At 34.4% G+C, this 51,131-nt stretch overlaps 1 protein-coding gene across 2 annotated transcripts; it reads right to left on the bottom strand.

Annotated features, from left to right (window-relative positions):
• Positions 1-35,149: 35,149 nt before the first annotated feature.
• LOC115994284 (ABC transporter B family member 11-like) lies at positions 35,150-43,106 on the bottom strand. 2 transcript variants are annotated; one of them, XM_031118359.1, is made up of 13 exons: positions 43,067-43,106; positions 41,785-42,107; positions 41,415-41,469; positions 41,132-41,307; positions 40,798-41,019; positions 40,471-40,709; positions 39,716-40,241; positions 39,220-39,493; positions 38,099-38,919; positions 37,589-37,855; positions 37,190-37,453; positions 36,766-37,059; positions 35,150-35,678 (listed from the first exon to the last, which is right to left on the bottom strand). In XM_031118359.1, exons 2-13 carry the CDS (start codon positions 42,037-42,039, stop codon positions 35,325-35,327), a joined length of 3,747 nt encoding a protein of 1,248 aa, XP_030974219.1. In that variant the 5' UTR covers positions 42,040-42,107; positions 43,067-43,106; the 3' UTR covers positions 35,150-35,324. The 2 variants fall into 2 exon arrangements, with proteins under 2 accessions (XP_030974219.1, XP_030974218.1); XM_031118358.1 differs by lacking the exon at positions 43,067-43,106 and adding an exon at positions 42,385-42,608.
• Positions 43,107-51,131: the final 8,025 nt, after the last annotated feature.

Genomic DNA, 51,131 nt, shown 5'->3' with positions numbered 1-51,131 from the left:
GTTCATCCTAAGAATAATGTATATAATATAATATTAGACTCTTTGGAGACTTTAAGTTACGGGGTCCAATCAATTATTCCCCACCGTTTGCTTGAGATAGCAATTTGCAGCCGTCATAACTTTAAGATGTTTCAAGAACCTTGCCCCACCACCTTCACGTGTATGTTTTTTTTCCCTTTTTTTTACAGGTAGACAGGAAGGAGGGGAGGTGGTTCAATTCAAAGGATGTTGTTTTCGTTAAGCTATTCACTTTAAACCAAAATATGCATCTGATCAGCTTATTTGCTTAAATAAAGGTAAGATAAAAAGGTTTTTAAAAACAAATAAATTAGATTTATTTTACAAATAAACCAATTTGTTTCCTTAAAAATCATTCTTATCTCACTTATTATTATTATTATTATTATTATTATTATTATTTTATAAATATTTCGAAAGGTCTAGTGCCTAGTTACACTGGACTTGTCATGATAGTGACATATTCACTTTTGACGAAACCAAATCCTATCTATAGTTAGGGGATGAAAGATTTGAACTATCTTCCTTAAACATGCTTAGAGGTATCAGTTGAGCTAGAAACAAATAAGCTAACGAGACCTTTGCTGATGTTATTCACCTCTATCAAAATTCAGTATTTTGTCAACTCTTTTATGGTTCCCTCCTTATCCAGACTCGCATTGCATCACACGTGCCGTTGTGCACCTATGAATCAATGACCTATACCTAGTGCCTACAACGTAAAAGCAAATGCAGTTTTGTGGTATCATCAATTCAGCATCCTCTCTGCTTTTAATATCAACCTACTCCACCTTAAAAATAGTAATCTTAAATTGGTATCAACGCCATGACCAAAATCAAATGCGGTCCTGAGAATTGAGATAGAGATCAAAATTTGGTCTCAAGATTCGAGAAAACAAAATCGAGACCATTATCTACTCGATGTAAGCTAGTCATGAGAGTTGAGACCACACCCAATCCATCATAAAAGAATTCTTGATTGTAGGACACACATTTTGTCTGAATTGTTTTTCACTTTACAAAGAGCTTTAAATCGATCTGAATATATAGATCATGTTACAGTGAACCTAGACGAAGGAACCCCTACACATAGGGACCCCTAGGCACAGGGACAAGGACAAAGGGACCTCTGAGTTGCAGAATTTTTATTTTTATTTTTATTTTTTTATTTTAAGATATATTAGACCTAATTCAAATTGGGTCCAAGAAAAATAAATCTTGGCCCCCCTACACAAATCAGCCCAAACAACTCTATAGATCAGTCCAAACGACCACAAATCAACCCAAACAATCATAGTCCACACAGATCATCAGTCTCTTAACTCAAAATCCTGGCTTTGACTCTACCTTGATAGAATATTAATTGCTACCCAATTTCAAAATTTAAGCTAATTGGCTATCTTATAATTACAGCTGATTGGCTAGAGTTTAGGCTACAAGTGAGAGGTTAGACTTCTAGATTTGAAATTCCAATAGCTTTATATATTGGAATCTCGTTATTGTCTCTCCATCCTTCAAATTCTGAAAGTATTGTAAGGCAAGCGAAGTGAAAATACTCCCCTCAAGGTGGAGCATGTACATGAGTAATGTCCAGATTGCTAATAAGACAATTAAATAGATCCTTACCCAATGATTTGGTAAAAATGTCAACAATTTAGTCATAGAATTGAATATAACAAGGGCAAACCAATTTGGATTGGATTTTTCCCCCAGATAAAATGGCAATCAAGCTCGACATGTTCTATAAATTCATGGAACATAGGATTCTTAGCAATATGGATGGCCACTTGGTTGTCACAGTAGATTGGGATGGCTGCAGAGGTTTGTACAATACCAAGATCATCCATAAAAGATATTCCAATCATTGGAGTTCGATGTGAGTGCCTACTCTCTCAATGTCAACTAAGCAATTTGAGGGGAAAGGAAGAATGCCAAGGGCACTCTAGGTTCATATGATATTGAATTATTATATGTAACTTATTAATGATATAAATAGTCCATCTGTAGTAATAATACATAGAATTGTGAAGAAGTAAAACATTTAAGTCATATTTTCACAATATATATTGAATTATTATTTATAACTTATTAATGATATAAATAGTCCATCTATAGTAATAATACATAGAATTGTGACGAAGTAAAACATTTTAGTCATAGTTTCACAATATATAGGAAAATAATAAGTTAATCAAGCAACTTATGAACAAGCTCGAGCTTACTCGACATGGAAATGAACCAAGCTTAAACATAAAATCTTGATTGGTGATGAGCTTGAGCTTGACTCGTGTTCAAAAAAAAATTAATAAACTTAAACTTTTAATACCTGGCTTGGCTTAGCTCATTTACAACCCTAGTAACCAGTGACGGGCTAGGATTTTGGTTAGGGGGGCAAGATTGAGATAAAATATCGAAAACCATTAATTTAAAAAAATTATTAATATAAGAAAAAAATAATTTATTTAAACAAAATATTTGATTAACATAGAAAATATAATGTAAATGTAAGTTGTAAGTTGTAAGTTGGATACAGCTGAAAGTTGAAAATTGAAAAACACTGTAGCAAAATAATTTTTAAATGTGTGAATAGTATCATGAGACTCATTTTTAATGAAAAAGTTGCTGAAAAATGAGGTTTGTAGGTCCTGTGACTGAAAAATTGCTGAAAAGTTACTGTGTGCACTGTTCACACACCAAAGTCAACAATCACGGCTTCAAAAAAAAAAAAAAAATGAAGAAAATGCAAAACGTGGACATTACGCACACCTAGTGTAAGTATAATCATTGTTATGCTTAAGCTCTTTCATGATTTAAATTGACTTTAAATATATATTTTTCAAACAAGTAAAAAAAATCAATAAATAGTCATTAATATATGAAGTTAAAAGATTAAGCTAAATACGAAATATTCAAACAAATCATATAAGTACTAAAAAGTACAATGGAAAATTAAAATAACTTAGAAGTATTAACAAGATGATCGTAGACTTAAAAATTTTGAAATATTCTTAGATGCCTTGATATTTAAAGATGTTGTAAGACATTTATATTCTGAATCAAATTAAAAATATCGATGTTTGGCTGTTTTTTTTCGGTCTTAGATTTCATTTATAACTATCAAATGGTGAGTTGATTGTAAAAGGCGTATATAGTTGTATTTGGAAATAAAAAACAACAACAACAACAACAACAAAAACATATAAAATTAATTTGGCACATATTGGTTTAGGAGACATTGCAATAATATACCATGTTTTTTTGTGACCATGTTAATAGAGTTAAAATTTATTTTCAAAAAGAAGTTAAGTTTGAAATTCATTAAAATTTTGAGTTTTAAATATTAATTAAAAAAAGTGGAACCTAACTTAAAAAATAATAATAATAAATAACAAATAAACATTGGGGGGTAGGGGGACTTTGTTTGTAACGCTTATGGCCTCTACAAAGCGAAAATGGAAATACGTATGGCTTCTCAAATGGGCTATTCAAGCGGACAAGTGTGGAAAGATTTTTGTTATATTTGTAAGAAATGTTACATGCACAATCCTTTTTATAATAAATTTTATAATTATTAAGCAGTCAAATTATTATTAATTCTTATTGAAATGATCGACTTATACTATTTTAATTATTATCTATCATTTACAATATATCACTTTAATGAAATTTGTTTTGAAAAGAATTATGGCTATAGAGTTATTGTATATTTGGATTCTTGAAGTTGGAGTAAAGTTTTCTACCATTTACATTAATATGAAAATTGTAATATATATCCTGATATCACTCAAACATATATTACACTAAAGCTTTCAAAAGTATAGAGGTCCTCATCATGTTCTCTCCACACAAAAGAAAAAGAAAGGCTTTCAAAAGTATGGAGGTCCTCATCATGTTCTCTCCACACAAAAGAAAAAGAAAGTCGACACCACAAAAATTATAAGAAAGCATGCAGCAAGACAAGTGTATTGCTATGCAGTCATGCACCAATCACCCATTAGGAGAAAAAATGTCGCTACGTACACATAAACCATTAAAAAGGTAAATGTGCATACACCGCTACACGTGGTTGTCTTGCCATGCATGAGTCACGAGGCATCCACCGTTTATTAAGCAGGGCTAGCTCAACAACTTCGGGAGCTTAGCCAAAAATTGTAAGTGGGTTTTTTTTTTTTAATATTAATTAAATAATATTTATTAAAATTATTTTATTTAAAATATATTTTTCTTGCTTTTTGAGATGTAAAATTACTAATTAGTTATTACAAATTTTCTAAAGCCATGACCACTTTATACTTTAAAGTCTAAACTTTCACAAATAAAAATTAATTTGTTACATAATTCAATAAATTAGTATCACTATAATACAATTGAGTTGATATGATATACATTAAATTATTAGTTAGTTGGATAATTTATAATAATCCAAAAAGTAAAAGCTTGCATAAAAGAAAAATTATTAATTTGAGTGGGTATACATTGGGTGTGGGTGTGGCCCGTGTGGCTGGGTTACTGGGTTAGTGAGTGTGTAGGCAGTGTAGCCGTGTGGGTGGGGGCTAGCTAATAGCTATGTGCGGAGATCTCTTGCACTTGCACAGTAACTATGAAACTGTTTTCAACTTTTTTTAGATTATAAAATATTATATACTCAACAGTTGAGTCCTATCATTCTATCTTTTTTTAAATTGTTTTCAACTTTTTTTAGATTATAAAATATTATATACTCAACAGTTGAGTCCTATCATTCTATCTTTTTTTTTTTTTTTTTTTTGATAAGTAAAGGCTATCATTCTATCAAGTTGTGTGCAGTGTACACTGTCATTGTGGAGTGTGACGGTGAGTAAATTGTGAAACACCCTTTTCAAATAATAATAAATATTAAAAAATTTAGTTAGTTGTCATGTTTTAAAATAATGCTAAAAACTAACATCTTGAGTGTCTAAAACTCGAATTTCAAGATAAAACTCGAGTTTTTAAGTCTCGATTTGTAAGCGGATGGGTATGAGCTATATGAGGAGATCTCTTGCACTTGCACAGTAGCTATGAAATTGTTTTCAACTTTTTTTAGATTATAAAATATTATATACTCAACAGTGGAGTCCTATCATTCTATCTTTTTTTTTTTAAATTGTTTTCGACTTTTTTTTAGATTATAAAATATTATATACTCAACAGTTGAGTCCTATCATTCTATCTTTTTTTTTTTTTTTTTTTTTTTTTTTGATAAGTAAAGGCTATCATTCTATCAAGTTTTGTGCAGTGTGTACTGTCATTGTGGAGTATGACGGTGAGCAGATTGTGGAATACCCTTTTCAAATAACAATAAATATAAAAAAATTTAGTTAATTGTCATATTTCAAAACAATGCTGAAAACTAGCATCTCAAGTGTCTAAAACTCGAGTTCCAAGATAAAACTCGACTTTTTAAGTCTCGATTTGTAAGCGGATGGGTCTGATGTGGAAAAAATCCATGTGGAAATCGAGTTTTAAAGACTCGATTTCTATTAATTGCAGAAAAATGTCACTATAGGTCTTTAAAACGTCACTATAAGGCTTAAAAATGCCACTATAGGGCTCCCTGAACCTAGTATGGGGTGATCACACTAATAAAAAAAAAATTGCAGGAAAACGCCGCTATAGGATTTTAAAACGTCACTATAAGACTTAAAAACGCCACTATAGGGGAAATTTTTTTTGCATGGAACTCAAGTCTTAAAGACTCGAGATCTATGTGGCATTTTCAATCCAAATTGTCCAGCCAAACACTCGCAAAGCGAGTTTATAAAACTCAGGTTTTAATATGGATCTCGAGTTTCTAAAACTCGAGATGCTATTTTTCTTAAAACTTTGAAACGTTGCCTAACTTACTACTTTGAATCCCTATGAATAGCAATTCTGCACATTCTCTAGCAGATTGTGCATTATTTTTTTCCTTTTTAATCTTCTACAATTTAGGATAGAATGGGGTCTTTTTAATTCATTTTATTGAGTCATTGACCAATAAAAGGACGAAAAAAAATTTATTTTTGTAATTAAAATATATAAATAAATATTATATATATAATTTTTTTTTTACAAGTGGGGCCTTCTTTTATTTGAGGGATTTAAACGATTGCATCAATTGCTTCTATTGTTCAGCCCACCTTGTTAGAGCATCTTCAACAGATTCTCCAAATTTTTGTACTGTTTGGAGAATGAACAGTGATTTTTACCTTTTAACTACCCACTTTTATAAATACACTTTCCAACAGATTCTCTATCTCATTTAAATATTATTTCTTCATTAATTCTTTATTCATTATTTATTCTTTTTTTAACCACTACATATCTTCCAACATTTTTTTTTATTTAATACCTGATTATTATAATAGACAAAAACATTTGAAGGATGTACAGTAGCCCATTAGATTTGATGAGCTACTATTCATGAGCCGAAAAAAAACTCAAGGTTTAGAGAATCTATTAGAGACCATTTTTTTGGTCTCATTCTATAGAGAATATTTTGCTTTTAGCTACACAATTGGAGATGCTCTTATTAAGCTAACCTTGTTATTTAAGCTAACGATAAAGATGGCAATACATGTGTGTTTTGCCATGCATCCGTTATGTGTATGGAGATGGCAACACGTTTATTATGTGTAATTCCTTTTAGTGTAACTAGTCGCTAACCCGTGCGATGCACGGGAAAACTATTAGAAAATAATAAAGCATGCATATATTAAAAGACAATTTAAGTTCACGTGTGCTTGCAAGGGATACATACCTAAATAGTTCTTGCGGTAGAAATAAAAGCCTTATCTTTGAGATAAAGAACTGATGTAAACAAACTAACCTTACATAAAACAAATTAAAAAAAAAAAAAAAAACATAAAACTGATGTCACAGGAAATTCAGCCACATAGTAGTAATATATAAATCTCTTAAAACCTAAACTTAAACCTAAACCTAAACATAAGGACTAAATATTTAAACAAACTAACCTTACAAAACATAAGGACTAAATATTTAAACAAACTAACCTTACAAAAGCTGAACTTTATAAGCTAAAATCTATACTGTGTATTATAGATCTTGAATGTTTTAGGGCTTCCTACGTCTAGAGAGAGAGAGTTTGCAGAAACCGTGGTTTTATATTTCTTAACTTGAGAGAGGGGTAAGGTTGCTAGGGTTTTGTAGATCTTGAATGCTTTAGGGCTTCCTACGTCTGGAGAGAGAGAGAGTTTGCAGAAACCGTGGCTTTATATTTCTTAACTTAAAAGAGGGGTAAGGTTGCTAGGGTTTTGAGGAGTTATAATTTTTATTTATTTTTAAATATTGTGCTGACGTGGAAAATTTTAAATATTGTGCTGACGTGGAAAATTTATTTTTAAATATTGTGCTGACGTGGAAAATTGTGGTGCCAGCAAAGACTTTTATTTTTAAATATTGTGCTGACGTGGAAAATTGTGGTGCCAGCAAAGGCTTCGGTTTTATATATATATATAGATTAATATCGCATTCTTCAATATTTCAATTAATGCAAGTTATCTTTTTTTTTTTTTTTTTTTGGGAGAAACAAAACGATGATTTTTATTAATCAACAGAAATTTCTGTCAGTAGCTACAAGATTTTGGACATCACAGGGGATGCCATCAGACCAGTAGCGTGGACAAGGGGAGTATTTGGCTAATTTTGCCAATTTATCTACAACTGCATTCCCTTGTCCTTTTACATGTGAGAAACAACATGAGGCAAAAATTCAAAGCTAGAGCTCTAATGTCCTCTACAACGTGGCAGAAAGAGCTTAAACAACTTGAGTCTGAGTTGAGAGCCTTAATGATTGTTTCAGAGTCGCCTTCAAATACCACTTCCTCTACCCCGATCTCCATAGCAAATGAAATTGCTCTTCTGAAGGCAATAGCCTCGACGTCATCAATTGCTGAAGGGAGGTGAATTCTGTCCGAGAGCGCACCAATGACTTGACCACTTGAGTTTCTTATCACCATGCCAATGCCCGCCATTTGGAGGTCTTGGAATATAGCACCGTTGAAATTTATTTTGCAATAAGGACTCCGAGGTGGCTTCTAGTGGATAGGGTCTGAGTTTAGCATTTGAACCATTGAATCTGAATTCGCTATCTTTGTTGGGTCTTGAACAGATTGGTACTCCTCTCTCACTCCGTGCGATGGTGGAGTCTTTCATGACTACTCAAGTAGCACATGGACAGCTTCTCGTTGAGTTGTTGACAGAGGTTGCTTCCTTGAGAGCAGATTTTATGAAGTATAGGAGTGCTTTTCCACCTCCTCAACCCTTTGATGACTAATTTTGCCTTTGGCAATTCGTAACAAAAGGGGGAGTAGGTTTAGGACTTTTTGTACTTAGGGGGATGTATTGTTTTTTCTTTGGTTTTGATGTTTATATTTCATTGTTTATATCTATTTTGTGTTTATGTACTTGATTCACAAGCATTGATGTGCAGATTGGTTATAATAGTTATTGATGATGAAGTTATTTGTTATTGATGTGTTGACTATCTTTTTATATGTTTTGTGAATTAAAGTTCAGGTATTTACTTAGATTATGGTACTATATTTTCCACACATGCATTTATGGTTTGTTTTCAGTGTTTCAGGAATATATAGGTTAATTCTTTCAACAGTTGTTATCTATACTAGCAACTAATAGTTAATAGTTGTGTAAAAATTGTACTAGGGCAATAACTTGTATTTGGGCTGGTATTTAATTTAAGCATTACAAGTTGTATGTGTGTTTTGTCACGTATTGCCAAAGGGGGAGATTGTTAGGTTCTAAAGATTTAGGTTTAAATGTTTAGAATAATGTTTTTATTGTGTTGGCAAACCAAGAACAAAATATGTCTAGTCTAGGTCTTTAGGCAATGCTTAAAAGTGTTTGTTTCAAGGTTCAAGTCCAGCTAATTGTAAAAAAAGGAAGTGTGGTTCTGACTTGCTTGACTGATCAAAAATTAGGCTCAATTGATTGAAAATCATAGGCACAATTTTTCTGCAGAATTTTTGAACAGGCCCAAGCCCGCGAAAACGTGTAGGGTTTCATCTAAACTTCTCCACATATAAAAGGAAAACCCTAGTCACGTTTTAAAGATGCTTAGAAGACTTGTGTGTTACTCTTTGTGAGATTTGAGAGGTTTTGTATCTTCTAACTACACAAGAATCTATCGAAGCAATAACTACAATCAAGCGTTGGTAGAACTTAGTTGCTGCATCAAAATCATTATTGATGATGATTTGAAACTTTTGAGTAGGATCTCAAAGTCATAAGCAAGGTGGCTTGTGTTAGTGTAAATCCAAGAAGAGAAGGAGTCCGTGGATTCGGAGTTTGCACGTGGTTGTCTTAATAAGTTACTACATGAGGTAGTAATAAATTTAGGGTTAAATCTGATTGTAAAAACTGATAGGTTTTTAGACCCCTTAAAACACAATTGAATTAACCTAGGTAATTAGCCAAGTTGTTACTTAGTCCAATATAACAAATCTAGGTTATCACAATCACAGAGATCATATCATGCAAAGCAGCGGAGAGATAAATAACACAAAGATATGATCACCCAGAAAACCAAACCGGTAAAAATATAGGGAGGATTTGACCTAACTATCCTCAAGGTAAACTTGAATCCACTATCTTGAAAGAATTGAAGTTCATACAATAAGACTTACAAGTCCCCACGCTCGACTTCTTATTACTACCCACCAGTAGAACTTACTGACATGACCACGTACAAACTCCGAATCCACGGACTCCTTCTTTCTTGGATTCACCACCAGATACAAGCACACCCGCTTGTGTTTCTTTAAACTTCAATGGCAGCAATTGAGTTAATCATCAAGGTGTAGATACAATTTCCTCCTTGAAAACCCTAAGTTTGTGTAAAGGAAAGTTTCTCTAGATCTCACAAGAGATTTACACAAACAGCAATATGAGCAACATTAAAACGTGGCTAGGGTTTGCCTTTTATACTTAGGACAATTTAAAAAACCCTAAACGTTTTAAACGACTAGGGCTAAGTTGGAAATTTGCAGAAAAATGCATTCTGCCCGAGATTCGATCGATCAAGCCTAAGCTTTGATTGATCAAGCCAGGCCGAAATGCACAGTAACTTCTGCATTAGCTCGATTCCAACTTTACATAAAAGATACAACTTTGAGCAAGACTAAACACTTCTAAACATATTGTTTTGATCATGGTTTGATATTGTTTTGATCATGGTTTGCCAACAATACACATTAGAGTTCTAAATACATAAATACCTAAGTTTTTAGAACCTAACAAACTCTCCCTTTGGCAATCCATGACAAAACACAACTAGAAACTCAAAGTTTACAAATAAAAGCCCTTTACAAAACAAATGCTCATAAAATAAACTCAATCCTAACTACTATCCATCAGTTGCAAGTATAGACAGCAGCTCAATTGAATCAACCTGTATATTTCCTGAAACACTAAACAAAATGCATAACCGCATGTGTGGAAAAATACAAGTAAACAAAATAACTTCTTGATTTCAAACAACACACAATGAAGACATATATCAATGAAAAACTCATAAATATAAATCAATAAACAGTTGAAAACAAGAAACATATAAAGTAAAAAAAATAACTCCCCCTAACATGAATATCCCAACAAAAATATGGTAAGAACTAAAAAGATACAAATCCAATGTGAAGCACCTAGATACAATCTAAACTCCACAAGCTCCAACCAATGAAAATACTCTCCCCCTGAAGACAAAAACTCTACAAGCTCAAATATGTACTCCCCCTTTTTGTGACAGAATGCCAAAGGGCAAACAAAATCCATCATCAAAAGGGAGGTGGCGGTGAAGAACTTCTAAACTGTGCCAACTCTGCGCGCAAAGCACGGATCTCATCGAGCACGTCCACCAAAATCTGTCCATGAGTTGCCTGAACGGTCAAGACATGATCCAACGTACGTCGAATGTCTAAATCACCCGAAGTAGTTGATGGAGGAACATCAGCATTAGCAACAGTAGCACCAGACATCTCAGCAACATCAGCACCTGTAAAAGAGGGAGGAGGGGGAACAGCACTGGATGACACACCTCTAGGACGCAAAGGAGCAGCTCTCAAGTGAGCAGCCCTCTACCTAAGAAATGTGGCACCTATGGGAGCAATAACATGAACAGGCTCACCAGAAGGAAAATCATCTAGACCTAGAAACAGCAAAATGCTATGAATGAAAATAGGATGGATAAGTGCATGCCCTATGACAGAACTCCTATGAACCTCGTTCAAAGAACGAAGGAACAGATGAGGGAAACTGATAGACGCACCAGAAACAAACACATACAAAAACACACATCGCTCTAGAGGGATGATGTGGAGATGAGAAATAGGCCACAATGAATGATACGCTATCCTAAATAAAAGATAGGCAGTCTCGGTAAGCTCAGCAAACATGATCCGAGGATCAGAATCCCACTAGATAGAAGACCCAGTGATGTATGACATGACAACATCTAAGGGAGGAGACTCATCATAGGGATAGTCAAGCTCCTGAACAACTGGAATCCCAATAGCTTCAGCCACTACCCGAGGGGTAATGGTGAACTCAACACCTTGTATCCAACTCCTAACAAGGGTGTTGGAATCATAGACGTGGCAAGAGAGATTCGAGAAGAACTCTCTAATCAGGGTGGTTGAGGGTGGATGATCTATCTCTAAGAGAGACAACCAACCTCTAGACTCAAAGTTAGCCCTAATGGTTAGATCAATCTCATCTAAAATCACAGCACCCTCAGCCCAAATCTTACGCTTACAGTTCAAAGTCTCAAAGGCCTCTCTGCTTTTATCATTCCTAAACACCTCACTCCTAGATTGAGACTCAGAGGAAGTGGAATGGGTCCTATAGGCTCTAGTTTTCCTAGGCATGGTGCTAGGATAAGGACCAAGACACAAAGTAAAGGAACAAAACAAAAAAACACCAAGGGCAGACTGCAAGTTAGCACAAAAAAATATAGAACAAAAATCTATATGATGCATGAACAAATTAAATGGCACGATGCATGTCCTAATGCAGTGCAATTAAGTTTAAATTAAGTTCAAATTCACAAAGCTGGCTTGAGCATAGAGTTTCTAACACAAAAACCCCAAAATTTTGAAAAACCACTTGATCTATTTGAAAGAAATGGACAAATTGATCATCATACAAGATATATTTCAGAAAATAATGACCAATTACATCAAATCAACAAGCCAATTTCATCAATTTAACCAAATTTGAACAAAATCCCTAATTCGGGTTAATTACAAGCTCTAGAATTTTCAATTCCTCAAAAACCACAAAATTGATCAAATTAAACCATAAGGATCATGATTATAACATCCTAAAACAAAAACCCAATGATCAATTTCACAAAATACGGTTTGTATCATCAAAAACCCCAAAATATGCTAAGTCCGAAAATAACCCTTCAATGCATGGAAAAATGCATGTAAAACAGAAAATAAATGAAAAAGAGAGGGTAATATGGACATACCGGCTTAGGGAGAGAGATTCCTTGCAAGAAAAATGAAAGAAAATGACAAAAAAATTGCAGTGGAGCCTTGCCAAGTCGGAGAGAGAGAGAGTTTTGAAAAAGTGAGAGGAACAAGTCAAAACTGATATTTTTAAAAACCTGATTCACGAGTTTCGATTGATCGAAAATCAGTTTCGATCGATTGAAATAGATAGAGGCTCTTTAAAAAAATTTAAAACAATTTCAAAACAATTTCGATTGATCGAAAATTAAGGTTGGATCAATCGAAATGGACAGAGGCTCACAAAGTTTGAGAAAAAAACACAGTTTTTGAAAAGACATTTAGGAACAACTCACAACATTGACATGAGGAACAAAATGCATGAGTATGTGATGATATGATTTTCAAAAACAAGAATTTAAGCCCAAAATTAAAATTTCTTGCATTCTCCATAAATTTTCAAGCATCAATTCAATTTTGCACAAAATTCAAAGTATTTGCAAAACTTGGTTGGTCAAACCATAAACACGCACAATAACATGTACAATGTTTAGCAAAGAGTAACTTGTGTAGTGTGTGCAACTAGCAAAAGCTTGAGATACATGTAAGGTGATATGTGAATGGCAATCAACCACAAAGTCTACAAAATTCATCACATAGAATTTAAAAGAGACTATCACTTAAAGAGTTACATCATATAACTCTCACATCTCGTAGATCATAAGCTTGCAATCATGTAAGTTTCTTGAATTATGCCTCATAATATACACATCAATTTTAATTCATTCAGAAACTTATTAAAAGGCCAGGATAATGTACACACCAATTTTAATTATGTGATTTTGGCATCAAGCCTAATAGTACACACCAATTTTAAGTATTAAGCAATTAAACCAAAACTACACCTTATGTTCTTTTTGTGCATGTGCTACACTTTCTCGAGCACAAAATCTTACAATATGTACTAAGGTGTTCATGATTAGTTAGTGAACAGTGGTGAGATGGTTATTTATGCCTTTTTCTAAAAATTCAAGTCTGACAGTCAAAAACATGTGACTTCAAGATCAAGACAAAGTGATCAAAAACCATAAACATCTTTCCCACACAACATGCACTAAACTAGTAATGTGCAATAAGTAAGCTCATCAAAGCTAAACAAGGTATAAAAGACATGTTATGTGAAAATAAATTGACCAACCTTGTTCTCAAAAACCAAGAAAATAGTACAAAACACAATTTGCTTCCTTTTTCTTCCATTTTTTCCTTTTTTTTTTTTTAAATTAAAAAAAAAAAACCTAGAATGAAATGTATGAATGTTATGCAATGCATATCCTAGAAAAAAAAAAAAAAAAAAAAAAAAAAAAAAAAAAAAAAAAAACTAAAGAATAATGGTCACAAAGGGTAGAGCAATGAAGTACAAGAACCATGTCAAAAAGACTCAATTAGTTCGAGTCTTTTGCATCCAAAACCTTTTAGATGCACCATGAGCATTAGAGTTCTTATTCACATGGAAATGATTACCAACTCCAGGATTGGAATAAAGGTTTAAAACCTTTACCAATTCACCAATGAGTACCATAGGATCTTGTGCTTGAGGCACAGGTACTTTTGGTTTGTTTGCTCTCTTTGCAGTTTGCAGCTTGTAACAGTTTGAACGTATGTGTCCAGACTTTCCACAAAAATGACAAACCCATGCAGGTTTATCATATGTCTTGTCCTTAGATAGGGTAGGCTTCTTAGGCTTAGACTCTTTCAGATCAACCCTAATCTTCCTAGATGATGAAACTTCTTTGGGTTTGACAACCTCACTCATAGGGGGTTTGACAGTTTCACTCACAATCTTATTCACAAAAGGTTCAGAAGAAGATGAAGGGAAAAAGTTTGTGGAATGGGGAGCAGACACAGAGATGCTTTCAATATAACCTAATCTAGATTTGTCAAAAGGAGACTTTTGAACACTCAGCATTTGATCAAGTTTAGAACTAGCAGATCTAGCAACAGATAAATCAAGTTCCAAAGATTTAACTTTATCAAGAAAAAACATATTCTCAGTTTTCACATTGTTCAAAAGTTCATTTATATCAAATAGTTTTACTAGCAAATTCTTCTTATCAAGCTCAAGAGATTCAATTTTCTTCAGGCCAAGTTCAACATTCATAGCATCCTTTGTAGCAACTTTGCAAAGTTTATTATAGGCCTCTTGAAGATCTGCATCCTCAGAGAGTTCCCCATTAGAAGGGTTCTCTTCAACAGATATGTTCTCATTGACTACAGCAGTAGCAGTGAAAGCAATGAAGTTTCCATTCTCGTTACAATCAGACTCATTATCAGAAACTTTACCATCACTAAGGGTTACAGCCATAGCCTTACCCTTAGACTTCAAATAGGTAGGACATTCAGATTTCATGTGACTATACCCTTGACATCCAAAACACTGAGGACCTATAGAATTATTAGAAGATTGACCTACTTTTTCTCTAGGTTTATCATTATTGTTAACCTTAGTAGGATCATTCTTCCTAAAATTTCTAGGTTCAGCAGTGTTCATGCCTCTTACCTTTCTGTTATTATTCCTGAGAGAGTTTCTAAAATTCTTGGCAAGGTAAGCAATCTCTGTAGCAGAGAGCCAATCATCAAATCCACCAACCTCAACATCATCAACTGACTTAAGAGCCATTGATTTGGATTTGTTAGTTTTGGGTAGGTCCAACTCATAAGATTGAAGATATCCTACAAGTTCATCAACAGAGATGGAGTCCACATCCTTGCTCTTAGTAATGGCAGTCACCTTGGATCTAAAGTCTTTAGTTAAAGATCTAAGAATCTTCCTAATAATTTTAGGTTGATCATAGATTTCACCCAAATTAAAAGCAGAATTAACAATATCATTCAATTTAGCATAGAATTCATCAAAAGATTCATCATTAGACATCCTAATGCTTTCAAATTTAGAAGTCAATTGCTGCAATTTATTGATTTTGACAACCTTTGTGCCTTCATGTACAGTTTGGAGGATATTCCAAGCATTAGAACTAAATTCACTTTTGACGAAACCAAATCCTATTAATAGTTGGAGGATGGAAGATTTGAACTATCTTCCTCGAACACGCTTAGAGTTATCAGCAGGGGCGGCTTAATGCATTTGGGGGTCTAAGGCAAAAATTGGTTATCTTGTTTCATATATAAAATTACTATTAGTCAACATGAACCACATAGATTTTTTTTTTTTTTTTAAAGTTTATAAACACAAAAAAAATTTGACAAAACTTTTTACATTTGTTGATGTGGCAAATTGATAGTAGTGAGTAAAAAAGTGATGTCAGTGGTGAATTTAGTTGAAAACTAGTAAAAGTTTGCTAACTTGACTATTGTGAAAAATGTTGTGAATTTTTTTGTGAATTGCTTTTTTCCTTTTCTTTTCTTTTTTAGAAATGCTACATTTAGAATATTTTTCATGACAAATCTTAGGTGTTAAGTTACTTTTTGTTTTCTAGTTGAACATACCACTAAAATTATTTTTTTACTGTTAATAACAACCTTTAATAATCTGCTATTAAGATTTTTTGTAAAAATGTTGTGAAAAATATTGTGGACATAACATTTCTTTCTCTTTTTTATTTGTTTTTCATTTGATAAGAAAATATTATTTTATTTATTGATTAATATATTTTGACTTAATTAATATTATTGGTTAAAATTTAAGGACCTTTTTTTCACTTGGAGGCCTTCGACGGCCGCATCAATGGCTTATACCATTGAGCCGGCCCTGGTTATCAGTTGAGCCAGAAAGAAACAAATAAGCTAACGAGACCTTTTGCTGATGTTATTCACCTCTATCAAAATTCAGTATTTTGTCAACTCTTTTATGATTCCCTCCTTATCCAGACTCGCATTGCATCACACGTGCCGTTGTGCACCTATGAATCAATGACCTATACCTAGTGCCTACAACGTAAAAGCAAATGCAGTTTTGTTGTATCATCAATTCATCATCCTCTTTGCTTTTAATATCAACCTACTCCACCTTAAAAATAGTAATCTTAAATTGGTATTAACGTCATGACCAAAATCAAATGCGGTGCTGAGAATTGAGATAGAGATCAAAATTTGGTCTCAAGAATCGAGAAAACAAAATCGAGACCATTATCTACTCGATGTAAGCTAGTCATGAGAGTACAGAGTTTTTTTTTTTTTTTGATACCATGAGAGTTCAGAGTTGAGACCACACTCAATCCATCATAAAAGAATTCTTGATTGTAGGACACACATTTTGTCTGAACTGTTTTTCACTTTACAAAAGAGCTTTAAACCGATCGGAATATAATGATCATGTTACAGTGAACCTAGACGAAGGGACCCCTACACATAGGGACCCCTAGGCACAGGGACAGGGACAAAGGGACCTCTGAGTTGCAGAATTTTTATTTTTAGATATGTTAGACCTAATTCAAATTGGGTCCAAGAAAAATAAATCTTGCCCCCTACATAAATCATCCCAAACAACTCTATAGATCAGTCCGAACACCCACAAATCAACCCAAACAATCATAGTTCACACAGATCATCAGTCCTCTAACTCAAAATCCTGGTTTCGTCTCTACCTTGATAGAATATTAATTGCTACCCAATCTCAAAATTTAAGCTAATTGGCTATCTTATATTACAGCTGATTGGCTAGAGTTTAGGCTACAAGTGAGAGGGTAGACTTCTAGATTTGAAATTCCAATAGCTTTATATATTGGAATCTCGTTATTGTCTCTCCATCCTTCAAATTCTGAAAGTATTGAAAGGCAAGCGAAGTGAAAATACTCCCCTCAAGGTGGAGCATGTACATGAGTAATGCCCAGATTGCTAATAAGACAATTAAATAGATCCTTACCCAATGATTTGGTAAAAATGTCAACAATTTAGTCATAGAATTGAATATGACAAGGGCAAACCAATTTGGATTGGATTTTTTCCCCAGATAAAATGGCAATCAAGCTCAACATGTTCCATAAATTCATGGAACATAGGATTCTTAGCAATATGGATGGCCACTTGGTTGTCACAGTAGATTGGGATGGCTGCAAAGATTTGTACAATACCAAGATCATCCATAAAAGATATTCCAATCATTGGAGTTCGATGTGAGTGCCTAGTCTCTCAATGTCAACTAAGCAATTTGAGGGGAAAGGAAGAATGCCAAGGGCACTCTAGGATCATATGATATTGAATTATTAATGATATAAATAGTCTATCTGTAGTAATAATACATAGAATTGTGAAGAAGTAAAGCATTTTAATCATAGTTTCACAATATATAGGAAAATAATTAGTTAATCAAGTAACTTGTGAACAATCTCGAGCTTACTTGACATGGAAATGAACCAAGCTTAAACATAAAATCTTGATTGGTGATGAGCTTGAGCTCGACTCGTGTTCAAAAAAAAATTTAATAAACTTAAACTTTTAATATTTGGCTTGGCTTAGCTCATTTACAACCCTAGTAACTAGTGACGGGGCCAGGATTTTGGTTAGGGGGCAAGATTGAGATAAAATATTGAAGAACATTAATTTAAAAAAATTATTAATATAAGAAAAAAGATAATTTATTTAAACAAAATATTTGATTAACATAGAAAATATAATGTAAATGTAAGTTGTAAGTTGTTCCTTTTGTGCTTGGTTTCAATTTATTTATTTTAACCTAAGGTTCGTTTGGATACAGCTGAAAGCTGAAAACTGAAAACTAAAAAACACTGTAGAAAAATAATTTTTAAATGTGTGAATAGTACTGTGAGACTCATTTTTAATGAAGAAGTTGCTGAAAAGTGAGGTTTGTAGGTCCCGTGATTGAAAAGTTGCTGAAAAAGTTACTGTGTGTGCACTGTTCACATCCCAAAGTCAACAATCAAGGCTTGAAAAAAAAAAATTACAAAACATGGACGTGGAAAGCACAAAATGCGCTTCCCAAATGTACACTTAGTGTAAGTATAATTATTGTTATGCTTAAGCTATTTCATGATTTAAATTGACTTTAAATATATATTTTTCAAACAAGTAAAAAAATTCAATAAATAGTCATTAATATATGAAGTTAAAAGATAAGCTAAATACAAAATATTCAAACAAATCATATAAGTACTAAAAAGTACAATGGAAAAATAAAATAACTTAAAAGTTGTAAGGACTCAATTCGTGACGACCCCAGGATGATACTGGGCTCGTACGTAGAGAGGGCCCAAACAATATCATTTGTAGAGCGTGGATTTGAAAGGCTACGCCTTGGTCACTGGTCGGTGGATAACCATGGTGTTCATACAAAAGTAAGCCATGTTCGCTTCGTGGAGTCTTTCTCCTCGAAACGGTCTGGGAGGCTCTGGTTCTTAGCCTTTTTTCCCAGCCCCTTTTCCAGATTGCTTGCTTCCCCTTTTATATTAGCTTGTATCCCTTATCCTACGTCCACGTGTAGGTGCAACTTTCCAGGACTGATACTTGTCCCATCAGCCCATACCCAAAGTGGTTGGGGGTGATTGTAAAAGCTGAAGAGCATGACTCTGTCAGGTGCAGAGTATTCAATGGCAGTAATGGCAGCTTTCCCTTTGTCCTTGGTCGTTATACTATCCAGCGTCCCCTTCTCTATCAACATAGATATTTTAGGTTTTTCCCAAAACTACTCCTATACCGCTCTTGCCCTTTCTTTCAGGGGGACCTCGGATATGCCGAGGACAGAATTATCCTCAGCTATGTCTCAAGATTACTTGGACTTTTATTACACGTTCTCAGCTATACCCCTCCTCGGCTCGGGTCTTGAGCCCCAATGTAAAAATGGGTCAGGACCACAAATTCTTGGGCCCCACAATAGCCCCTCAAAATCCTGCAGTCCGACCTCTTAGTCGGAGAGGAGGGTTTTGGTGATGCCAAGCCTTTATTACAGCTCGTTTAGCTCTGACCTTCATTAATGTTGGTGTCCCTTCATCTATTTAGGAAATGCGCCGGGTTACGAGACATTTGTCTAGATTTTCACACGAGGCGCTCCTGCCGTTTCAGTGTACGAGGCGCATCTTTAATAGATTTACATTACGAGGCCAATCAAATTTGTCGGTTATAGATGACATTGGGGAGTTGAACAGACGCTACCTCATTTGCAGATCTTCTTGGAAATATGTACGGATTAAATGCCACTGAACTTACCTTCCATATAAGAAGCCAGACGAGAGGGTATTCCCTTCGCGTAAAGACCCTTTATCCTTTCTAAAGCCTTAAACCTCAAGCTATGCTCAAAGTTTTCCTTATCAGCACAGTCAAAGCTTATAGTGTGACACATTTGAGGTAGAAGCGGGGATGAAAAGATCACATCCTTCTCCGAAGCGTTATGTCCCTCTGAAGCTTAAAATGGCTCGGTTAGGGCAGGGTTGGCAAAGACTCAAGATACTTCCCACCCTCCTTCAGTTAAAATCCGAAGCAGGTGCTAGTCGCATCAAGCTTTTGGTGCGATTGAGCTAGGGTTATCCATTATCAGTACCAGCCGCTCTCCTATGAGCATAGCTAATATGGCACCAGCGTGTTAGGAGTTAGGGTTGACGCAAGGACTAAGTATCCTTACTTCTTCCTCTGTTCCTTCACTAGTGCCTCCTTTTGCTTCCCCTTCTTCTTCTTTCCCATCACTAGATCCATCATGGTGCTTTTACTTCTTCCTCTTCTTCTCCTCTTCCATCAAAAGGGGTCCTCCTCTCAATATGGTGGCTACTAGAGCAGAATTTAGAAAGACTTCTTATTGTTGTTTGTTTTGTTGTTTTTTTTTTTTTATTCTTGTTTTTGTAATTTGTTTCCTATATAGGCTTGTTTAAGCCCTTCATTGTACGCTGTACTACTTCTTTACATTAATAAAAGTTGCCATTTGTTTTATTCTATTTATTCTTTCTTTCCTGCAATGGTTATGCCGTGAATGGACGTACTAACGTATGACTTTTTTTTTCATTTTTATACTCTGAACGATGTTTAGAGCCGAAATCCCTGTTAATAAAAAGACCTTACTCTGCGCTTATTGAAACTACCCAGCACAATAATGCCGACCTGAACAAATGATACTTAAGGCAGAAACCCTTACAAAGAAAAAAGATGTTATTATGAACTTATTAGAGCTATCTGGCACAATAATGCCAACTTGAGAAAACGATACTTAAGGCCGAAACCCTTATAAAAGATGTTATTATGAACTTATTAGAACTGTCCGGCATAATAATGCCGACTTGAGAAAAAGATACTTAGGGCCGAAACCCTTATAAAAGATGTTATTATGAACTTATTAGAGCTGTCTTGCACAATAAGGCCGACCTGAAAAAGGGTTGTATACCCCAAACTGAACGAGATGATGGCTGAATGCTCGGTACTGTGCAGGAGGTAATCATCCGAGGATATGTAACCCAAAATGAACAGCCCATGCGGGTCACCGAGTACTAAGGTGTTTCGCCATCTTCCTAATGACCTTTATAGCCTTAGTCTTTTCTGGTATTTGGTCCGAGGACTGAGCGACTTAGAATTCTCCTTAAGTGGCTGATTTTTCCTTCTTTTTGATCTTGTATCTGTATTTTTTTTTTTTTTTGGGTGGATAAGAGAGACATAAAAATGGAGCAAAATTACATATTTAGTCTTATTTTTAACAGAATTGGGTTAAGGAAATCTAACTGAGCTAACCTCAAATGGGTAAAGTGTCAAATTTCAAACCACATATAAGCTACTTAAATTTTGGCCAAACCACAGGTAAATAAGTTGTAATTTACCCTTGTTTAATTTGTTCATTTTATTTGCATTACTTTTTGAGAAGTCACAAAAAATATTATTTGGTAAGTCGTTGTTGGTTTTAATTTGAACCCACCATTGAAATTACTTTTTTATCACCTATAAGTATTATCAAAATATTATGGACTTAATTTATTTCTTACTTTTATTATTTTTATTGTGTTTTCCAATCACTTATTGAAAATTTATGTTGACTAGTGTTTAATAATCTTGTTCTAGACCTTTATGTGTTTAATAATGTAGAATTTATGAATTTCACTATGAAACACACTAATTAAAAATTAATTCAGCAAATTAATTAAAATTAGTTTATAACCCGTGCATATGCATGATACAATTAAAAAAGATTACAATTACACACATATATGGATTCAAATAATACTCTCTCTCTCTTTCTCTCTCTCTCTCTCTCTCTCTCTCTCTCTCTCTCTCTCTCTCTCTCTTTTTAATTTCTTTTGGATATACGCATGAGTTTACTCTTTCTTTCTTTTTCTTTTTAAGTTTTTGATGATTTATTTATATTAGACCCTTCGTCTTTTGCACCTCATTAACTCAACTAGAAAAAAAAATTAAAAAAACTTAAATAGGACACGTAGCACAAAATTAGACAACAATTGGAATCCAATTTAAAACCTAATGGATTTTCTCTTAACTTTACCTATATATATATATATATATATATATATAATATAATATAATATACCACAAATATCCAAGGAAAAAACCACTGATGAGAATCAAAGAATCATATAAATCCACTAAATAATATTCAACAAACCCTTACAACTAAGGCTGTCCAAGGCAACCTATGACCCGTCAAAGTCAATCGACCCAATCAAAGCAACCCAAAGTCAACGGCAAGTCTCCAATGTTAAAACCTGAGAGGTGTGGGTCAAGTGGCGGTTTTGGGCTTGGAAACCCAACAAAAACCAAACCAATCGACGGTATCTCTCTCACATCCTTAAATCCATCGAGATAGATCTCATCAGATCCAACCAAATTTCAGCCCCAGCAACAAAACCCAAAACCGAACAATACAACTTGAAACCCGACAAGACCCAAACTGGCCAATCCAATGAGAATTCCAGGTCGGTTCGGGTCAAGTGCAAACTCGACCTAGCCTGACCCGTGGACAGCCCTACTTACAACAAAGACTTTATGCAACCTCTATAAATGCACTGCCTTCTTACCGTAATAGTATTGGGAAGATAAACACATTGGGAAGACTCCTTGAGTAGTTTGTTTTATATGGAAAAGATATAAATTTTATTAATAACGAAAACTGAAAGAAAAGTATACAAAGAAAACCCCCAAAATCATAGGTAGAGTTAACTTGCCAACGGACAATAAATAATCCAGCAGGAAGCAACAGAAAACAAAGACAAGTCTTAAACTAAAGTATTAAAGCATCCACAGCAGTGGAGCTAAACATATAACTATTTAGCTCCACCAAAAGTTATTTTATCTATTTTGCCTAAACACATGCTGCAGCAGTGGATCTATTTTAGCTTTCAACACAATAAAATAATATAAACATCACAATAAAATAATATATCTACTACAATAAAATAATCCATCTCACTACAATAAAAACACCACAAACCGATCCACCACCAACACAGCCACACCACCACCCACGAAACTCAGCCACCATGAAACCCAGTCAAACCGCCATCACAAAACCCAGAGAAACCCACGAAATCCAGCCACAAAATTCAACCATGAAATCCGCAGCACTCTTGAGTTCGATGAAGGCAGTGCCGGTGGAGCTTGGATCGATGATGAAGCTTAGGCAATGGAGCTTGGATCAGCGGTGGGATGGAGGATTAGGATGGCAACGTGGGACGACAATGAAGATGAAGATGGAGGACTAGGACGGTGACGTGGAGGACTAGGACGACAATGTGGGATGGCAATGGAGCTTGGATTGGCATGGGATGGTGACGGGGGGCGGCGATGAAGATGAAGATGGAGGACTGGGACGGCAAGAGATGAGAGCTTGAGCTTGAGCTTCAGATGAGATGGTGGGTCGGGTCGGCGGCTGTAAAAAGAGAGGTGAGAGTTTGAGAGTGTGAGAGAGTGAGCTTGAGAGATGAAAGCTTGAGCTTGAGTTTCAGATAAGAGCTTGAGAGTGACACTGAGAGAGAGCACAATGAGAATAAAAGAAAGGAAAAAAAATAAACCAAGTAATATTATTTTAATCCGGCTGGAATAAAAAATTAATTTTTTTTAGCTCTTAACTACAGTGCACATCTATAGATAGTTGTGCACTATAGCAATGAAGCTAAAAAAAAATAAGTATAGCTCCACTGCTGTATGGCTGTTTTTGGTGTTTTGGTGGAGCTAAAATAGCTATATAGCTATTTAGCTCCACTGCTGCAAGTGCTCTTAAGCGTATAAAATCAAGTAAGGTTTGAATCTTCTCAAAACAAAACTTATTTCATGCATTCCAAATGGCCCACAAAGTCATTGCCCATCATTTGAGATCCTTCAAGTCCAGCTTTTCAATCATTTGTTTGAATAATAGGAAAAAGTCTTGTGCATGGTTACTAAACAAAGCCCAAAAGTTTCTAGCTAGGGGACATTCCCACAATAGGTGACCTGTCGTTTCAAGTTGTTGGCAAAAAACCACACAGCAAGGATCCACGTTCAACTTCTTTTTACTCAAATTATCCCTGGTAGGCAGAATATTAGAACATGCTCTCTAGACAAAGTTTCATACCTTAGGTGGCACGTTAAAAGCCCTTGACTTTCGCCAAATAGGCCTATCTCCTCTAGCTAAAGAGCGTTCCTCACCACCTAACTGTTGAAGACCAAGGGCTACCTGGTAAGCAGATTTTATAGTGAACACTTGTGTTCTATTTTCCTTCTATATATATTTATCGAGAGAGAGAGAAAGAGAGAGAATGTATTATGCAAGGGAATAGCAAGATTCTCCACTCGGGTTCTATGATCAAACAAAAAATAAATCTTCCCACGATCCCATTGTCTTGTTGACTCGCCAATAAGCTCACCAATTCTCATGGCTGGTACCAACACCCCTGTGAAAACTGGAGCATAAGTCAACCAATTCGGATCTTAAACAACTATTGATCTACCATCCCCTACCTTCCACCTTGACCTAGCTCATAGAAGCTCCCTTGTTGCCAACAAACTTTGCCATGCGATGGATGGATTGTTGCCCAACTCGGCTTCCATGAATGAACATCTTGAGAAATGACGAGCCTTATACACCCTAAATAAAAGCGAAGTTGGATTGTGTAGTATTCTCCACGCCTATTTAGCTAATATAGTGATAGTTTTTAGACCCCTTAAAACCACAATCAGATTAACCTAGGTAATTAGCCAAGTGATTATTTAGTCAAATTAACAAAACTAGGTTAACATAAATATATCATATCAATGTATAGTAGCGGAAAATAAAAAACACAATGATATAATAACTCAGGAAAACCAAACCGGTAAAAAAACCTAGGGAGGATTTAATCTAACTATCCTCAAGGTAAAAAGCAAATCCACTATGAATGAATCGAAGTTTTACAATAGGACTTAGACCACTAACATCCTATTACTACCCACCAGTAGAAACTTACTGACACGACCACGTGCAAGCTCCGAGACCACGGACTCCTTCTTTCTTTGGCCTTTGCAAAACACAAACACCCACGTTTATGATTTTGAGATCCCACTCAAAGGTTTAGCAACACAAACTCTCCTGTTTGTGACTCCAAGACCACCCTTGAAGGTTTAGATCATCATCAACTTTGATGACTAGAGAAGGCAGCAACTTCTACAATACCGGATCTTGAGATTCTTCAAGACACCGATAAAAGATATGAGAGAGCTTTTTAGGAACAAAACCCTAAATACAAAAGAGGCACTCTCTTCTCTCTCTAAAAAACCCTATAAAAACGTGCTTAGGGTTTCCTTTATATACTGGGAGAAGTAGATCTAAAACCCTAATCCTTAATAGGCTTGAACTGCTGTTTGGGCTTAATTAAAATTCCACAGATATGACTTTCGATCGATCGAGCCTATCTTTTGATCGATCGAACCAAGCAGATTATGAAATCTTCTTTCTGTAGCTTATATGTTCTTGAATCTTGACTTGAATCACCTTGAGCATTGTCTGACAATACCTATAGACTCTAAGATCTATATCTAGACAAGTTTGTGTTCACGATTTGCCAATTATTCTAAACATTTAGAACCTAACACATAGCGAGATTGAAAGCATGAATATCCTGAAAACCCATTCCACCCTTATTCTTTGGTTAACATAATTTCTTCTAATGAATCTTCCTTTCATTCTTGATTTGGCCCCACCAATATTTGGCTAATGTGGAGTTTATTGTGTTGCTTAGGCTTTTTGGCAACAAGAAGAGGCTCATAAAATAGGTTGGGATTGCTTGAGCCATTGTTTTTATCAACACTTCCCGACCTACTTAGGAGATATATTTTTCTTTCCAACCTATGACACGCTTCGAAATTCTTTCTTGGTGACCTTTGAAAGTATTTGCCTTAGATATCTCTCACAATCTGACATAAACCATGCACCTAGCATCCCTTAGATAACCATTCTCTATTGTGGGCTCATGTTCTTACTAAAGAAGAGTGAAGTTTTTTGCCTATTAATAGCCTGACCCAAGGCAGCCTCATAAAGCCCCAACATATTCATTAGATTATGGCATTAATTCACAGTAGCTTGGCTAAACAATAAGCTATCATCCGCGAAGAGAAGATGTGAAATCTAGACCCCTTGAGAGCTAGATAAAAGGCCCTGTAACAATTGATTGTGCTCCGCCTTCCAAAGTCAAGAAGATAATCCCCTAGCACATATCGTAAACAAATAAGGAGATAGAGGGTCACCTTGTTTTATTCCACGAGAGGGAGTAATAAAGCCTTGGGGTTCTCCATTTATAAGCACGAAATAGGAAGTTGTGTGAATTGTTTCCATTGCCAACTTCATCCATCTTTTGTCAAACCCCATCTTGCTCATCATACAACAGAGAAACCTCACTCAACACGATCATATGTCTTACTAATATCTAGCTTCACTGCCATTTGTCCCACCTTCCCCTTCCATTTATTCCCCATCTTTTGTAACAACTCGAAAGCTACAATAGTATTATCAGTTATCAAACTTGTCAGGAACAAAGGCACTTTAGGCATTGGATATTACTTGTGGCAAAACTCATTTCAAGCGATTAGCAAGCACCTTAGAGAAGATTCTGGAGATGCACTTAACCCAAAAGACCTAAGTTCAATGGATATGAGTTCAATTTTTTATATTAACCATACATTCTTCTCTTCATTATTCAATGTAGGACTTCACTCACACATGTATACCCATCAAATAGTCCCAATATCTCTAGAATCTTTTTGTAGTGATCTCCTCCACTAACTCCTTGCTCACAAAAGTTAGTGAATTTAATTGGAAATCTAGCTATGTGGTTTTAATCTCCAAGTAACCTCCTAAAGATTTGGCTGTAGTGAATTTAATTGGAAATCTAGCCATGTGGTTTTGATCTCTTAAACACACCCTTTGGGATTCAAAGGTGGGTGGGTTAGTATTTGGGTTTTTCTATGAAGCAATAGGCATAGTTTCTTTAGGATCTTCGCTATATCATGGAGATTCAAAAATAAATAAATGCATGAGATCAATAACCAAAATAAAATGAGAGAGCGGATAATGTGGCACAAATTGAAAGGCTTTGATGTGCATAGTCGTTGTCCATATGACTTGATTTGCCCTCTTTCTAAAGAGTTTGCTAAAGGTTACAGGCAATCAATCTCCAAGATACAACGAATCCTGAGTATTTGTAGATAGCCTTTATAAAATATTCAAGAACTTCTATGAATATTGTGTTCTATAGTAAAATATGAAAAGTTGCAGGAAATATTTGAACCTCTCCTCTATTTATAGATGTGGTAAGGATTTAAGTGAAAAAGGCACAATGAAATGACACTAATTATGTGTTATACCCTATCAAAAAACAGTTGGAACAAATTATGATTATTGGCCACATGAAACCATGTCAAATAAATCAGTAAATCTTATTAAGAAAGTCTGCCAAAAAAAATGTTTCAATCTTGTCTAACACTTGCTCAAGCGTTTTATGCATAATTTCAAGTCAAGGAGGTTCGCCCATCACTCGCCTGATGCTTCGGTCGACCTAGTTCACAAACAAAGACCCATAAAGAAGTCTCACCTCTCCCTTGCTTGACACCTCGATTGACTTAACTCTTTTAATTTTAAACAAAGATCCACTGAGAGACTCACCTCTCTTTAACTTGACATCTCACTTGACCGAGATTTTTTAGAAATTTTTTTTTCTCTTTCCCAACTGGAATTTTGTTCAACCTAACTTCTAATATTACAACCTACGTATATTTATCAAAATATGCAACAATCCTCCATTAGGTCGTAATATTTGTTCAATCTGTAACACACAATGTCATCATTAAAAGAGTCATTTTTCAACTTGAACCTCCTCTTAGTGTTGTCATTTCAAATTTCTAAGAGAGTTAATGGTGGTTTGATACTTAACCAAAACTCTTATGCCCCAAAATTGGAAATCACACACACATCGTTTTTCTTAACGCAATAATTTCTTCCCTTGTTAGCACTTAAGGCATGTGCTACTATTTGGTTTTAGTCAACTTTTACAATATAAAACCTTTTTACTCTTACTAGATTAGGCAAGGAGACCCGTTATCCCCATATCTCTTCCTGCTCTGTGCTGAGGGGTTGTCCTCCCTGATCCGAAAGGCAGCAGATACAAATAGGTTGAAGGGTATTTTCTCTAGCCAAGGGGGAGTACGTATTTCCCATCTCCTCTTTGCTGACGATAGTCTGTTATTCTGTGAGGCAAAGATTGGAGAATGTCGCCAATTGTTGGATATCCTTACACAATATGAGGAAGCCTCAGGTCAAGCCATCAATAGGGCGAAGACCACTCTCTTTTTTTGCCAAAATACAAGCCAAAGAGAAAAAGAAGCAATTCAGAACTTGATGGGTGCGCAAGTCATGACAAACTGTGAAAAATACCTTGGACTGCCTATGGTTGGGGGTAAGTCCAAAGTAAGCACCTTCAAGGGTTTGCAGGAGAGGATAACAAAAAAGGTGATGGGCTGGAAGGAGAAGACTATATCAAAGGCAGGAAGGGAGACTTTAATCAAGTCGGTAGCTCAAGCAATTCCAACCTACTCTATGAGCATCTTCAAGATCCCAAAAAGTGTGTGCGAGGATATCAATTCGGCCTTGGCAAAATATTGGTGGGGCCAAACAAAAAGTGAAAAAAAGATCCATTGAATTAATTGAAAGAGATTATGCACGCCAAAAAATAGGGGTGGCATGGGATTTAGGGACATTCACGCCTTCAACCTCACTATGCTAGCAAAACAAGCTTGGCGTTTGGTCACAGGATCTCATTCCCTCTTCTATCGAGTCTACAAAGCTAGATATTTTCCCCGGTGCTCTTTTATGGAGGCCGAGTTAGGCCACTATCCCTCATTTGTGTGGCGAAGTTTATTGGCTGCTAGGGATGTAATTCAGGAGGGCTCCATGTGGAAGATTGGAGATGGACAGAGTATCAAGCTTACCAACAACAGCTGGCTGCATCACCCCCCTCTCTTCAAGCCTAGAGCTGACACTACTCTGAAAGTGGGGGACCTCATCCACCACGAATCCATGCAATGGAACCGACCCTTGATATAGGCCACATTCATGCATGCCACACAAAATGATATTCTGCGCATCCACCTTAGTAACACACAGACAAGAGATAAACTTTCCTGGAAAGAGAACAAAGCCCAGCGTTTTACAGTTAAAACTGCCTATCACGTGGCCTTGCGTTTGCACCGAGTGGTAGGAGTTGAGCATTCCACGGTAGGGGAAGAAAAGGGGTTTTGGAATAAGATTTGGAAGATGAATGTGCCACCAAAGGTTCGGAATTTTGTGTGGAGGGCGTGCAACGATATTCTTCTGACCCGCGCCAACCTATATCGTAAAAAAGTTTATACAGACCCTCTGTGTGCTATATGTAAACAGTCCGATGAAACGGTCGGACTTGTGCTCTGGGAATGCCCCATGGCCAGAAACGTTTGGGCAATGGCTCCAGGACAGCTGCAGAAGTGTGGAGCTGTGGCGCAGAATTTTTACAACTTGGCCCATCAGCTGGAGGATAGGCTTGCAAGGAAGGATTTGGAGACTTGGGCGATGGTGGCTTGGTCCATCTGGAATGCCAGAAATAGGTTCTGTTTTGAGGAAAAACAATCCCAGCCAAAGGACATTCTCCAGGCCACCACAACTCTAATGCAAGACTACCAGCGATGGAATAGTCATCTGGCCGAACCAAACTAAGCAACTGAAGGCACAGTGATGGGTAACTTCGTGTTTCAGCTCCTGGCCATTATTTGCTTCCTTTTACTTTTGCTTGGTTTGTATCCTTATGCCACGGGGAGGCTTTGGTTTTTGTCTTTGTCTTCTGTATACTTAATGGGGGTCTTTTTCATCCCCAACTTTCAATAAAAATTCTATCTTCACAGTCAAAAAAAAAAAGAAAAAAAAAAAAAAAGAAGTGGAACCACTCTCTATGCTTACAAATGTGAAATTCTATCTTTAATTCTTCTTACACATATATTACTTATTTGTGAACTTCATTAAGAGTATTAAACTCCTCTTACTAATTTTAACAAACTGCACTAATCCATCCTAAATGATACACAAGTTTAATGCTTTTACTATAGGGGTAGCTCCACATTAAAGGTAGAGGGTGGTCACAAGACCACCCTGACCTGGAAAAAAAAAAAAAATATATATATATATATATATATATTTATATATATAATATTGTTAAAATTTTTATGATTTGTCTGCCCTTTAAAATAGTTGTGAACATCCTATATTTTTTTAAACTCAACAAAATTAAACTTTTGCATTCTTAACAATATATTAGGCCATTGCAAACAAAACTAAAATGTCCAATAAACAAAGTTCTATCCATTTGATTTTGTAGAGACAAATTTCTTGGTACTTAACGGTAAACTTTAGAATTACATTTTTTATATCCACAACAATAACACGTTTTTAGAGCTTAAGGGAATAGGCAACCTTGCTAAAAATTTAGTGGAGATAGAAGCATATCATATATCCATTAATCTATTTTCTTGTGAAGTTAGTTTTGATTTTTCCTATCACGACTGCATAGTAGAAAGAACTTTTTAAATAATGAAATATATAAAGAATAAACTGCACAATCGAATGGAAAATCATGGGATGAATGACTGCTTGGTTGTGTACATTGAAAGATATATAACATGTAGCATTAATAATTAGAATATCATGTAATAATTTCAAACTTGTAAAAAGGAAATTGAAAAACTTTTTTGTATAATTTAAGTTTCTTAATGACCACCATGAAAAAGGATGTGATGTCTTCTATTAATTGTCTTACGTACTAATGTCTTAGACTTATATGTCTAGACTTCCCATTATAAATTATACTATATGCTCTAGTCATTGTAGCTTCAATATCATAGAACAATGAAATGGTTGGCATTAGTTATGGCCACAACTTTGTTTCTAACAATAAGTTTCTTAGCCATTCTGCTAATGCTATAAACTCAAATTCCATTGTAAAATGTGAGATGCACACTACTTCTTTGATGCCCAAGAAACGGCATCCCACCAAGAGTGAATATCTAACCTAACGTGGATTTGTTATCACTCACATTAGTAATCCAATTTGCATCTAAATAACCTTCCAACACAGCTAAAAATTCATTACAAAACATTCCTAAATTTTTGGTGATAGGCCAAGAATGAATTGACCCCTTATGATGAATTAATTGATTAATTAGCCAAATTTATTAATTAATTAAATTAACATGCAAAGCGCGTGATAGCACAAAAAAATCACCAATTAACTAAAGTATGTAGCGGAAAATAAATTGATATGGTGATTTGTTTACGAATGGGGAAAACCTATACGACAAAAATCCCACCAGGTGATTTTAAGGTCACCACTCTCGAGAATCCACTATTATCACAACAAGCGGTTACAAGTAAAGGAATCCCAGTACCTTATACCAACCTACAATTGAACCCTTACCCCAATACCCAATTGGACTTGTTTTGTAATGACAATCTCTCCTTTTCAATGCACGGCTCCTAGTACGTGACTAACCAATTGCGCGGATCCCAGTACGTGACTTGATCACCAACTTGAGACAGATGTTGGCTGCAAAATTCTTCATTTCATCACACAATGAAGATCATGAAGTTGCTTGGTCACAAAACCCAATGGTGTACAAAACAAAGCAGCTTCTTCAAGAGAAAGAAGAACTAGGGCAAAACTAGGTTTTTGGTCACACCTTTCTTCACACTGTGGAATTGTGCTCTTGTGCAACTTTTGTAACCTTTTACGGCCCTCAAAATAATCCTTATATATGTTTAGGGTTGTGAGAAAAGAAAGCCCAAACATACATTCACAGATTGGAGGAAAAACAGCTTGAAAAACTGAATTTCATAAACCTCGATAGATAGCCATCTATCGAGATAGCTGTTGAGCCACGGGCTTCAGCAGCTTTTAAATCTCAATAGATGCTAGTTGTCGAATTTTAAAATCTAGCACTTCATTACTTGATTCTTGGGCAGACTTGCATGGTTTTAACACTTGAACTTAAAACCTTATTTCTTGAAGTATTAAACACATCCTAAATCTATCCAATTACAAGTAAAGTGCGTTTTGTCAAAAGATTAGCCAATTACATAAAATGTTGACATATGTTCCTAACATTGAATCACATATGTCCTAACATTTGGTATAATTCATGTAAGGACACGATTCGTGGCGGATCGTAACAGTGTCGGGTTCGCACGTGAAAAGACCCTAACAATATCATTTGTAGAGCGTGGGTTTGGAAGGCTAGGCCTTGATCGACAGGCGGTGGGTTTTTCATGGTATTCGTACAAGTTTAAGTTTTCCTTCACCCTTGGAGTCTTTCTCCTGGAGGTGGGCTGGGAGGCTCTGGTTTTTGGCCATTTTTCCCAACCCTCTTCTTTAGGTTACTTATTTTTCCTTTTATATTTGCCTGCGTTCATTGTCCTTCGTCCACGTATAGGGTCAACCTTTCCAAGATTGATACTTGTCCCATCAGCCCATATTCAAAGTCGTTGAGGGTGGTTGTAAAAACCAAAGAATGCAGCTCTGTCAGGTTCAGAGCATTGAATGGCAGTAAGGGCAGCTTTCCCTGGATATTTTAGATCTTTCTTCCAAGTTTCAGTCCTATACCGTTTTTACCCTTTTTTCTTTTTGGGGGGACTTTGGGTCTACCGAGGACTGAGCTGTCCTCGGCGGTATCCAAAGGCTATCTTGTCGAGTTTGGGTCACAGCCCTCCTCGGCTTGGGCCTTTGGATTCTCCCCGGGTAGATGGGCCTGGCTCATAAATCATTTGGGACCCACAATTCATATAACCAAGTCTCTAACAATGAATTTCTAATATTCTACACCAGGATTACTAGTGTATGAGGATATACTTATAAAGAATTAAAAAAACTATAATCATTTATCAAATACTCTCTTGTCACTACAAGGACTTTCACCTTAAGAAGTAAATAGTACTTATATAAACATATGTATTTGGTGATGTTTATGTTTTTCCATATTCTATATATTATGAAGTTAAATTTCATAGTAATTAAAACCATAAATTAACTTAATAGATTTTGTTTTTTAAAAATATTTGAAAGAAAAGGTATTCAAATGCAACATTAAAACAAAAGGTACTTACATAATCTAAGAACCATAAGAAAAGACAATGTTTGACCACTGTTAAATATAAATTTTAAGAGAGCAACTAGGCCTCTGTGTCTCTTGGTGGAACAGGATTTAGACAAAAGCAGTGGACCCACCAAAGTTGTCATGAAAACTATTATATTCACAACATTTTCAAGACAAATCTTAAGTGTCAAGTTATTACTAATTCTAAAATGGGCACACCACTAACATTACTATTTTGTCCACTAGTAATAACTAATAACAATTTTCCACATAAGTGGAATTTGTTACGAAAATGTTGTGGATGTAACATATATTTAGTTGTCATACCTACTTTGAATCCAACAAGGTCTTGTGTGTAATAAAATGCATATGGTAGTTTAGCATACAAGTTAAAATCAATCCAAAGACAAAACCTACGTTAGTCTATTTATCCACAGATAGCCAAATGCACCTAAACATAATTAATGAATATCCCCTTAGAATAGCACGATGTTTCGAAGCAACACTTCCTTCTTTACAAGAAAATCATCAAAGCAACACTTCCTTATATTCACTTTTTTTAATAAAAAAAAATACTTATATTAAGAGAAAGGATAGGGCAAAATGATTTATATGTAAGTTCCATTTATTACCTAATTAACTATGGGTTCTTAAAGATTGGAAAGATAGTTCCAAACCGGTTTGGAGCTAAACATTTTCCCTTTGGGTTGGGCTTATGGCAAACAATTTTTCACACTTCTCGTCTGCATAATTTCAATATATTTTTTTCTCTAATGTATTATTAAGGTAACGTCAAAGTTGTAACAAAAGAAGCCATTATAGATGTCTATATTGATGTACAATTCAAATTCATATAGCTATTGCATAAATTTTAGATCCATAGTTCTAAAAGTTTCTTTTTTAGGTTAGTACTTGCTATTCAAAATTGTAAATATGTGATTTAAAACATAATCCATAATTTCTTTAGTATGAAAATCTTATTTTACATGCAATATGATGAGACAAACATAAACATAACCATTTACATATGTATAAATAATTATGTCTAAATGCACTTGTCAATTTGGATATTATAGTTATGATAGGAAATGTATTGGTAAATGACAATTCTTTTTCAATTCTTCCTCATAGTAACCTTAGATGAATCTCCGAAATGGTTCTAAATGTAACTTAACATCTTAAATTTTTTTATTTATTGCCTTTTTTCTTTTTATAATGGTTTATTATACATGGCTCCCAAAAAATCTTATATCATGAGTTTTTAAGCATCTCTTAAGTCTTATCTTGCCAATTTACTTGACTTAAAAAAAAAAAATTTCAAAATTTTATTTGGTAAGCTTGGAATTGTTTTTACTTTACATGAAAGAAATTCTTGTCTCAAATTTTCCAAAAAAAAAAAATAATAATAATAATCTTTATGTTAATTTATGATTTTTATGGGTATACAAATTTAGTTCACGTGTAATAGAAGAACCAAAAGATAAACATCACCATATACATATGTTTATAAGTAATGACATAATTCTTATCAGAGTCATCTTGATAAATGATCATGCTTGTTCTATTCATTCTTATTCTATTCTTAGACAAATATCTTAACTCATTCTATGAGTGTCTTGAATTTTTCTATAAAGTCTACAAAATGCGAAGGCTATATCAATCTTATACAATATAATGCATGACATACATCATGCTTCCTATAGCACTAGCATACTTGAGTTGTTCAACTGACCTTATAGAGGCAAAAATATATATGAACGGCGTTAACTAATATGTTGAAGATCTATAGCAGATCTCAAAATTTCAGAACTAAATAGTAATATTAACGGAATAAAGAAAAACATAATATGGTGACCTAAGAAAATACTAGAAGGTTAGTTTAATCTTAAGCTAAAAGATGAGAAACACCATTTGATTCCAATGTTAGGTGAAAATACGATTGTTGAGGGATGCATTGCAAATGTTAAGGCACCAATGTCTTTGATATTTCATGATCCTAAACACATTATTATATCATGTGCATTACACATAGGAATGATGACAAGTTAGTTCTTAAACGGTTAGGAAAGTTACAAAATCAGCTCACTTTATTAAAATTACCATCAGGGGATAAATTCAAATCCATCTTCCTCAACATAGATTTCTAATCATGGGAAATTTTAGAGACTATTTTAACAATGTGGGGAAAGACGAGTGCAAGAGGCTTGCTTCTTTTTTTCTTTTTTTCAAATTAACAAGAGGCTGTTAAGATGAAGCTTTTGTATGTAATGCTACCAAGTTAGCATAAATACCATCCTTGATATTGATTAAAATTTCATGCTTTCCTTTCTCGGCTATAACTCCATCTTTCACCACAGCAATTAAATCTACACCCTTGATTGTGGATAAACGATGAGCTACCACCACGGTGGTTCGATCAACCATTAATCGATCCAATGCATCTTGAACCACTCGCTCAGACTCAACATCCAGAGCACTAGTGGCTTCATCTAATAGTAGTATTTTGGGAGCCTTCACTATAGCTCGTGCTATAGCCACTCTTTGCTTTTGTCCTCCAGACAACTGGATACCTCGCTCACCCACTGTTGTATCATACCCCTGCATTCGCATTTCACATTCCTTATAATTATTATGAGTCCTACAAGCACATATATATTACAAACAACCTCATCATATAGGCTTGTTAGATATATTAGGATCCTTGAGCTTAAATGTGTTGTAAGCCTAATAAACCTATACTTGCAAGACAAGTTACCTAGTCCTACAAGGTGTTAGAGTTATTACTATCTAGCATGTTGCATGCATGTTTTCTTTTATGTGTAATGCATGTCTTTTGGGTAAGAAGAAAATAACCCTTTCCTTTGTACTTAGTAGGTATGTTGCTATCTTTGACAATTGAAAGTGAAACGTTTTGTAGTATAGGTTTCTTTTGCTTTTAGGTGGAAGAGTCTTTGATTTTTTTTGTTTTTTTTTTTTTTTTTTTTTTTTTTTTTTTTTTTTTTTTTTATACAGATAGAAATTCTACTCTAACTTAATTTTAGTGTAAATGTGTGTAAAGCTCTCTCCTAGAGACTTGAAATCCGACTCTTACCCCCCGGCCCCCCCCCCACAAGAATTTTGTACTCGTGAAGTGACCATCACGCCAAGGGTGCGCGGTGGTGAAGAGTCTTAACTAAAGATAAGCCTCTTTTATTTACTTTTTTCCTTTGCTAGAATTAAGGAGCTTGTCTCCTTTGTGTTCTATATATAGTTATTCTCACCAGTTGTAGTAGCATCCAATATGTGTAGTACCCAATAAGTGCATAAACTAGAAAGCAAATGCAAGTTTAAGAAAATAGAAAAGCAAAGAGTGAAATAGTTAAGTATGTTGATTCTGTAGCAAAATTTTTGCAACATTTTATGTATCAATACAAAATTCCATTTTATTGAGAACTCTTTTTTATGTTCTACTTGAATTCGGTGAGATTTATTAAAAAGTATTTGATACCTTCTTCTTGGGTGTCAAATTTATTACTTTGACATCTTAACACTAGAATCATAAAAAGGACTAGCTAATAAACATGTAATGGGCTTCTAAATAGTTTCTTTGTCTTCCTTGAATGCACGTGACTCATAATAGTTTGATATCATGTACTTGCTAACTAGTCTATCACACTAAAGCACCTTGATTGTTCAAGTTTTTTACCTTTTCCAAACTACTAATGAATTTGTGTGCATTTGCCAATTCTGCTGCGGTTAAAATTTCTGCTTCAGTAGCGTTTCCCTCCTTACCATAAGCTATGTTGGTTCGAATGGTGTCATTAAATAACACAGGCTCCTGGCTCACCAAACCCATTTGTTGCCTTAACCACATCAGTTGTAGTTTTTGGATTTCAATACCATCTAGTGTGATGTGACCTGCATCAGGATTATAAAACCTCTGCAACAATGAGATCACTGTTGATTTTCCACTCCCACTTTCCCCAACCAGAGCAACTGTCTGATTAAAAAAAATTGAATTTGTTAGTTTATGCATATTAAAGTGAGACTAAATTTTTCAAACCATCTGCGAGGCCTGCCATAATGTAGAGTACAAGAATAACTAATGATGCCAAGTCCAAACAAGTTACCTTGCCAGAATGAATAGCCAAGCAAAGATCCCTGAATATTTGAACATCAGGTCTAGTGGGATACCTAAAGCTGATATGTTGAAGCTCAATCTCTCCCTTCACATTTTCTATTTTCATTCCAAAGGCATCACTAGAATCTATCTTTGATTTCCTGTCAAGAATTGCAAATATAGAAGCAGCAGAACTCTTTGCTTTACTGGCATCTGGGGCCAAGGAGCTTGACTGAGTAATTCCAAAGGCTGCCAAGGTGAGAGCATAGTAAACCTGTAATTTAGGACACACAAGAGTTTATCAAGGGATAAACCAATGAAGAATACCTCTGAAGTAATAAAAAGCTAGTTAGAACTGCTAAAACAAAATTTGAATGCCTGACTTGGTAGATAAGCCAGAAGAACTCGCCTGAAAAACTTCAGAGAATGTTGCTTTGCCATCTTTAACAAGTTGGGCTCCAGCATAATAACAGCATGCATAGACTGAACCCATTATGAAGAACGATAGCCCAAAACCTATCCCGCTGATTAACCCTTGCCTTTTTCCTGTCCTAATAGGGCCTTCGCATTTCTTATGGTACAATTCCATCATCTTCTCTTCAGCACAGAAAGAAGCAATTGTTCTTATACTCCCTACTGCATCATTTGCAACTTGACTTGCTTCTTCATACATTTTCTGTGACCATTTACAACTTCAGTATATTTCAAAGGGATTATTTGAATGCATATGTAGTTCATTTCAGATGTTTAAACCATTAACTTAACTAGGGGTTGGGATTTCTTTAAAATCGTTTTTAATAGTTACATCTTTCCAGATAGAATCAAAAGTTTCTTTCCCCTCCGTTCCACGCTCACGTGAAATTAAATGTTTTTTTTTTTTATGCATTGGAGCTAGTTGACTATGAAGTTTAAAGCAAACCTTTGCATCTGCACTGGATCGTTGCATAAACTTCATTTCGACATATACCCTTACTCCAAAGAGAGGTAGCAAAACAGAAATTATCAGAGCCAGTAGCCAGTTCGCTGTGAAAGCAATAACCATGCCTGCAGTAGCAGTTGCAATATTTTGAACAAGCAAAGCAAGTGCATCTCCAACCACCCCTCGCATAAAAGCTGCATCTGCAGAGAGCCTTGCACCGAGTGCACCACTTGAGTGCTTAGCTTCATCAAACCAACTTACTTCCATATAAACTACTATCTCAAAGCACTTTGACCGAATCCTTCTTATTAACTTACACCCAGCGATAGCAAATAAGTACGACTTTGATGGTTGAGCCAATAGAGATGCCACACCAAGAACAATAAAAGTTAATGCCCAAAATATTGAATCCTTACAGAGTTTATCTTCTGGCTCATAGAAAGTTTTGATTGTGTTGGACAACAGTATCCCGTGAACAGGTAAAATTAATCCATTGGCCACAGCAGCTATTGTGCCTAGAAGTAAAACCGGGATCTCTGGCTTGTTAAGATGAGCCAGGCGATGAAGTGAGACTTCAGGAGGAAGTTTGGCTGGTGATGAAGCAGGAGTAGTGGTTTCTGCAGGTGTTGTTTCCTGCACACTCACTGCATCAGCCACTCCAAGAGATTTTGAGTATGAGTGGTGTCTTGAATTTCTTCTAGGAAGTTCTGGCATTTCCTGATCATTTAGAGCATTTTGTTCCGACATTGTGCTAATATCTTGCAAATGTATAAGCTGGCTATAAGCTCCTTCAGGGTCCTTAATTAGTTCAGAATGTGAGCCTGATCAGTCAAGAGGGATAAGAATGCAGTACTATGTTTATCTAAAAAATAATCTAATTAGCATGGTGATCAATTTAGTAATTTGAATTTGGTATTTAACCGGAAAAAGATATATGTAAATAAACTTCAAGCAAGTTGCAATGCTGAGAGAGAGGTACCCTGTCATTCTGAAAAAACTATCAAAACTCTATAACTAAACATGAATATTCGATGAATCGCTAAGACATTCACAATAATAATGGGAAACTTGTGGAACTTCGCTGCTAGAAAAGAACAATCAAACAAATATATTATATATACCTTTTTCAACAATTTTTCCTTGATGTATCACTGCAATAGTATCAACATTCCTCACTGTACTCAAGCGATGGGCGACAATAACGGTTGTATGATTTGTCATAATTCTGTCCAAAGCCTCCTGCACAATTCTCTCAGATTCTGCATCAAGAGCACTTGTGGCTTCATCTAAAAGTAGAATTCTTGGGTCTTTCAGAATTGCTCTGGCTATAGCAACTCTCTGCTTTTGACCCCCAGATAGATGAGTTCCATGCTCACCAACCATTGTGTCTAGTCCCTGAAGACGTCAGACACAAAACCACATTATTGAATAGTTAAAATTCGGTGAAAATCAAGGCACATATGTTCATCTTTCTACAGAAAAAATAAATAAAAACATGAGAATACAATCATGGAAATCCCCAGAGTGTTCTGTCATAGCATAAAAAAATATAAAATTCCAAAAAGAATTGCAGACTAATAGATCATTCTGAACAAAAGATTAGATGAAGAATCAAACCTGAGGAAGTTTATCTATGAATTTAGCAGCATTAGCAAGCTCAGCATTAGCTCTTATCTCTTCAGTAGTTGCATTGTCCTTCCCATAGGCAATATTGTCTTTAATGCTACAAGTAAACAACACAGGTTCCTGGCTGACGAGGCCAATTTTCTGTCTGATCCATTTTAGTTGGAACTCTCTGAGGTTAATCTTGTCAATTAGAACTTCACCAGCTTTCGGATCATAAAATCTCTCAATCAAACTGATAACTGTTGATTTCCCACTTCCACTCTGTCCAACCAAAGCAGTGGTTGTACCACCAGGTATTGAAAGAGAAAATCCATTGAATATATGCTCTTCAGGTCTTGCAGGATAACTGAAACAAACATCCCTTAGTTCTATATCTCCATGAATATCATCTAACTTCAGGCCACTATTGTCATAAGCGTCTATCTGTGGCTTCCTTTTAATTGTCTCAAACATTTTAAATGATGCAGCTTGTCCAGCAGCAAAAGCACTCATGCATGGAGATGCTTGCCCCAGATTCCTGGAAATAAAAATTAATTTACCAAAAATGTATCTTCAGCTTTTTGGACTTATCAACTATCACATTTTGTGTGATATATCGAAAAAGTGGGGCTTGTGGGGGGAATGAATTTTCAATCTTGCACAAGCATACAAACATGCAGATTTGGTATAGTGTATATGTGACAGATTATAGTATGAGGATAATGTATCAATTTTATGAAAAACTTATGAAGTAAAATGCAACTTACACGGAGCCAATCAAAACAGAAATCAATATAACAATGACATCCCCTCCAGTATATCCTTTGTCAACTATCATTTTCCCACCATACCATACTGCCAAAGCATAACTGCAGTATTTAAAAAACGTAACTGCACCATTACTCAACCCAGCAGCCAAGCCTTCTTGGACACCAGACTTGTAAGCTGTGGTTAAGGACTTGTTGTATTTAGCTATAGCTTGCTTTTCCCCTGTATATGATGCAACCTGCATGGAGAATTGGCATCATGATTGAATATTATTCTATAAAAATGGAGAGGGAAAATCAAAGCTTCCTTAAGCCAAGTATGCATACAGTTCTGATTGAACCAAATGTCTGCTCTACTACTGTTGCTGCCACTGAATAAGCAGCTTGACCACGGGACGCCATCTTTCGTATAATTATGCTCATGAAATAACCAGAGATGACAAGAGGTGGAATTGTAGATAGCATGACTGAAGTGAGAAGCCATCCCTTGATGAATGCTACAACAAAGCCTCCTATGAATGTTGCTACCAACTGTACAAAAGTTCCAACCTGCAAATTACAAAAATAAATGACTAAATAAGAGAGAATTTTAAACTCCAACTAGGGATGATGCTTTGAGGAGATAGTAATGGTTTCAGGTGTGCATGCAGTGCATCAATACCTTCTCACCCAAGGCATTTTGAATAAGAACAGTGTCTCCTGACATCCTCCCAATTATTTCTCCAGTGCTAGCTTCCTTATCGAAGAAGGCAATATCTTGCCTTAAAATCGTTTTTAAGTATAAACCTCTTATTCGTGCAGCCTGTCTCTCCCCTGTTACCATCCAACAAGCCATCTCTGGCACATAGAAAAAGTGGGGTATCTCAGGTTCCAATAAACCATTATATTCATTAAGTCATCTCCTTGTTACTCTTTTATCTCAGCAAGAAAGCTTATGTACTTACGGAAAAATGATGCAGCCCTGGATGCCACAGCCATGTATAAAAACTTCAGGGTCCCCTGAGAATTAAAACAATCAAGTTACCACTGATTACAGCAAATTATTGGTATAAGCATGCCATGGTATCGAGTTAAGCATAACCAGATAGACATTGTACTTGAGCAAGCATATGAGAGAACAAAGAAAGAACTTTCAAAGAACTGTTAAAAGATTAAATGGAGTCCAAATTTCTGTGAATATTGATTAGTATAGAGTATAACTGTGCTCTTCTTCATGTAGCATGGTGAAGACAAACTCAAATTCGAGAAATATAGCATAGTTGTATGGGAAATATAGATGACTTATTATCATATTTTTGTTGCAAAAGTACGTACCTCAGAAACCTCATGAACTATATCTTTGGTATTCACAGTTCTTCCAAAAGAATCAAGAATATCTCCAAAGACCATGGTCATGAGAGGTATAGAGATACCATTACCAACAGCACCAATTGTGCCAACAAACATTAATAGATAATCCAGGTGGTCAGCAAAGGAGAAAAGTTTGTAGTATGGTACTGTATTAGTGCTTTCCTGTTTCCCTTTTGTCTTGTTTGAATGTTGTTGGTTGTCTGCATTTTTTTTGGCCATGTTGCCTGCAGCAATATTTATTTTGCTATAGTTTACCACCTTGAAGAACTTCGATTATATGACCACAGCTGCAAGACAAACATAATTGGCACCCCATAGTTAAGGCAGAATGGATGAGTTAAGTTCAATCTAATGATGTGAAACAAGATCAAAAATAATTTTAAGCCTTTTCTCTTCTTGGGATCGTAAATATATATGCATTAACCGAAAAATAAACCAAGGAACACTTTTTTTAGTATTTCTCTTTAAGCAAAGTTGAAAACTTAACCAATAAAAACAATAATCAAAATTTAATTCTCAAAACCAATAAATTGTAAGGAAGTTAAGAAAATTTTAAATTCGTACACGAATTACAGACTGACAAACAAGGAGTTGGTTTAACTAGCCTCAGTGAACTGGCATCAAGGGAAACTTCACAAGCCAGAGTTTGTAGAACATCATTTCAGTGCAAGCACAAACCAAATGAAATAGTTTGGGATACAAGAATGAATGAGAAGAAGCTGTTACCAAAAATCCAGACAATTTTTAGAGAGCAATCAAGAGAGAAAGAGAAAGAAAGAGAGATAGAATCTGTTGGGAACCCCATTATAGAGAAATATACTTTCAAAACCATTAGCATATTTAAAGTTCATTCTGTGGAATCATGGCAAAGGTATAATAGGTGGTATTAATTATTTACTTATCAATCACAATATTGAGGGGAAAGGAAGGAGAAACTACATCCAAAAAAAAAAAAAAACCATTCATTTGCATTAGCCAATGTTGTTATTTAGATTAAGAAAAAAAATCTAAAAATCAGACCGTATGCAACACTCAGGCAAAAGAAACTATTCCTGCCTTTACAGAAGATAGCATGACAACAAAGACACAAAGAAATGATCAACCCAGTTGCCAACTAATACAACTTGCACAACCCAGATCCTCTTTCTTATTAATTGCGCTCATTTTTAAAACTTATGGCTGATAGTGAAAGAGAAAAAGAACAGAATTTGTTCCAAGATTGGATTCCAAGAAACATTAGACTAACCAAAAATATCAAGAACTCCCAAAAAATTATTGCTGTTTAGATGTTTGCTTAATGTGGCCGCTGCACTATCTCTGAACACTCAACCCAGATCCTCTTTCTTATTAATTGCGCTCATTTTTAAAACTTATGGCTGATAGTGAAAGAGAAAAAGAACAGAATTTGTTCCAAGATTAGATTCCAAGAAACATTAGCCTAACTTAAAATATCAACAAGAACACTCAAAAAATTATCACTGGTTTAGATGTTTGCTTAATGTGGCAGTTGCACTTTCTCTGAACAAGCCTGGCTTTATAAGCTACAGACAGTTGAACATTTGTCAAAATTAAAATTCAAACTGGGGAAAAAAAATGGCAAAATAAGTTCAACCCAAACAATTCAGTTATAGAAAGCCTTCTGTTTTTTCCACATATATTCCTCAAACATGCCATAAGGGAATCTCGTGCATGGCTTCTCAAAGGGGCTGTTTAAGCTGCGTCAATTTTTTTATTTTACGCGTTTACTTTTTCAAATACACTATTTTTTTGACTGAAGAAGGTACAAATATACTATTTAAATGCACTGTTTTGTTTTATTTTTCATTTAAATATTTTATTTTTCATTATTTATTTATTCGTTTTAGTGAACACAAACAACAAAAAAGAGTGAAAAATTGGTTGATTTGGAAGGGAATAATAAAATAAATACGTTGAAAAAAAAATAAAAAAAACAGTTATAATAAAACTCATTTCCTTTGTTTGTTTCTCGTACAATGTGATTATTCTTTTAAATAGTGTACAGGAGTTTAAGAGGCATTTGGTATATGTATTTAAACAACAATTTTCATTGTTTAAATACTGAAACACGTATTTTCATAACATTTAAACAACAATATTAAAAATCTCTAACCAAATGGGTCCTTAAACTCTTGGGGATTCTGAGTTATGCAATCCACTCAATAATATTCTCCAACGTCCCTCTTGAATTTGCAACCCTTCTCTTTCGGTCAGTTGTTTATTAGTTGTCAATTGTTTCAAGAACCTTACCCCCACCTCTATCAATTTTGAGCATTTATTTTATTCTCCAACAAAAATTCTCACAATAAAATAAATAAATTAGTATTATCTATTTTGTTAACCCTGCATTATTCATGCACGACACTTGCATAGTCATGCACCTATGCCTTCTACATAAAATATTCTACAGTACATGAAGTTTTGATGGAGTAGTTTTCGATGGAAGTGTAAGGCGGAGTTGTTTTGATGGAAAATATTGAAAGTAGAGAGGAGGATGGTATCAAAACTTCTGTACTGTAGAATATTTTATTTAGTAGGCATAGGTGCACTGTGCCCAAAAAAGAAAAGAAAAAACTACTCCACCTCACTAAATACTCCTATTACAGACAACCAAAACCGTTCATAAAGGCTGAAGGAGGGAGTGAGTAATTTTCTTTTTATCCAAAAAATTTTCTAGATAATAGGAAAAAAAAAAACCAATAAATAAATGTTAAGTCAAGGTTTTCTATGATACAACAAAATGTCAATTGCATCTGTGCAAAGAAAAAGGAAAAAAAAAGAAGTCATATAAACTATAATTTAAAGGGTATAACAAATTTTTAAGGCCAAAATACATTATTGGTCCATAAAGTTCACCTACTGAATATTATTGGTCTCTCAACTTTCTCTTTTATTTGTTTTTTTTTTTTTTGAGAAACGTTGGTCTCTCAACTTTCAAGTGCTTGCTATCAGTATTTGAAGTAAAAAAAAAAAAGTGTTATCAATCATCTATATTTATATAAATCTAAAAACTGAAGTATAGTATTTAATGTTACTATGCTCAAGTTGAGCCACATCAGCAATCATGTTATTACCATTCTTTTTCCATTTGTCCTACAATTTAAAAATAGTTTTCCTAAATTTTGAAATACTAATAAAGGGAATTTCAGCCCTATCTCCACCATAAAGCCCAATCTTTATAGCTTTAATTCCACCATAAAGCCCAAACTCAAGTCTATGTTTCATGGTTTCAATTTTGTGTTTCATGGTTTCAAATTCGAACACGGCAACTTTTGTGTTTCATGATTACAATTTTAGACAACAACATTTATATTCCACGGTTACAATCTCAAACAGCAACCCTTTGTGTTCCACAATTACAATCTAAAATAGCAACCCTTTAGCTTCCTATTGCCAAACTTTGGTTTTCTAACTCCATCTCTTCCTCTCCTCACTCCATATTAATACTGAGAAGCTGGATGATTTAGGTTAGGTATCTCTAAATTCTAGTTGTTCTTGGCCTCTATTCTTGTGACTACCCTGCATAATAGCTGAATGTAAGGATTAGATTAATAGTACTGTATTTTTTTTATTTTTTTTTTCTTTTTTAATTTGTTACTACCTCTTTTGTGTTGTGTGTCATATATGGGTTTTTATGTATTTGGGTTGGATATTTGTACTGATATATGATTATTTGTTTCTATGTTTAAAATTGATTTGGTTTTTTTTTTTTTTTTTTTTTTTTTTTTTAATGTTTGAGATTGTAATGTTATTGGTTTATATGGTGTAATCCATGTGAAGCTGTAAATAGGAGTTTCAGTAGTTAGCAAATTGAATGATAGAATTTTAGTAGTATCCGTGACTGCAAAAATTCAATTTGCTAACATTATTGTTTCTATGTTCAAAAAAAATCTAGTGAAGATTTGATTTAAAGTCCTTTTGTTGAAGTGCAGTATGCTTTCTTATCCCCTAATTACATGAAAAGTTATGTGAGCCAGACATAAAATGATATGACCATAAAGAATCAAGATATGAATAAACCTTTAGTTTTCTCATGTGAACTAATAGAACTGTTATTGAAGTACACATATGATATTTGCAAACACCAAGTATACAGATCTGGTTAAAGGTCTGTGGCTACTTCTCTACTTAATATGATAAGTAATGTTTGTAGTTCCGTTTATAAAAAACAAAACAAACAAAAAATATGTACATAATCACACTGTTTTACTGTTTCATTTTTTTTCATCTACTCTACTTAATCCTCAATCTTCACTACCCTCTTCCTTTTTTGTTGTTGTAGTCCTAAATTTGTTAATGAATAATTTGTGGTTTTTTGTTTCCATTTTGAACATTCTTGAACTAGGACAAAAGAAAAAATAACTTTGAGAATCAAATGTTTGTAGGAAATTGAGAAAACAAACAAGGACACTGAAAAAATAACTAATTTTGAGATTTGGGGATTCCTAATTAGGGTTTGTTGCAATTTTAGATTTCAATTCCTAATTTTCCTCTTTGTACTTTTTTTGTTTTTCCAAGGGAAACACCATAGAAGATCAAATTTTACCTAGGCATTGTCTCTTGGCATTTTAAGGAATAATTAGTGATATTTCTACTTAAATTTTAGGATTTTTCCCCTAATTTGTTCACTTTATTTGTTAGTGGGAGTGAAATTGTGGTTTTTGGGTCCAGTTTAGCACTTTGGTTTACTAATTTGTGTTCTTTTAATTCAAAGCTTCAAAATTCAAGACTCACCGTGGCTTTTGTTCTTGAGTTTTTATCATCTAGGTATTGACTTTTTTTTGGTCCCCTTTTCTAGGCATTTGATTTTCAGAACTGACTTGAAGAATTTGGATTCTTTTCTGATGTTGGACAATTTTTCAAGTATGAAAAATTCCAATCTAATCTTTTTTAAGTTTCAATTTCTTTTATCAATATGGGGTAAAATTCATATTGAAATTGTTTAAAATAGAACAAAGCCTAAAAGTTGAGTTTTGATTACATCTTTAATTATGTTTTCTGTCAATTAATGGATTTCAATTCCTAACCCTTTTTCCGCTCTTTTTTTTTTTTTTTTGGAAGTCAGGGAAACACTCACAGAAAATCAAATTCTACAGGTTTGGTAAGAAATTATTGTGGATATGGATGGGTTTCATAGTGGAGATAGCATTGAAGAGCCTCCCAATCCTTAAAATCTGACAACGGTCCTAGAGATTTGTTTTAGCTTCAAGCTCTGCTTTATTTTGCTATATAGGTTTTTTTAGCAGATAGGATTTAGCTTAAGCTTAGATAGGCCACTTTAATTCTAGAATTACATGCACCAAGCACATAGGCCAATGGTGCTAATAATACCTAGACTCTCGATGCCCATGTGGAGGAGTTTGTTGTTGCACTAATCTTTATTTTTATCACATGTTTTGCCTGTGTAGAGAGGCCAATGTTGGTCATGCCATTGGAGTTCATGCAGTAGGTTTTGGCAAAAGTCATGGTGTTTTTTTTTATGGTTTTTTTGTTTCTATGTTTGAAAGGCCTAAGAATGGGCTTGGTGATTAATTTTTTTGAATTATTTGGATTAAATTTCAAAATTTTAATGGATTATTTGGACTAAATTTATTTCATTGGAGGGTCATTCTAAATTTATTTCGTTAGACTAGTAATCTATTCAAGTTCTGCCACTCCTGTAAAAGTCTCTCTCCTTCTCCATTTGTTTTCTCTCTGATTTCTTTTTTTTTTTTTTCTTCTTTTTTTAAATTAAAGTTGATGTATTGATGTCAATTGTGGTTTTAGAATTTTCAATGATATAAATGGCCTGTGCGTTGCAAGTAGTTTTTTTTATGGGGTTCAATAAAAAAAAAAATTGGCACAGTTGATTTGATGCCATATAGTTATTGAGTTTTGTTTTAGAAAATCTTTAGATTTTTTTTTATTAGTTTATTTGATTTTTGAAAATTTTAAGGAGTGGATTATCAACTGAACTTTATGTAGAGTTTGTATTACAAAATAATAGGTGGTTGCTAAGCAGCTTTTGTATGCAAAGAACTGATTGTGTGTGAAGGTATGCAGTCAATGGATAATTTTGATAGAGGAATTAGACATATTTTTGGACAGGTACAATACTTTGTCTTATTTTACACTTAGTAAAGGTATGATATAACACATGTTGTTTTTCTAAGCATGTTTGATGTCCTTAATTTTGTCTTCTTCGTCATTGTTGCTAGTGATGTGTTGTTTATAGTGAAAAATACCAATTATTCATTTAACATGGTTTTGGATTCCCTTTAAGTTAATATTTGTGTTTTATGAGTTTGTACATCCTACCTGTTTGATTAAATGTCTTGGAGACATGGGTTTGTTGTTGTTAAGACTTATTATTTGGGATTTGTTGGCTTTTTAGGTAGAAGATGTGATAGTGATACCCAAAATTGGCCATGAAAATGATTGTACAAGTCAAAGAATCAATAGTCATGTGCAGGTAACTACTATTAAACTAGACATAATGTTTGAGCATGAGAATTAATTTTATTTATGTGTTCCTTATGCATTCTAGGAAACATGAGGTATACTTCAATTCATAGACTATTTTGAGAAAAGTTTCAAATTACAAACAAACATTGAGCACCAAATTCATTTTTTAACAAGCATAATAAAGAAAAGACCTAAATCAAATCACATTCTAATGCTTGCATTTGGCATCCAATTATGCAAAAGAGAAGTAGTGATTTTGCATGTATATCTAAAGTTACAAGCTTAAGTATTATAGCTGAAATTATGATTTCCCACTTGAAAGCCCACGATAGTGCATTGGTTTTTGGGTTTTATTGAAAATTTAGAACAGGCCTCATGACTGTGTACCCAAAAGTAAACCCCTGAGGAATTATATGGTCAAAGAACTCAAGTAAAATTACAACCAAATGCATATCATTTGGTCCAAGGGTGTGAGACCACTCCATAAACGTATTCATGCATGATAATTTTAGCATATATAAGGGCTCTAATGTTTAAATTGGAGGTGATGCTCACTATTGATACAAGTTTGAATTCTTCTAGAAACCTTCATTTTTCTTCATTTAAATCAATCTTTCTCTCTATGCCTTTCTTTATGGTTCTTGGTTGGATATAGCTCTAGGATATTTAAATTACTCAAACTACACAAATTTGAATAGTAGACAACATTAATATTTTCCTTTTTGAATAGGGATATTTTATGACAACATAAAGTTGGACAAAACGAACACACAATTAGTTTTGAGCTTGAACAATTTGCTCTTAAAATTTGTTTTTACTGACTTCATGGCTTATATTATATTTGTTTAACTAGACTTTTTATCCAGATAGATTTTTTTTTCTTATTTTGCTAAAAGTTACCCCAAACTGAGGCAATACAACCAAGAGCATTGTGAGGGTAATTCTCAATAAGTTTATATCATGTACACAATGCCCCAATCCATGCAAAACCTGATGATGTGGAGGTTGTTAATGTTTGTGAGTTTGCAACTAAGTGGCACAAGACTTTCCACTTATATGTGGTTGATTTAGTCGATTGTCATTGTTATAATATCTATTCCTAATGCTATAGTGTAAGATATTTACATACAAGAGTTATTTGATAATTAATATTGGATATGAGTTGTTTCTCTCTCTCTCTCTCTCAAATTGTATTCTTTTGGTATTTTTCCCTTCAATTCTTATTTTTCAACTTTATTATCAACATGCAGAATATGAGTGCAATGTACTATTCTTTGATATATTTGCTTATTCGCATTTGTATATTAGAGAAAGATTTCAATAAATATTCTTTGTTCTTCTACAATTTTGCAAAAATTGATGTGCAATAATTTAATTTTGTTAAACTATCTTATGAATTGCATGGGTTAGCCAGTGGCAGAGCCACGTTAGGGCCAAAGGAGGCATTGGTCCCCCCAAAATTTTTGAAAAAAAATGAGTAGATATATTAATATATGAGTTATTCCAACCAATTTAACAATTTTCAATATGCTTTTGCTCCCTAAATCACAGATAAATATTTGAAAAATGCTATTTACACAATGTTTTTATAATATTTTTACAATAAATTTTCATTTTCATAGCAAATTCTAAGTAGGATGATGTTATTTTCTGTTATAAATGGACACAAAAGTAAATTATTGTAAAAAAAATTGTGAAAATACTGTATAAGTAAATAAGTCTAAAATTACTTTTATCTTTCTTTTTACTTTAGTGATAAATCTATATATCAAAAACTTTAAATAATTAGATGTTCACCCAACAAACAAAAGAGAGAGAAAAAAAATTCTAATTTTCATCCTAGGTCTTAGAATAGAGCAAGCGACGCTGCAACGGCAGGAGATGAGACTATCATTCGCCTCTAAAATCTTCATAGAAAGGGCACCTATTTGCACGCCACCACATTGCTATTGCAACATCATCAGTTCAGGTGACTCTTTGATATTTTATCTCTCTCCAATGTCTCAAGACTCTCAACTTTCAACTAATCTACCTGTTTTTTGTCCTGGGTTTTTCTTTCCTTTGCTTCTTTACTTCTTGCGTTATTTACGAAGCTGTTAGCTGTGTAACATTTAAAGTTTTGATCCAACCATCCAAATGGATATATTATTACCTCCAAGGTATGGTTAAAACCAAAAGTCTACAAAAGCAAGTGTACTAGTGTCCAGGTACGTTTTCTTCTCATCTTTTTTCTGATTAGACTTTTCTTCTCATATATTTATTTGTTATTAAAATATACTAGTACTATATTTAGATTTTTGTATTGCAAATTGGTTGTTTCTTATTATATTTTTATTGAAATTTGAGTGATTTTTTGTCTAATTTGTTTCGAAAATTTAGGTTTATAGGCAAATTAAAAACTATTGACTCATTCTTTTTCTCAAATTTGTTTTCTCTTGATTGTTTAATTTAATAAATACATATTTTTAGCACACATTGAATTATGAAATATTTAACTTACATATTGAATTGCATTTACATTACCATTTGAAACTATTATACATAATAGGAATATAATTTATATATAAAAAGAAAAAAAATTATTTTTTGTTTGGCCCCCTCAAAGATAAATTTCTGGCTCCGCCACTGGGGTTAGCATCTAATTACGTTTTATCAAGCATAATAAAGAAAAGTCCTAAATCAAATCACGTTCTAATGCTTGCGTTTGGCATCCAATTATGCAAAAGAGAAGTAGTGATTCTACATGTATATCTAAAGTTACAAGCTTAAGTATTATAGCCGAAATTATGATTTTCCAATTGAAAGCCCACGATAGTGCATTGGTTTTTGGGTTTTATTGAAAATTTAGG

Source organism: Quercus lobata, chromosome 6 (genome assembly GCF_001633185.2).
Source record: "Quercus lobata isolate SW786 chromosome 6, ValleyOak3.0 Primary Assembly, whole genome shotgun sequence".
Classification (NCBI taxonomy): domain Eukaryota; kingdom Viridiplantae; phylum Streptophyta; class Magnoliopsida; order Fagales; family Fagaceae; genus Quercus; species Quercus lobata.
The sequence above is the reverse complement of the archived record's forward strand: the minus strand, read 5'-3'. Positions and strand labels throughout refer to the sequence as shown.

Excerpts from the sequence above, each read along its gene's own strand:
- LOC115994284 (XM_031118359.1), bottom strand. The coding sequence starts at position 42,039 with ATGGCCAAAAAAAATGCAGACAACCAACAACATTCAAACAAGACAAAA. Across the intron at positions 39,494-39,715 it reads TCATAGATAAACTTCCTCAG|GGACTAGACACAATGGTTGG; the intron begins GTTTGATTCTTC and ends TGACGTCTTCAG. Across the intron at positions 37,060-37,189 it reads TGGCTATTCATTCTGGCAAG|ACAGTTGCTCTGGTTGGGGA; the intron begins GTAACTTGTTTG and ends TTTTTTAATCAG.